Genomic DNA, 64,529 nt, shown 5'->3' with positions numbered 1-64,529 from the left:
ATTAGGTTCCTTCCCTTCAAGTAGATCAACCAAGTTTCAAATTTGGTTAGTACATAAAGTCCATAGCTTCAAGTCATTTCTTGGAACAAATACAATATATTACTTTCAAGTAATTAAGTTGGAACATATTGACCTAACTGATTGACTTGGAACATATTCACCAAGTTTAATCATTTCTTGGAACATATTGAACTAACCGTTAAAACCCATGTTTTATCCAAACATGACATTAATTTGATGAAAACAATTTAATTTATTATCAATTCAATATGCGAGTCAGTTCTTATACGGGTCAGTTCTCATTAACTTAACTAAATCGTTAGATTTGCAATTCAATGGTTTTTTTTTTTAGATTCTATATATTTTTTATATTTCTTGACCCTTCTTCTTACTATTATTACTATTATTATTATTATTCTACAAAAATAAAAGTTGAGCATAACACTATGTTCGACCCACATTGGTCTCTCCTTTGAGGAGACTCGTAGACTTATTATTTGACCTCGTTTTTAGGTAAAAGCATTGTGTTAGGCCTACATCAATTCTTAAAATTAAGAGAAACATCAACCTAACTATTAAAATCCAAGCTTAATCAAAACATAATGCTAACTTAATGAAAACTTGTCACCTTATTTTTTAAAAATCCTTTTGAGGTTGAAAATGTCGTGCTAGGCCTACATCGATCACTAAAAATCAGAAGACATGTTGACCTAATTGTTAAAACTCATATTGTTTCCTTGATTGCATTAAAATGATACTCTTATGTGGCCACTTCTTTCCATTCATTCATCAAATTTCTAATTTTTAATTATTTAGCATATTTCAACTATTTCCTCAATATTTTTTCTTAGTTATATCCTTGATTATATTAAAATGATCATTGCATGTGACCGCCTTTTCCATTCTGTCCTTAGCTTTTCAATTTTTATTTGTTTAGCTAATTCAACTCTTTTCTCAATATTTATTATCATTTTCATCATTAATTGCATTTTTTTCTTCTTCTTTTTATTTTTCCTTCTTCTCATTGTTTCTCCTTGATTTTTCTTATTAAATATTTTTTAAGATATTTGAGAGGGGTAAAATATTAGGTTATGACATAAGTGTTGGAAAATTCAAGACTATAGCAGGCTCACTCTTTAATGAGCTATTATCGATCTCAAATACAAGCATAATTATCTTTTTTTTTTTTAAATCATTTACATGAAAAATTTGTCTTTGTTTAGATAAAGATGAGATGCATGCCTACGCGCTACCGCGGGCTTATAAAAAAAAATATTTGATTGTGTTATAATTGTGAAGTAGCGCTATATAAGTAATAGAAACTAAATGTATGATAGAGCCAATATTTCATGACGGAAAAAAAAAAAGTTGTGTTGGTGATAAAAAAAAATAAAATTAGAGACTGGACAAAATGATTTGTAGTAATCCATGTGTTTTAGGAGAAAAAATACAGTGCTTTCACCACATGATTTAGCTTTTCTGTTAATAAAAAGGTAAAAAATGACAAAGCTAAATTCTCTACCAACTTAATATTAAAAAAAAAACCAACAAAGATAATTTTGGAAAGAAAAAAACCTATAAGAAAAAATATTGCAGCAATTGACAATGTTTTGTGAGAAAAACTACAGTGTTGTGTGAGAAAAACTATAATGCTTTTCCCATATGATTTAAGTTTATTGTAATTATAATTTTCAACCAACTTGATATTAAAAAAAAATCGACAAAGATAATTTAAAAAAAAAAATCATATGGAAAAACACTACAACAATTCATAGTGTTTTTTTAAAAAAAATACAAAACTAAATTCTTAATAAGCTCAATATTAAAAAAAAAAAAATAGATAGAGACAATTTAAAAAATAACAAAAAAAAAAAAAAAAACAAATCATGTTTAGAAACACTGTAGCAATTCACAGTATTTGTGATGAAAGCTATAGTGCTTCCCCACATGATTTAGCCTTATTTGTAATGACTTGTAATTGTAATTCTCAATAATATTTTGTAAGAAAAACTACAGTGCTTTTCCCACATGATTAAGCTTTATTACAAAGTTAAATTCTAACCAACTCTATTAAAAAAAATAATCAACGAAGATAATTTTTTTAAAAAATATTATAAAAAAAGAAAACACAAAAGAAAGCAGAAAAAACCATGTGAAGAAAAATTGTATCAATCCATAGTGTTTTGTGAAGAAAAACTTGTATTCACTTGTAATTGCAACTCTTAACCAGCTTAATATTTAAAAAAGATAATTTTAGAGAAAAATATAACATAACAGGAAAAAAAACCATGTAGAAAAAAAACTATAGCAAGCCACAATAATTTGCGAGGAAAGTTACAAATGCTTTGCTCACATATTGTAACTGTAATTTTTAATCAACTTAATATTAAAAAATAAAATCAAAAAATATAATTTCAAAGAAAATCATAAAAAAAACAAAAACAAAAAAAACCATGTGGAGAAACACCGTAGCAATCAACAATGTTTTAAAGAAAAAAAAATAACAAAACTAAATTCTCAATCAGCTCAATATAAAAAATAAAAAAATTTGAAAAATATAATTTTAAAAAATTAAAAATAATAAAATAGAGAAATTACATGGAAAAACATCGTAGCAATCCACAGTATTTTAAATGAAAAAATTATAAAGCAAAAATTTTAACTAGCTCAATATTTAAAAAGTAAAATCAACAGAGATAATTTTTGGGGGGGAATAAAATAAATGAAAAAAAAGGGAAAAAAGGGAAAGTTGGAAAAAAAAATGAAAAAATAAAAAACAATAGAGAGAGAGAGAAATGCACTGTGGATTATTGTTGTAATCTACAATGCATTTGGGTGTGGGAAAATAGTGATTTCAAAAAATAAAATCGACAAATATAATTTTGAAACATAAAAAAATAAAAAATAAAAAACTTTATGGAAAAACATCGTAGCAATCCATAATATTTTAAAGGAAAAAAAGTACAAATGAAAATTTTTAATCAGCTCAATATTTAAAAAGTAAAATTAATAAAAATATTTTTGGAAAAAAAAAAATGAAAGTAATTTTGGAAAAAAAAAACAAAAAAAAAAGAGAGAAAGTTGGAAAAAATAAATGGAAAAGTGAAAAAAAAATGAAAAAATGGAAAAAAAAGAAAGAAAAAGGAATGGATTTTGGATTACTGTTGTAATCCACGGTGATTTTAGTGTGAGGGAATAGTGATTCCCCCACATCATTTAGAGTATTGTCGACAAATATAATTCTGAAACATAAAAAATAAAATAGAAAAACTTTATGAAAAAACATCGTAGCAATCCTTAATATTTTAAAGGAAAAAAATTACAAATAAAAATTTATAATCAGCTCAATATTTAAAAAGTAAAATTAACAAAGATAGTTTTTGGATTAAAAAAAAAAAGAACAAAAAAGAGAGGAAAGTTGGAAAAAAAAAAGAGTAATTTTGGAGAAAAAAAACGAAAAAAAAAAAAAGTTGGAAGACATAAGTGCAAAAAAAAAATGAAAAAATGAAAAAAAAAAAAAAGAAAGAAAATAAGAATGCACTGTGGATTAACTGTTGTAATCCACAGTGACTTTAGTGTGGGGGAACAGTGATTCCCCACACCATATTTTTAATAAGGCAATAAGTTTTGTAGTATTAACTAAGACAATAACTAGTTATGATCCCATCCTCCTGTTTTGAGACTTTTTCCAATCTTGGGTGCAAAATAATAATAGTTGCAAATTGTGTTATTAAAATCTTATCCATACCTCTTTTAAACAATATTATTTCCTCACACATTAATGATACACTAGCTAAAAAATTTATTTCATTTATTTTTTATTCTCAATACTAATCAATTTTTTAATCAATTGTAAAATTAACTTCATTGTGCCGTTAGCTCATCATCTCCGGAGAAGTCTCTAAAAAGCTAACAAAAAACATGCACACCTACTTGCCACTAATGCTTTACCAATCCTCTACTCAAACTTCTATTTCTGCTTTTGACTAAAAGCTTGCTTGTGAAGGCAAACACATAGTACCCTCCCCCTACCACTGAGAAAAGCAAGAAAATGACTCCCACCACCATTTTTATTTGCCTCTACGACTATAGTTTAAGCTCCCCCACTACTATTTGTATTGTACCAGAAGATACATTAATTTAACACCCAGAAAAATGTCCCTTCAAAAATCTTGAGATTACAGTGGATGTTATAGTGTTATTCATGCATAAACGAATAATAATAATTAAAAAATATATAAATCACACTAGGTCATGACCTCTGATGAAGCTGTTTTCTGATGAGGAACTTGAAATGGCGATCAGGTCGTTACAGTCAGACACACTGTCTTGCAAACTCAACAGGAGGTGTGAGGTGCTAAAACTCAATGTAGGCTTTGCTCTTGGAACAAGAGGGACCTCGGTTTCCCCCACAAGCATCTGGACCACACCCCTCATAGCGGGTCTAGCCATTGGGTCAGGGTGCGAACAAGCTAACCCAACCAACAGAACCCTCCTCATCTCACTCTCCTCAAACTGACCCTCGAGTCTAGCATCAGCTGCCATTAGCAATCTCCCTTCTCTGTGTAAACTCCAAACCCACTCCACCAAATTCCCATTAACCGCAACTTTTCCAACGCCACTAGTCTCTCTCTCAATGGGTCTTCTCCCACTAGCCACTTCAAGAACCACAGCTCCATAGCTAAACACATCAGTTTTCTCGGTAGCTCTTCCTGTTAAAAGATACTCGGGAGCTAAATACCCCATTGTACCAGCAGCTACTGTTGCATCTGGCGATTTATCATGTTCAATTTGCCTTGCCAAACCAAAATCTCCTAATCTTGCGTTAAAGCCCTCATCCAACATAATGTTGCTGGTCTTGATATCTCTATGAATCACCTGGTTTTCACATTCTTGATGCAAATAAGCTAGAGCAGAAGCAACACCAAGTAAAACTTTACGCCTGTGTGACCATGGCAAAGGCGTTCTTGCCTCAAACAACGCTTTATCAAGACTCCCATTGGGCATCAAATCATAAACTAACAATATTTCTCCTTTCTCATGACACCAACCTTGAAGCCGAACAAGATTTCGATGCCTTAGAGTCCCAATTATTGACAATTCAGATAAAAACTCATTCTTTCCTTGACTGCTATGACTACACCTCTTCACTGCCACAATTTCACCAGTCTCTAGCAATATACCCTTATAAACAGTCCCAAATGCTCCGTGACCAATAATTCTATTCGCATTGAAGCATTTGGTAGCTGATTTAAGCTCTCTGTAACTAAACTCCTTAGGCATTTTAATAACCTCTGATGCAAAAGACACTGGCTTTTTCACATGCTTGAATCTTTTAGAGAAAACCCAGATAAGAACACCAGCAAAAATAACAAAAAAAGCACTAGCTGTCACCACCCCTGCAACAGCCCCTGCACCCTGCTTGCAAAGTTGATTATGACACGAATTAGACTTGTCACTCTTACCACTAACTGACTCTAAACCGCTAGGAGCCAATGTTGGTGGCGGGGACTTAACAGAACTAGCCGATGGATTCATCAAACTAGCCGTCGGAGGTGGAGGTACTGAAGAAGGTGACTCGGAACCTAAACTTGACTGAAAAGAAGAACTAAAACTCCACCATTCAATACTATGAATCTCTGTACTTCCTTGTGTAGACCCAGAAAACCCAACATACATAAAATCAGTAACATACTGGTCTAAATCAAGACTAAAAGACAAAATTGGTTCTTTGGGCTTAAGATTTGAGTAGGAAACAGAAATGTTGAAGCTTTGATTACTACCATCATAATCGATCCAAGCATTAACAAGATCACCACTTTTTAGATCAATATTAATAGCTCCTAAATCACCTATTTGTGTAGAAACCATACTATTAAGATCCAAACCCACATGGTTCCCATTAATATCTTTAAACTCCACGTCCATTAAAGTATCAAACTCGACCGCCACAAAACTGGAAGCAGCCTCAGGCCCATCGTCGACGTTGAGGAGTCCAAGGAAGCCGCCGGCAGAGCCGAGGGCGTCGGAGTCCGGAGAGAGGACAAAAGCTAGGCCACCGCCGATGGAGGAAGGGTTTAGATTAGTAACAGAAAAGGAGAAGAAAGTGGAGAAGCTAGCGATGGACTGAGTGGATGGCTGTCGGAATCTGATGGGTTTAGAGTAGAGAGCTTTGCCGGCGCCAGAATTCGGGACGGCCAGGTCACGAGTGAGACGGACGCTGCCATTGTTTAAGTGAGCGTCGCCGAGGAATTTAAGACTGCTAAGAGTTAAAGTACCGAAGTCAAAATCAGTTGATGATGCTTTGGTTCTTAGTAGGACTAAACAGAGGAGGAGAAACAGGACAATTGGTGAAGGAACAATGTGCGAAGTTTTGTGAGAGAGAGACATTAAGACTTTAACATTATAGAACTGAGTGTTTCAGGTTTATTGGAGAAGTGAGGAAGGAGGAGGGGATTGAGAATTCTTCACGGGTTTTGAGTGAGAGAGAGGAAGAGATTGGAATCTAAGCAAGGAAACAAAGGAATAGTACTGTTGTGAGGGAATCCGAAGGAGAGGTGAAGAAGACAGGTAGTAGTGTTGGAGTGACACATAGCCATTTGTAACGGTTATTTTTTCGGTGACTAAAGAGACTTTTTATTATTATTATTATTATTATTATTATTATTATTATTTGGTTCAGACAGTTAATTAAACTATATGGTTGCAACCAGTAGCAGAGATGGACAGCACATTAAAAAATAAAATAAATGAGAGGTTTTCATTGCACCCTACTTTAACATATTACTGTTTAATGAAATAGTGGGGTTTTTTTTTTCTATCAATATTTTGTTAATATTATTCTTTAATATTATATTTATTTTTTATTAGAATATTTAACTTTCATTGCATGAATAACAGGTTTGATGGGTTAACCCAATTGACTTATTTTTTTTAATTATGTTTTTTTTTTATTTCATATTTTAATATTCGATTAATTGAGAATTAAACTTCATGATTTTTTTAGGTTGTTTTAGTCTTATGACACGAAAATAATGTTTAACTGATTAACCTGAGTTTACTTGGGTCGTTTGTTGTGTTCTTTTTCTTAATTGATTTTTTTTTAATTTCATTATTTAACAATGGATCGGTTCAAAATTGAGCTTTATAATTTTTTTTAATTTACTTTTTATAAGGATATTTTGGTTTCATAATTAGGGTCGCATGTTTTTGTATTTTAATCCCGATTAAATTAGGTTGTTTTTTTTTTTTCTATTTTCTCTCTAAGATATTATTTTAGTCTCATGGCCCAGATCATGGATCCTTCAACATTAGATTTGTTTTTTATTGGGTTTTTCTCATCTCATAATTTGAGTCATGGGTTAACACAATTGACCCAATTTGTTTTCTATTTTTTTAATTGATTTTTTTTTCAATTTCATCATTTAATATTGAGTTTGATTGGGAATTAGATTTCATGATTTATTTTGGTTTGCTTTTTATTAGGTTATCATCGTCTCATTGATGTAGATTAGCCTACTAACACTATTTACCCATTACACGTTTCAAATGAGCTTATCACAAGGTCTAAAGAGAAGGCATTGAAGGAAGCATTGAAATGACTGGTTGTTCAAGTTTCTATTGGATCTCATGAAAGACTTGGGGATGTTTTGGAGCATTAAAAGAAGGCATTAGTATATTTAATCCATGTCCAAAAGGGACCTAATTCACCTTTATTTAGACCATGAAGTTTCGAAAACAAGTCTATTATTTTTATATCAATTTCCATCAGCCTTGTTCTATGGTATTTCCATGTGTTTTGTGGATTCCTAACTAGTTTTGAATTTCCTATAATGTATGAGAATAATAATTATTTCCTTTAAATATTAGAATTTATTATTTTTATTTTATTTTCCTTGTTAGGTGAGGAGATAACATAGTAAAGAAAACAAAAAAATCCAAGTTGACTTAAAAAACACATGTGATGGCAAGAATAAGCATTAAAAGCATCATCTTTTTCCTTCTAAAAGAAGGATAAATACAAGGCTGAGATCGGAATTCTATTCTAACTTAGAGACCAAAAGGGCAATAACTTCTTTTTTAGTTGTTGACAACATTATAAGCTATAAATAAGTCTTGTTTCAGACCTACAATATTTTCTTTTCTTCTTTTCTTCTCATGGCAGAACAAGACTTAGACTTATAAGCTTTATTTTTATTTTGTCAGCTACAACCAAAACTTGTTTGGACTTAATTAATACTTTATTTTCAACTAGGATCCAAGACTTGTTTGGATTAGGGTTTGAGCTTACTAGTAAAGGTTTTAGGTCAATTTTTGTAAAGAAATCAATTCAACCCATAAGAGTAGATCCATTAGTGTTAATTTCTCCAAACTTTTTAAACACATGTAAAGCCTAAATTTCAACACCTTTAATGAATAATACTTCTAAACTTTTCAATTTAATAAGTAAGAGAAATTCTTACATTCTTTGGTTCTTGAACGAACTAAAATTGACTTATCAAATATTAATTGGTTTTATGACATTATTCGACTTCATTACAATAGTGTTGATGTCTTAGAACATGTTTATATTGTATCACACTCCTATCAAACCTCTTTTGGCTTTTAAGGATCAGATTTTAATCTTGATTGTAGATTACGTGACTACATGATCACGAGATTCATACCAGTTGGAGTCAGAGCAAGGCTCTGAGAACATGTCATATCCTTTTAGTATTTTTGTTTTCCTAATTTTCATTAAGTTTTTTTAATGTTTGTGTCAATCTTCTTCTTCTTCTTCTTCTTCTTCTTCTTCTTCTTCTTCTTCTTCTTCTTCTTCTTCTTTGTTTATGTGACATACTAGTAGAAAAAAATTAATATTATATTTTGTTATTATCTCTAAATATATCAATAGCATAAAAATAAAAAAATAAAAGAAGAAAAGAAATTATTCAAAGCTTGTTGTTATTTTTTCACAGAAAACATAACTAAAAAAAGAACCATAAGCAAACCACCTTAGAATTAATTGAAATTTTATATACCTTTTATTAGAGTGAAATTGCACTATATATATATATATATTTGGGATGATTTAGATATTATTTTCTTGAGGTTTCAATTCGGAGTTTAAATATTCTACCATAAACTAATCATACATGAGTTTCAATACCTAAGCATAAGAGAACGACCTATAAACTGATATTTGTAGTTTATTTGGTATCTGGATGCTACTTATTGAATCTAATGTCATTATAATATCATTAGATATGAGTTTCAATTATAGTGTTTTAAAATTAAGTAACAATTAGATTTGCGTCAAGTTTCAAAACATGTTTTTAACTTCTGTTTGTTTCAACCAAATCAGTTTATTTCTATTGTATTTGGGTTATTTAGGAATTAAATAAATGTCTTCATTAATTTTCACTTCTGTTTTATTTCACATCTTTGTTTTGTCCATAATTCACACAAATTTGCTTTACTAATCGTGAAATTGTAATCATAGTTTTTTTTTTCTTGTTTTCAGTATATTTATTTATTTTTGAGATTTTTAAGTTTATATTCATAATTGGATTGCTTTGCAAAAGCCTCCGACTTTGATTGGTTGGATTTTTGGTTTTGAAAGAACTGAAAGAAAGTTATGAGGTAAAAGACATAATGAGTTTATTAGAGTAAAAAGCCTTGATTTATGTGAAACACAAGGGGTGTGAGAATATATTTTTTGCTACTCACCAATGTTTTATAGAATTTAAAGGATGTCTGAAAACAACGAATTGACGACACTAAACACTGAATTCTTTTTCCAAATACAAGCTATGGGCCAGCAAGCTAAACTATTAACTAAGGTGACCAAGGAGCTGAAGGATGAAATGGACTCAATGAAGCAATATAATAATGGGGTTGATCATCGAAGAAGTAATTTTAAAAGGGTTGTACAAAATGATAGAACTGATTTTGATGAGTTTGTTGATGATAACACAAATGTGGGTGATGATGACTATAAGTTTTCATCCATGGGCCAAGAAAACATTTTGGGCCGAATAAAGCAAGAATTAATATAAGCTTAGGATATAATATAGTTTTTTGTCTAAGAGAATTCTTGATATTTTGGGTATCATAATGATTCATGTAGAGATTTAAGTACCATTAAGTTGAAAATATTTGCTTTCCAAGGAAAGAATGATCTAAAAGCATATCTGGAGTGAGAAAATAAGATTGATTGGATCTTTAACTGTCATTGCTACACAAAATATAAAATCGTAAAACTCGTTGTTATTGAGTTTACAAATCATGCACTAATATAGTAGGATCAACTTGTTTTGAGAAGGAGGAGGAATGATAAAAAGCCTATTGAGTCATGGGATGACATAAAGGCCATACTGAGAAAATAATTTGTTCCTGACTTTTAGTACATAGAACTCTTTCAAAAATTATAGAGTTTATATCAGGGTTCGAAAAGTGTGGAAGATTACCATAAAGAGATGAAGATTGCAATGATTAGGGCTAATATGGTTGAAGTTAGGGATTATAACTAGGTTTTTTAATGGGATGAATAAAGAGATATCTAATGTTATTGAGTTATAATACTATATGGAGGTAGAAGATATAATTTATATAGCTATGAAAGTGAAGAGACAACACAAAAAGAAATGCCATGTTTGGCCAGATTCAATTAGGGTTTTTCATCATCTTGGAAGCTGAATTTGAGGAGAAAAGGGGCTACCTAGCTAAAATCTTTTGTCCCTGCCAAAGTCGAACCACCTAAAGCTAAGGTTGAAGCCTCTATGAGGTTCAAAGGTAAATCTAACACCCAACCTAATATACACGTGATATTAAATGTTTTAGATGTCAAGAGCTTGGACATTACACTTCCTAGTCAACCAGGTCACATTAGATCAACTATCACATGGTTTTAATTTTTATTCTCCACTAGAAAGAAAAAATTAGTAGCATTTATTTTTTTATTTTTTTATGTTCTAGGAAAATCTGACCCGACCCACAATGTAGTGTGAGTCAATAATTGAGTTTTATCTAAAAAAAAAGTATTAAATTAGTGTTTTATTAAATAATTTTGATGTATTGATGTCAAAAATAAAAATAAAAATAAAAATAAAAATTATTTTTAATACATTTTCAAGTGAAAAATATTTTTGAAAAGTACCATATATTACAATACCAAACACACTTCTATGTTAAATCGCATATGCTAATTAGAATAAAGAAAAATAAGAAAAGAATAAATAATTTTTAAGAGATTGGACCAAAGTATGCTTTGCATCAATGATACAAGTAAAGAAGACTTTAACAAAGGAAAAGAAAAGGAAAGGAAAAAAAAAAAAAAAAGGGAGAGAGGGAGAGGGAGAATAGTAAAACTGAAAAGAGATTAAAAAGAGAACAATGGCATAGAGGAATTGAAATAGAGTTGTGCTCAAGGCCTTTAGTTAAAACTGAGTTGCTTTAGCAGAACATGGCTATATTTTGGTCTTGAACGGGAGCTGAATTTCTTCTGAAAATCAACACGAATCGTATCTTTTTTCTTTTTCTTTTTTAATTAAGAGCAAATCAACTTGGTATCTACATGTACTATTCGAGCATTTGTATATAGCATCAACTTGTTTTTTGTGTGCGTCTTGACTATTTGTTTTAAGAGAAGTTGTTCAGCAGAATAAAAAAAAGAAGAACCCATGTCTGATTCCATGCATCTATAATTTTGATGCACACGGCTCACCCTATGCACTATTTTTTATATATAATATTAAAAGTGTTAACGTTTTTAAAAAAATTAAAATTTGTTAATTTTTTTATTTTAAATTAATAATTTTTTTGATGTTTTTATATCATTTTGATATGTTGATATTGTTATTCTTGCATTATTTTAATATAATTTTAAATAAAAAGTATTTAAAAAAATAATTACAATGACTTGTTATTGTATTTATGTTACTTTATAGCCAGAGATGTAAGGTTAATTTTTAATGCAAAAAAACTAGATTGTGTCACTGTGAATGTATTTTTTAGTATTGAGATTTTTTTTTATAATGTCTATGCTTAATTAAAATTAATTAAAGACAAATAAACTAATGAATGATAAAATATTATAATCGCTAGTTAGAGATTAAAGTGTGAGGTTGACTTTTCTAGTAAGAAACAAAAGATAAATACATGTGTAAATATTTTATGTTAGTTGTTTTTTTTCATTTTACATATTTTCTTTTATTTATCTTATATGTTAAATATGGTTGGTAAAATGCACATGACTTTTGTTGTTATAAATACGTCATGCCAATACAAATGATTAATCTAAAAGGAAGAGAAATTAAAGATAAATTATAATAATTATTTTGAAGTATTATGAAATTATAAAAACAATTGAGAAGATTAATTAATGAAAAAATAGAGAGCTGGGATATAAATGAAGAAAAGAAGAAGAAAGTTCAGTATAATCTAGGTGCACCTAGTTTTGTTAAAATTGTTTTTCAAAAGAAAATGAGTAAGACAACATTTCATTCACTCAAGCTGTTTTTAAATGAAATGAATGACGAGTCATCTACTTTGATAGAAGATATGTCATTAATTATTACATTTTTCAATTATCTTTAATTATTGAAAAATCAAGATCAAAGTATTTTGAATTTCAAAATCCAAATTTTAACATATTTTCATCTAAAAATACTTTAAAAAACATTTTAAAACTCTAATAAATACATTTTTAGCCCCAAAAAAGCTCTAATTAGTGTAATAAAAATAAAAAAATCAAACTGATAAAAAACGAATTTAATTTATCTTTTCTAGCATGTTTAAAGAAAAAATAAATATCTCCATTAAATTTTTTTTTTAAGACAAACTTATTAACACTAAAATTTACTTTTGTGATGGGAATGTGGCTACCCAAAACTTTATCTCTTCTCCCTCAACATTTAAGACCAAAACATGGCAAAAATGAAGTTTAGTATTAAAATATAAAATCCTTAAACATCAAGAATTAAATATGCATAAATTTCCTCTCCTTTTTAACCTTGAAAATGAATTAAAGGGTTATGTGTTTTATATGTGTATTAATTTTGGTCAATGTGTATTCAAATTTTTTAACTGTAACCTAAAATTTTATTTCATAATAATGATATTTAATTTATTTTTGGAATATTCTTAGACACTTCACAAGGTAACAATGTATAAGAGCATGCAAAATGAAACAAATCATAACACATAAAACAATATCAATATAACATGTAACGATGAAATTCAAAGAAATTTATTTTGATTACCGTATTGGAAAACAATTTAGAGGCCTTAAAGGGAAAAGAGCATAAAAAATGCATAGTCTCTACAATGCAATCTACAATGTTTTGTGTATTAATGAACCATACAAAACACATTCCAAATCTTTTATTTTTGTTTTTAATAATTAGCACTACGTACAGAAGTATTGTAAAATATATGGTGACGCTATAGTTTTAGGTATCGATCCATTGATGATCTTTAGGAAAATGCATATTTTGTAAAAAAAAAAATTAATATGATTATTAAATACGAGAACGGATTAAAAAAAAAATTACTACATCATCATGTTACTGGGTTAATTTATAGATTATTAAATCATTTTGGTTAATCGTTTTTATTAATAAAATAATATTTTTTTCCTTAATAATTAACTCGAATTGATGTTATTTGAATTAAATTTAATTATATTAATTAAGTCATTAAAAACCTATTTTTCAAATTAATATTTTGTTCAAATAAACTAAAAATTTAACTTGAATCAAACCATGGGTATAAGTCAGATTTAATGTATGTTTGGTGATATGGCACAATTTATTTTAGCAAAAATATATATTAATTAAAAATATATTAAAATATTTTTTATTTTTATTTTTGATATATATAAAAATATAAAAAAAACACAAAAACAAATGTTTTTTTAAGTAAAAAGTATTTTAATTTTTTAAAAAAAATAATAACAAACATAGCCTTAACGTAATGTTTTTTTTTTAATAACATGTTTTTCAAATAAAAAATATTTTAAATTTTAAAAAATACTATATAAAAAACAGTACTTAATAACTATGGCTAGAACACCCAAATTTGGGAGCGCGTTCATACCCACAGCTAGAGTACGCGTGCGTTGCGAGAATATGCATTTCTTTCACGTCAACTAAAAATATAACTAGTAAAAAAAAAAAAAAATTAAGGATTGCTGTGCCTGTACGTGACTTTGTGGAATAAAAAGGTTAATTTACGGTCCCAAGCAAGGGAGGGCCTTCAGACAGGGGGTGCCTACATTTAGATACACACACACACACGATCCAAACCACGTCACGTGAAATCATGAGACTGCGTGGATTCGAGAGTTTTTCAACTTACGAGTTTGACCTCTTGTGTATGATTGCGCTGAACATGGCACCATTCTGTACCGACCGCCCCAATGTCCGGTTAGAAGGGTGTTCCCTGTTCCGTATTGTTTTTATTAAGTGATTTTTATCAATTTTTTTATTTTTTAATATTAATATTAATATTTTAAGAAAATTTAAAAATATTAAATAATAATTCAAAATTAAAATTCTGTGCAGTTGGATTATAATGTCAAACATCACTAAGGGAGTATGAGTGTGTTTGAGATACTCCTTGAGTGATATTTGATATTGTAGTAGCAATTGCAGTTTAAAGTATTTTTTTTACTTAGAAATATATTAAAAATATATATTTTTTTTTTAAAAAATTATATTTTATATCAACATATCAAAAAAATTTAAAAATATATATAAAAAATAATTTTTAACAAAAAAAATTTAAAATTTAAGAAAACATGGTTTGTACTGCGTTCCTAAATAGACTTTATATCTTAGGTTGATGTTTAGCATTGTGATCCAACCATACTTTTAAAAAATTGAAATTCTTTTAAGTTTTAAATTAGTTTTTTTTTTTAGATAGTTTTTGATGTGAAAATATCAAAAATAATTTTTTTTTAAAAAAATATTATTTTAATGTAGTTTCTAAACGAAAATATACTTTAAAAAACAATATATACAACACTTCTAAACATTAACTTAAAATAGTATTATATTAGTTATGTGACTCGGGCTTTGCTGCGAGTCAGGTATTTTTATCTTCTCCTATAAAAAAAATTATATGTGCTAGTTTTTTTTTAGGTATTTTTGTAGCTAATTTTTTTTTTTTAAAGTTCAAATAAAAAAGTTTATGTATACATGTAATCAAATAAATTGAAAATTATGTGTGTTAATAAATTTTAAAAAAATCATTAACGCTGACTAAAAATAAAACCAGAAAAATCAAAAGATAAATATAAATCAAGATATTTAATCTCGCAAGATGAGATATTTACCTAGTTGTGTTTGCTATATTTTGTTAATCAAAATAATATTTCTATCCAATCAAATGATAATAAAAATAGACATGTATATTGAATTGTTTGAATAAAATAAAAGGAAAAAAAATATTATACAAGGTTGCATATTATTAAAACAATTATTTGATTTTTTTTTTTTTTTTAAATAAAGCTCATCCATAGAAAAGATTTAAAAAAAAAAAATTATATGTGAATCATAAAAATCACTTCAAAAATTAAACACACTCAAAATAATTTTTTTTTAAATCTCTACCCAAAAAAGGTTAAATAAAATAATTTAAAAAAAAATCACAAAGATGAATGATATTAATTGAAATATAAATTTAAAAACTTATTTTAAAAAAAAATGAAAAGAAAGGTATCAATAAAAAAGTGAAATTAAAAAAAAATAATAGCCTTAGTGTTGTGGTATAACTTATTAAACCATGATTCAAGACATTGACTCAAATAAGTTAAATAATGTTTCTTCTCTTTTTTATATATAATTGTCAAAAGATATAATGATGATTAATCTAAATATAAATAAAAATAATAATTTTGGAAAAAATATAAAAAAAGCATTGATGTTAAAAAAAAAGAAAAAAAAAAAAAAAAAACTAGATATTATTGGGTTTGACAAGTTATGCTAGTCAGCCTAGCCCATTCATTAGGATAATGAATTGTTGGGTCCTTCAACGTGCACGGTCTCCTTTTCTTACGTTGCATTTGTTGTTCGCTCTATTTTTTTTATAATAAATTCAAAAAAGAATTAAATAATGTGTCACCTGCTTTTTATATATTTCGACTATTATGGTGGTTGAAAAATCAAGCCATAAGGTTTTTTTGATTTAAAAACTTGTTTTTTTATTTTTTATTTTTACCAAAAACACCTAGAAAACACTCTATAAGTCATGATAAACCTATCAATGACCTCTAAAAACCCAAAAACTAGTCTCAAAACTCGAAATCAACCAAAAAAAAAAAATCTTCCTAGGCTTATATATGTTTTTTTTAGACAATTTCAAGGTAAAACAATCATCTAATATGAACTTTCCATATTAAATGACACCATTTGACACAAAGTTTGAGGTTTTTGGTCGCCTAAATCAATGTAAGCAATATTTTTTCTATCTACATTGGACTAATAACCTCTCTTTTCACTCTTAAACTAAAAACTAAAAAATAACAAAAATAAATTTTTATACCAAAATAAAATTGATAAAATATTGAGATATCAAGCCTTTATAGTTTCTAAAATATGAAAATCAAATTAAATCTTTTGTGTTGAACTTTGAAATCATCATTTATTTATTGTGTCTTTTTTATTTTGATTTTTAATATTTTAATTTCATTGTTAGTCAACAAAATTTATTTATTTTTTCTCGAATTTAGTTAAAAAAAATGCAATCGTATAATTTTTTTTAAAAAAATCAGATTAAAAAAACAAAATTTTATATAGTACATCTTCAATGACAGGAGGATAAACAATGCAATATAAGAGTGGAAAAACCAACTACTTTTATTAGTTTTCTACTTAATTGCATGTTGGAATGAAATGGTGGATCTAAGATGGGATCCCGGCCATTGTTAGGTGGACATGCATGGGACATCTAATCATTACTTTTTCCACCTATCATATCATCCGACGGTTCAGGAAGAGGGACGGGAGTGGTAGTCTGAGTGCACTTCACTGTCGTGAGAATTGCTTCCATTACAAGCAAGAGATTTTATTGGATAGGATATTACATCAATGCTGGATAGAACATGGAAGAAGTCCATGTTTTTATTTTATATTATTTTTTAAAATTATATTAATATCAATATATTAAAATAATTTAAAAACATTAAAAAAAATTAATTTAAAATAATTTTTTTTAAATATTTTTAAAATACAAAAACAAATTAATCTAAAATAATCTACTTTTTACTACTTTCATGTCGTTTGTTTAGGGTTCAAAGAACTTGTTAGGGTCCATAAGAGACGAAGGAAATGCCTTGAAAATTTGTGAGGTGGGCGAAAATCTAAACCTTCACAATTCATTCACAATCTTTTTTTCTATATATAATGAAACAATAGCAATTTATAAGGAGTCGTAGTATGAGATTGATTTCCTACACATGTCCATTGCTATGAAAGTAAGAGATCCAAGTAAAATACCCTCTGAACTTTGAAAAAAAAAAAAAAAAATTCTCCCGAACTTAAAATCCCCTAATCTTTCAATAGTGTAAATTATACGATATAGCCTTTTTGTTAGTGTTTTGTTGAAAAATTGATGAATCAGCTAATTATTATTGCTGCTGCAGAGAAAGAGTAGGGAGCATGAAAGGATTTTAAGGGATTTGTTGTTAATTTTCTAATAAAACCCTACAATAAGAGCCATATATAGTCAACAAATCGTATTGTTTAAGGTGAAAGATCAGAAGTTTTTTTAGTTTAGAGGGTTTTTTTTTTCTTGCCAAAGTTCAAGAAGGTATTTTATAATTTAGCCTATATTATGCAAGTGTGAAAGTTATATAATAGGGATAGGTCAATTATGACATATGCTCACATAAAAAAATAAAAAATAAATGAAATTTTGAGGGGAGAGAGAAAAATAAACTCTTTAAATAAAAAACTTTAGATTATTTTTTTATATATAATATATTTGTTTTTTATTATTTTGTCAAATCAATCAAAAGTTCGTATTGTATTGTAAACTTTAACAAAACATAGAGATATATAACTCTGTGTATTTACAATGATTTTTAATTTGATGATAAATAGAAATGATTATGAAATTAATAACACACACAAGGGATTTATTATGAATAAGTTAAGTAAAAATTAAAGTTATGATCACAAATCCAAAATGTCAAGAGTTCAATTATACTTTCCTGAATCACATTGTTTGAAGTCTGGCTTGGTAGCGCAAGCTTAACCTAACCAGGAGCTTGAGTGATATTCTTCCACGTTCGTTTGAAGTGTAAAAAATTCTCATGGTTTGATGTTGTGACAAAATTAATACCATACACACCAATATTTTGGTGATGGAACAAAGATTTGTTAGTGTTTTCTTAAAAAATATTTTTAATTTCTCAAATGAATTTTGAAAATATATTTTGAACCTAAACCATGATCACATATCCAATCTTAGGATCCATTTCCAGCACCTCTTGAGCTCGGGCGGGCACCGAGCACCAATGAACAAGAACAGCATGCTCAAGTCCAGGCGTGGATCCCACGCCCTGCACCCCTTTAGCTCGGGTGTGGAGCCTGGTTCCAAGCGCGGGGCATGCTCCCAGCATTTTGATAGCTGGATGAGGAACCCCAAAACGTACTCTGCTAGAGAAAGATCAGAATAAAATCGAAAGGAGCAAGACCACATGCAAAAATAACAAATCCAAACGGTACAAAATCATTACTCAAATAGAAGAATAAAAGAAACGAAATTAATAATTTTGAGTGGTATAATTTAACTATTTAGATCATGAATTTGTTCTTTATAAATTATTAGTTCAAGTTTTACAAACCTCATAGTCTTTGAAGACTTATATAGTTGTTAATTTCAATGCTCGTGGGCATAGACGAAGGCATGGTAAAGGCTGGGGTGGGCTTTAGCTTAGGTCAAGATTTTATCAATATTTTTTAACTAGTTTTATATAATTTTTTTTTTATAATTCTCAATTAAGTTATCAAAAAATTTTGAAAATTTGCGTGGAGCCTTCTAATATGATGTTTTAGCTTGGGTTAAAATTTCATAATTTTTAGAGAAATTTAGAAATTTGATGAAAAATCACAATTTAATTCATTTTACGTTATTGGACGTAATTTTCAATCCGACCATCAGATCAAGTTGAAATTTTACGAGGGATCTTAAAATATATTGAATAAAATATAGTTAAGATTTTAGGATGAACAGAGCTTGATAGTGCTAACAAAAAAAAGAACCTTCAAATAAAAGCAAAATGACTCATTAAGAGTAAAATGATTATTTGCCATTAAAAAATAAAACAAATCAGCTGCTCATTCCTTTTATATGTTGTTGACTTGAGCATAAACAGAATAGAAGAAGAAAGAAAAGAAAATGCGAGAGAGAAATAAAAAAAAGTAAGGGAAAAACATAAAAAAATTCCAATAAAAAAAGAAGAAGTGAGAGAATGAATCTTGTAAACTTACAAAGTCCAACTTATAAAACAATAATCTAGGGAAGAATCAAGTGAAGGAAGAAGGAATTAAAAGAGAAAAAAAATTTAATTACTTTATTTTCCAGTTGACATGAGATTGTTATTTTATTCCGGTTGAAAGGTTGTTACAATATCGATTCAGATTCATTATAGATGAATTATATTACACAAAACATCGAAGAATGTAATTTTAATAGTGAGTTTATTTTTATTTTCGCTTTAATTTTATGTACTTTTAAATTTATTTTTTAATATTTTGGATAGTGTATTTGAATTAAAACTTTACTATTAATTTTAAAAATTCATATACATGAGTTAATAATCAATCTTAAAAAATATTTATATATTTATTTAATAATCCAGGACAAAAAAAATTCCTAACTCCGCTCTTGTTCGTGAGATTAATTGAGATACGTACAAGCTTGTTCAGACATCTATAATAATCTAACCACAAAAAAAGAGTAACGAAACTATTGTTTATTAGGTAGAATTAGATAAGGCAATGGGGTGTATTGCACATTTGTCTTTGTTTGTTTACAAGGATTGCTTCTTTGCCAAGGATACTGCATCTTCAACTACAACCCATAATTGTCCAAAACGGACAAGGTTTTCTCATATCACGAATTATATTCTTTTAGAAAGGTCGGTTCCTTGCCCTTTACTACTGGGGGAATAGGCTAATAGCTTAGCATATACTACTTGGTTATTATTTTTGTACTCAACAAGAACACTCAAGAAATAATTCCAAATTCAAGGCTCGTCAAACTTCTTTTCATCGCAGAAAAAGTGTTTTAACAAGGAAAAACATGCAAATCAACTTAATTAAAGTGTCTAAGTTATGTTTTTGTACAGAATTGGATCGTAAAATGTCTAATCCAGTATTTCTTAAGCTTACTGCCCTTCACCCAGACATTCCCTGCAAACTTCATTTCCCTCGCCTCACGTATAGTAAGCAAGATTGATAAAGCTTGAGTAAGGTCTTCAATTACAAAGTAATCTAGTAAATCATAAATAAACAAATGAAAGTTGGCATGAGCAAATTGGAACATATGATAGCAAAAGCACCGGAGATTTTTTGGGAGTTTAAACAGTAGAATTAGTGGCATTCACAATTATAGATTTCATACTTGGACGATAAGCTAAGAGCTAGTGTACCTAGTTTAGGGATCTCTTTTCGGTGAAACTTTTAAAATCATACCCTAATCTTTGCAAAGATAGAAAGAATATTTTCTTAATTTTTTAATATTAAATAATCATCTCAACTCAAAAATTTAGACGAGATTTTAAAATATAACTTATATTATTTACTAACACACTACTGTCTTAAGTACAAAATATTTTTTCTAATTCATCTAGAGTATGAATCATCTTTTAATTATTCATATACCTTAATATAATTCTTATTATATCCAATATTTTCTCTCTCTTTTTTTTTAACTATTGATTAGGATGTGTAGTAAAATCAAAGCATAACATTTTTTATATAAAAACAATTTACTGATTTAAAGTCTAAGGATCACTTATACAGCCATCACTTTAGTATTTTTATAACACATGTGATTTCTTTATATAAAATTCTCATGCAATTTAGTGTAAAAATCATCTGACAAGTACCTAAATATTAGTTTTATATATCTTTCGTACATCAATTTATAAGAACAATTGTTTCATTTCATAAGGGAAAGAACATAATATATATTTTTTTAAAAACTTTAATTAATATCTAGTCTTAATAGAGTATTGACCATTAATATTTAGGAATAATACTTTAATGTAATATAATCTCATAACTATATTAATTTTATAATTTTCTTTGCATAACATTTCTCTCAAAAAAAAAATTTATATTTATTTTAAATTTATTAATTAAATATTAAAAATAAATAAATATTTATTTATTAATAATTAAATATATTTATATAATCAATCGATTCACCTAGAAGCATAAATACCAAGACAAGGTACATGGCACAAGGATGCATTCCTTGCAATTTAGCAAACTGAAGCAAAGCCTGGGCCGTGAATGTTACTTGTCCATTGTCATTTTGGATTATTAGGCCTCGATATTTGAAATTTGATATTCATTACAAAACGTAGATTTTATTTATGTGTTTCAACAATAATTTAAAAAAAAATTTTTATTTTTATTTTTTTATTAATTTTAAATTAATATGTTTTTAGTGTTTTTAAATTATTTTTATGTGCTGATATCAAAAATAATTTTTAAAAAAAAAAAAAAATATTAACAAGTATTTTGAACAAAAAAAATTACTTGAAAAGCAGCCATAACCATACTGCTAAACAACCACTAATAATATTTTAAAAGCATTTCATTTCCATAAAGGGCCTAGGGTACGCCCATAAACATACACAAGCTCTTCAAGCTTCGTGACTTTTTCTTATTATCCCATCACAATTCACAAGCATACACATCACTTGTATGAAGAAATTGCAAGTTGCTATTTAATTAACTAGGGACATTTGTTTCTAGCAATTTGCTAATTGCTATTAACATAGCGGCAATCCTTCCTTATCTCTCCTTGGTCACCAGTAAGTGGATTGTTCTCCGACAACAACACCACAGCCCTTGAAAATTGATCATGGAAGTAGCCATTATCAGCAGCCATCTTCTCAACGTATGGAGACGTAAGTGGATCAGAAGTCAACTGTTGATCCACCATGAGAAGTCCCTTGTGGCCCAATAAGTTTTTGTAGTAGTAATTATCAAGGATCATTGGTGTTTCGCGATCATTTCTTGCATATAGAACTTCCTGTGGATCGGGATCCGGGGTCGGACACCGGCCTTTAAGGTACTCTGCATAATCAGGGTCCATAGTTGGATCAACTGTAGGGTAGATCCTGTGTACTAGATTCACGCAGTGAACTCGTCCTACAGAGTGACTTCCTGGAACAAGAAAAGAACAAATGAGGCTACCAAAAAAACAAAAACAAAAAAAAAAAAAACCACAGAATTAGGTTTGTAATATTTGTCATAAACGAGAATCATCTGGTAATTCCGTACCTAAAAGAGCAACTGTTCCTTCAACGTCAACGCCAATGGATTCAAAGCGGGAAAGTACCAACGAAATGCTATCATTGTGATTAGGGATGAAGTCCTCGACCACTGCTCCATAGCTTTCCGTGCTGTCTCTCCGCCCTGTTTTCATCTCGACCCTCGGTCCTCCTAACTGCAATCACATTTCAAAACTAAACCTCTTAGATTCCCAGTTCTGCTCTTCATAGTACTTTGATTTCTACTGGTATAAATGCAGACACGTACCATGACAATGCCGTCTCTAGCTGAAAGAGCAACAACATCAGCACAAGAGACTGTCACAGGGCATTCACTCTCTAGGGCCGCTTTTATGGTGTTTACGTACTTAAAATTCCTCATTCCAAAGCTCCTTTGCGATGCTTTCTCCGATTCAATTCCATTCACGGTCTCCAGCAAGAGTGACGCATCGCATGACTACGTACAAGGGCAAACAAGCAGTTAATTACCTGATAATTAGCCTATTAATTATGGTTAATTAAGCCCAACTCGGTGATGATATATGGTTAGAGTACCTTGAGCATGCAATCATGGAAGAGATTCCTGACCCATGAAACAGCTGTGTTTCCATGTTTATTGTACAGCTTAATGACCTGTTCTTTGATGATCTCTTCAGCTCTTGGGCAGCTTTGCGCGTAGTAATTGAATTGGAGCTCACTTTTACCTGAGATAATTAGAATCAATTATAAAACACTTGTTTTAATTCAAAACTTCCGAATCTATACGTGAGATGTGTCGGAAGTACACTGCCTTAACAAAAATGCTTCTAGTAAGATTGTTTGTGTCGCTTAAAATACGTTAATCTTGGTTACGTAGGTTCAAAGCCTAACGTCTAACGAAAAGAAAGTTGGTGGCTGTAATAGCTTAAAAACATGACCCACACGGCAGTTAATGGCTCACAAATCCACTGAAGTCTTCCATGGGACACCATAGAAACAAGATTAAAATGTAGAAATGAGAGAAGATAAAATCAATTACCAGAATAAAATTGCAAGAGTAAGGGCAATAAAAGAAAGATCAAGGTGGAGCTGCAAAAGTGCCTGATGTTACTACTTGCCATCTCTTTTCGGTTTAATGGGAGCTCCTAAATTGATTTTGGGTGCTCAACTGAGGAAGTGCCCTTCTCTTATATAGAATAGCTTCACAAGTGGGCAAGATAGGACTCCAAGCCTCTACCAGGCCTGAGCATCTCCACCAAGCCACCTTCTTTGACCTTTCCGCCATTTCCTCCCCACGCCTGTGAACCCACTTGAACCACTGTTCTTCGATTATTTTATATAAACAAGACAATTAGGAGTACATTATTATTATTATTATTATCACCATTAAAGTTTCTATTTCTAGAAGAGAAAGGGGTATCGTATACATCTTGTATTGGATCGGATAACCGTTGAATTCTGGCAAAATATATAATTTGCTGCCTGGCTAGCTATAATTAATTAGAGACAAGCACCGGGGGCCACGTGCATTGGCTTGATCGATTGAGATTTAAAATTGCAAGACAATTAATGTGGCTTGGACTTGATTGAACTTCAAATATTTATACCTGCAAATTGGTAGATATTGAAGTTGTGTATTCTACGTTGCGAATAGGTATTCAAAGACTTGGGTTTCCTAAATAGAGTAATATGTGGAAGAAAACAGATCAAGCCGGGACAAGAGAAATTATACATGTATTATACATGTCTTTCCATGATATCTACGAGAGGATCTTTGAATCTCTCCACCAAAATAGCTCTCAAGTGATTAATTTATGGGATATCACAACGTTGAAGTTTTTTTTCCTTCAAATTAATTTATTTTTTTATATTATTTTCATATATTTATATTAAAAATAAATTTTAAAATTAAACAATATAATTTTAATATATTTCCAAACCATAATAACAAATATAACTAATTTTATCGCCGCCCATCCCGACGGCAACCCCCAGCATAAAAGTTTGGGAACCTGGAGGGTAGAGCACTACAATGCATTGGTGCTCTTCTTGGAATTATCTTTGCTTTTAAGCAATGAAATGTCTTGATCAGATCCCAAATTAATCTTAAAAGGAATATTAACCTCTCAATATGGAGTGCCACGTCACCCCTCTTTATCCCATCTAGGGGGAGCTAATTGGAGTGACAAAGATTCGTGGCTGATGGATGGTCGGTCATGTATTAACCACAACTTCTCAATCTTTGCGAGAGATGAAAATTAATGTGAAAAAGAAAATCGGTGGTTCATGGATGTGGTAATCATTCGTTGTGGTTGGTGGTGTTTTATTAATTTAATTAATCTATTTCTATGATACCGGTGTGTATATATATATTACCAATTTAAATCATATCTTCACAAAAATATATATTTTTATTAGCATTTGGAAATGTCATTCAGTCGCTCCACGAATATGGAATTATCGTCATTTCCAACTAAACATGGATCTTAAAAAATTAATTTTTTTTAATTAATCATTTTTATATTGATGATTTATTTGACATTAGATTGAGAAAATTTTTTTTTTATTAAAATTTAAAAGTAAGCAATCAATTATCTAATTAATTCAAAGATATTTGTTACCATTAAAATTTAAAAGTAAGTCAATATCTAATTATATATATAGCACGACAAAAATCTTTTTAAACTAAAGTTTTATTTGTTAGATAAAATTTATGAAGGATAACACTTTAATTTTAAAAGTAAGAGATATTAGAAAATTATAAAAATTATATTTTAGAGCATCACTTAATAATTTAAGTTTTTGAATGGAATGATTTTTAACATGGTATTAGAGCCTTGTTAATTAAACAATCACCGTTATTTTATTCTATAAAATTCTTCACTCCATGTCAAATATAACTATAATCTTTCTTTATCTACTAGGCCCATTGTACTCGTGTGCTAAACAGATGGATCAACCTATTTGTAATTGATCTATCAAGTAAAAATGATTGTTTTTACTTTTTAGGCTCAATTAACCCAATACACCAATCACCCCTCAATACGGTATTGCCATTAGTATTATAGCTATAAAGGTGATCCTACCCCTTTCCATGAAGGTTCACCTTTATTTATATAAAAAAGGGTATGACGAGACTTATATTTTAAGAAAATGAATACAAACATGAATAAAAAATACCTGATTTATTTAGGTATAAAGATGGATATAGCCTTCTTTACCCTAATGAATCTCTATGCCTGAATTTATATATGAAAATAATATGCTATACTTATAATTATTTTCAATATATATTTAAAATAAATTATGTAGTTTTTTTCCTAATATTTATTTAATTAATTTGGTTCCATAAATTTAAAATATTATGTTTTTTTTTCATAGCTTGTATACTCTATTTTATAGAAATAAATCATGAAACAAATATGCGCATCTCTAATTAATAAGGGCTTTCTCTGATGGAATTTGGCATAGAAAATTGAAAATTACCTTTTCTATATAAATTAAGATGAATATAAAGATTATAGGTAATGCATGAGGTTTTTAAGAATTTCTTTTTATTTTTTTTTCGATATAGTTTAGGAAATTAAATTATATGCTTAATACTTTTATTTTTCTTAGTTTGTTCAGTAACCTTTGTTACTCTTTTATATATATATATATATATATATATATATATATATATATATATATTAAGTTTTCTAATTTGTTTAGGTTGGTTTTTGGGTTCATTTAAGGAGTTATAAATCTTTTAAAGAGGGAGACAACTTAAAAAGAAATATTCATTAATAAAAGTTCAAATTAGGGTTTGTGGTATGACCATATTCAATATAATTTTATATTGTTTGTTCTTACTATCTTTTTTTTGTGTTGTTTTCATCTATGTTAATTGATATCAAGTCTAGTGATTCTTGGTGTGTTAGTTACTGTGTGTTATTGAATAATCATTATTGGAAAAAGATGGTCATATAATATGACATGCTCATATCGGAGAGGATGAAAAGGTTCTCTTTGGAGATATAAGCTATAAAAAAAAAAATTATAAAATTAAACCATCAACTAGCAATGATATAGTTGCAAAGGTAAGTTGAAGAATTAAACCATGAGTTACTAGAAATGAAGAAGATAAACTGAAGTATCGTGAAGAGAGTGATCTTCATAACCAGTTTTGAGAACTCATTTTAGAGGCATAAGCAAAGGAGACAACCTCTTTATTAAGATGAACATGGTCTTGAAAATGAAATATTTGATGATTTTATTTATTTTATGGGTTGGAATCAACCATTAATTTATGATATTTATTTTGATGATGATTATGTTGATAATAATAGAATGACACGATGATAACAATGACAATGATGTTATCATCAATGTAGTCAATATTGATAAATTAGTAGTTGAGTGCAAAGCAATTTAACAATTCTTTTTGTTAATTTAAATTATGTCAATCCTTTTGATTATAAGTTTACTATCAATGCAAATGTAGTTTATTTAAGGGTTATATGGATAAACATATCGCACTTGACATCACGACGACCACTACCTTTTCTAAGTATTTTTGTAGAGAGGGGGGGGGGGAAGTTCTAAAACATATATGAAATATAAAGGAATCACCACCTAGTATTATAGTCACCATGAACCTTAATTGTTTTTTCAGAGTTCTCAGTAAGTGACTTATTATGCTAAAAAAAAGATATTATCACTTTAAATGATCTTATTTTAAGTAAACTACATTACTACTTGTCTTCTACTTCTAATGTGTTTCATATGCTTATATGTTGAAGTTATATTTATACTAGTACATGAATACTTATGGTCAAAAGTTAATCTTAAGATAAGAAGGGTGGCTAAAGTTTAACCCATGTGAAGTTCAAATTGTGTCACCACTCTTGATTAATATCAGAACAATGATCTACAATGGTTCATTTGTTCTAGAAACAATCAATGATTAAGCACTAACCTATGATGTTCATTCAAACATCATTAGTGAATAATATAGTAGGCCCATACGAGATTATGTTAACCTAATCTTAAATTTTATTCAAAATTTTAGGACAATGACTTGTGATGCTTCATTTATCCAGGTGATATCACATCTTTTTATACCTTTGTCCACTTATACCCAGACAACGACCATTATTGGTTTATTAATCTAAAGGAAAGATATATGAGTACCTAAAGTAAATGTCCCTTGTGGACTAAAACATCATGTAGTTTCAAGGTAACAATTAATGATGATTTATTTACCCTCAAAGCATATTATGATATTAACAACCAAACTTGTTTACCTTTTCTTATGATGTTGCCCTAATCAAAGCCAATGCATACCTATTTTATGAAGACTCATTTATGCACAAATAATGCTAGTAGACAACCATTTAGAATGTTTGTTGATATCATTTTTATTTTGCAAGGAGATAAAATTACAAGTAACTAGATAGGCTAAGTGGTTACCTCTAATTGGTATAAAACAAAATGAACTATGATGGCTCATTTATATGTGGATACCACTAATGAATAACTAAATACACTTATGCATTTTAGATATCATTTTTTAATTATTGTTGAATTTTAATGGTTTGTAAAAAATATGATTTAGGATGTGTAAGTAAAATAGTGAAAAAAAAAGATGTTGGGGTGTGTCTTTACATGTTTATTTTTTCTTTTAGCTTATTCATATGTTAAATAAATGGTAAAAAGAAAGGAATTTTTTTTTAATTAATCAAATGTTTTTAGTTGCATATGCCAAGTTTCTTCAAAAAATTATATTTTACTTTTTTTATTAAAAAAATATAATAAAAAATATGAAAGAGAAAAGGAAAGAGATAAAAAAAAATATTTGCATGATTTAACATTTCTTGAAAATACCAAAAAAAATAGTTTTTATATTTTTCATGCATCATGAATTTAATTAACAAGATTATTAATGTCACGGGGACTTGAACTAAATTTCAAAAACACTAGAAAATCAATGTGTTTATTTTTAATATAAAGGTTTATAAGTTTACACGTAAGATGTATTTCAATATTATAGAAGACATATTAAGTCCATTAATATCCCATTTTCTCTCATCTTTTCACTTTTAATATTTAAAAATTATGAATTTACATGTAAGATATATTCTTAATATTAAAATAAACAAAAAAGTATTTAGGCTTTTGAATGCTTTTGAATAATAAGGTTTGATCTTAAATCCATGGTCCGCTCTACTAAGGTAGACCTGCTTGACTAATAGACAGACCAATGATTAAAAAAACACAACAAAACCTTAGTAATCAATAAAAATAAGCAATGCAACTTATTCTAGGTAAAGTGTACTAAAGTGATATTGTTTTTCTATACATAATTAGTTCCCATTTAAACTTTGAAGACTAGTTAGAGTTTTTTACTTACCAAAATACTAGGCAGAAACTCTAAACTTTTTAAAACCATAAAAAAAAAAAACAAGAATTCGTTGTTCTTTCAACACCACACCAAAATCCTGATCTACAAGGATGATTATTGTGATGGTGCATACATCGATGATAACTTTGATTTATTTGTTTGAACAAATTTATTATTTTTTTCTTAAAGATCTTAATTGATAATATTTTTTGATTATTTTTGAAAATTATCAAGAGAAGCATTGGGCTTTCGCTGATAGCTCCAACATTTAATTGAATATATTAGAGACTTATCTCAATATGGATTCACATTCTCTCCTCGGGAATCGGGGTAATGTGTTATGACACAGCACAAGTTGATGAATGAAGTTGAAGGTTTGCCATTTATTATTTTAGAAGTCAATCAATTAATTAATGTGTCTTATATAAAATTTAACATTACGGAGCTTAAATATCTAAAATTGTTATAAATCTAAAAAAAAAAAAATAAATTAAAGAGCCTCGATAGAAATCCACAAGATGGAGGCAAAATTAATTTAAATTCGCTGGCAAGTTTTTTATTTTCGATCTCTACAAACCGTTATTACCATCCTAATTGTAGAGCATGAAGAATTGTCCTTCATATAAAAACTCCATTGTCTCAACAACAAAGTGAGAATTACTTGTTAGGACCAGCAAAGACAACTTTTTTCTACAGATTTTCTCAAGCCCGATGTGTTTGGTTGTTTGCGATGATGTGTTGCCCACTCGGAGCCATCTTCCACGAAACCCTTCAATGTATGGAGCAACACCTGTCGTGGCAACTGTTATGGATCATGTTTAGTGACTGTACAAAAATCGCGAATCGGCAAAACAATTGGAAGACGACGATTTTTGTGTATCCTGGAAAATTTGAAATCTCTCCCGTTGCCATAAATTCACCAGAAATCTTTCTATCACAAAAAAATAAAATTGTAATCTATGCTAACTACTTGGAATTCTTATATATATATCGACTTGGCTAGTCATTTAAGTTATATTTAGACTAGTCAAGTCAACTAGATTACATCAAAACTATTCTTACGTGATTAATTTTAAACTCGAGCTAAATAAAGAGTTAGGTCGAGAGATTTCAATGTTCGTTTAATAGGTTGATCCATCTTCTTCTTCTTCTTGTTTTTTTTTTTTAAAAAAATTCCATCATATATTTTTTTTTATTAAATCATTTTTGATCTTTTTTTTCTTTTAATTTTATTTTTTAATATTTGATTGATTTTAATTGGTCTTTATAATTTATTTTGATTTGTTTTCTATTAGGTTATCATAGTGTTAAACAAATATCATATTATTTGGTTGAAACTCAATTTTATGAGCGTCTATTTTTGTTATTATATCATTACGTAAAAAGATAGTTTAAGAAAAAACAAAGTTGCTAAGTCTAGTGAAGTCCATGATCTGGTTCATGTGTTAAATCATTAAGTTTGAGTCGATCTAATATGTTGTTATCTTAATATTAAAAAAACAAACTATCATCTTAAATTTTTTTAAAGTCAAATTACTTTTTTTATTAGTCATTCGGGTTATTTTTAGACCCGTAATGTTAAGGCAACTATCACATGAGTTTATTTTGAACCTGAGTTGGGCAAAGAATTAGGTCAAAATATTTCAAGATTGATCTAATAAATTCATTATTAAAGTCAAGCAATATATTTTTTTTTATTTTAACATTTTCTTATTTGATTTGTAGCGTAATATGAGTCAGCAAACGAAGTAACAGCACTACAAACAAGTAATCTGCTGCGTTTTAACTGTGTTTGCCCAAATTGGGAATTTTAAAGCCACAAAAAAATCAGAAAAGAATTTCCTTGGTGGCATCTCCCAGGTAAGACCACATGACACTTGCATTGTCTTTAAATGGAGAGAATACGAGGTAAGAAAGTAAAGACAAAAGCAAAATAACCGCTCCACAGGATTTGTTCATTTTGAGTAATATTACTCCCTTGCCATCACATAGCCAGCCCTCCTGTGACTGTGAGTGCTCACAATATTAAGATAACCATGAATCCAATCAAGAAAAAGACGACAAGATCCCTTTCACAAGAAGCAAAACAACACATGCTTAGAGTCCACTCTCTCGACCCCACAATAAGAGACGAACTTTTTGTAGCATAGAAGGGGCTATTGGCTGATGCCAAAAGCCATCTTCTCATTATTCCTCCATCACGATCACGGTAGGACCTCTTTTCACTCCCTCGTGAACACATAATATATACCCCTATCTTTTAAGGATTTGTTTTTTTTTTTTTTTATATTCTATCCATAAATATAATGATTATTGAAAATTTATATAATTATTAAATTTAAAATTTATAAAATTAATTAAAATATATATAAACTGACCCTAACATTTATTTTAATAAAAAAATATACATACCCTTTTTTATGAATTGCCAGAATTGGTATCATCACTTTTTAACATTGTATTTTATTTTATTTTTTGAAAAAACATTAATATTTTTCTGTTGTTTTTTTTAGATTTTTTCGATGGTTTGATAAAACACTTCCAATCTCATCACCAAAATTCTTCATCTATCTTGACATACTACAGGTTAAAACAGAGACCAAAAAGTACATTTTCACCACCTCTTTTTATTTATTTATCAATCAACACATACAAGTCAAGCTTGTTTTTTTTACAGTTGCAGCTGTCGGTGGACTAGAAAGAATCTATTCTCAAGATAAATGAGTTGTTGATCTTTCGAGTATCAGAATTTGCTTGTTAGTAGCTCCTACGATTTCAGCTGGAAAGAACCTGCACATTTTGTCAAGATTCTGGCTAAATTTCAGATGCAACAGTTCTGGCCCAGAACTTCAGGTGTTTTTTCATGTCAGCAGCTACAGATACTCTTGGCACCCTTAGATTTAATAACGGTGAATCGGGTCTCTTTATTAGCCAAGATTCTGATAAATATGGTCTAATAACACCTTTCTCTTCGTCCTCCTCTTGTTTTCTAATTAGTTCATCATGATCTTCAGCTTCTTTACTGTCTCTGAGACTTATGTTCTGTCTATTTTGGTACAGTCCAAGTCTTTGCAATCCAGGGACAACACTCATCATTCTCGGACTCAAGTATTCTTTTTTGAATATGAAACCAAGATCCATGAACCCTTTAACTTCTTCAAGTTCCAACTCTCCCAAGCTCCTGCAGCTCATGGATTTCGGCAGGATAGTCAACGAACCTGAACGTCTAAAATATTTGGGACGTTTTTGAGTTGATGGTGATGAAGAATGTGAACGAGTACTTCTTTGTGCAACACTCAATCTCATTCTCCTTTCTTTCTGGTTAATATCCTTATCTTCCTCCTCCTCCTCCTCCTCGTTGCTGGAGTCAATATCCTTTTCATAGTAACAAACAAGAAAGAATGCACAAGTTAAAATAAAAAGGAAGTGTGTGTGTGTGTGTGTGTGTGTGTCAAGCCTTATATTGTTAAAACGAATACTGGGTTTCAATATATACTACCAGCGGAGAGGTTGTAGGTGACTCTGCAGGAGAGATTTGCAGGTCTTCAAGAAGAGGGACTGAAGGAGATGATAAAGATTCTTCATTAGGAGGAGTTGCTAATGTGATGCTCGAGGTTGATGGGCATGTAATAGATTCTGTTGTCATGAGCTGAGGTTGCTGAAGGGTTTTAGGAACAGTGGTGGGTTCCGAGAACAAAATGATTTTGTGAAACCAAAGACGATCCATGACTCCTAGTAGACACAGTGGATAGCTATGATCAGCTGCCATGTTAGAGAGATTGAGAGAGCTGTAATTAGTAGGTATTCGCATTAATGGGATGTGGTGGTGGTGAAAAGAAGAAGGAATAAGTGTAAGCAATTGTGGAAAGAAAGTGGTGGGAGTGGAACCTTGGACAGTGGAGGATGTGGTCATGAAACACGGAGTCTCTTATTTCCACATCCTTTGCGGACTGAAATGACTGTTTTGTCCCAAAGCCACTTGGATCATGCTACGTGGCTATTGGACACAAATAAAAACAATATAAAAGGATAATGAGGATAGAAACACAAAAAATTTCTTTAGAAAAATTACATAAAAATTTTAATTTAAAAATTTTTTTTTATTGAATTTTTTTAAGTAATTTATAATTATTTAGATAAGTCTAAAAATCAATCTAAGCAAAATATAAAACTTGAAAATAAAGAAAAAGTAATAAAATTCCTAAAAAAAACTAGGAAAAATAAAATTATTAAACATATTATTTAATTTCCTAAGCTAAATAGGAAAAAAATAATTAAAAAAAATAATTTTCCTTAAAAACCTCCTACATCAATCTCCTTAGTTGAGAAAACTCGACATCAAGTTTAAATTATTATTGTCTTGATTTTGTGAATGTCCAAATGAAAGCTCTCTAAACTCTGTTTTTTTTTTCCCTTTTGGTTGTATAACAATTTTATATATAAAGTCGAGTCCTTTTATGTTAAAGTTTACATAAAAAACATCAAGTGACAAATAACTTATCTTCCTCTTACACTACTTTACACTACTTTATAGAGTAATGACTTACAAACTTCATCAACACGTGCTGTATCCATATAACTTATTGCTGGAGACATCTCGACGAGCTGATTTAGGATTGATAGGGTAAAATAAAAAAATAAGTTGCTATTTAGTTTTATGGTTATCATAACTTATTTTATACCTTAATTTTTCCCATGAATTTTTAAAACAATCCCTAAAAAATATATTTTTTCAATGAAGTTTGATCAAATTTCATTGTTTTATAATTTTCACTATTTTTGTGTGTGTGACAAGATAGAAAAGAAAAAAAAAATAAAAATTTAAGGGGTGAAATGAGAGGAAAGGAAGAAGGAGACTAAGGACTAAAAATATATAATGGGTGATTAGATTAAATGTGGAAAAATAAATAGAGAATCAAGATAAGATTGGAAAAATAAATAAGAAATAAAACATAATTTTAAAAACTAGAGAGATTCTAAGAAAAAAAATTATTTAATGAGAAATCCACAATTAAGAAGGAAACAATGTAAAATTTTATTAATAATATTTTTTTCCAGCTTGTTTTTTTCTATTTTGCATAGGTCCAAACAATATAAATATGAGGGAAAAAAAACAGAGAAAAAAAAAAAAAATAGATTCTCCTTTTATTTTCAAGAAAATAGTCTTGTATAATTCAAAGAAAAGAACAAAATCTATCAGACCTAGGTAATCAATTTCTTCTCCTGTAACTACACCCTCACCTCCTTTCCTTCTCCATCTCGGGCAACAAAATTTCCCTCGTCACAACCAAATTTAACTAACGTTAGACACTGCACCAACAACACCTAGCTAGCCATAACATCACCACGGATCATTAAACAACCCTTTTCCTCCCTCTTTAATCGTCCATTTTCTGGTAAAGTCATCCCTAAAAATCAAAGTAGAATATCCAAAACATACTACCCTCTCTTTTTTTTAGCCATGCCAAGACCCGCAAATGGATCATGTCTAGCCATAAAAAAAAAAGATTTATCTTAGAATTTAGGGACACCAAAGTGATTGTCAAACTTCTTTACAATGTTAAAAGATTCAACAATTCTTATCACATTCCACAACAAGCTACTCCATATCCAACCCAACCAATCTTTTTATTATTATTTTTTTGTTAATGTTCATGCTTATACATTCCAATTTGGCGTTTCTTTATAGAGTTGAGGAACAAACACAAAGCATAATTTGAAAGCTTAATTTTCCTTGAAAGGCTACAATGGACCAAGTCATGGAAAATGAAGGAAGAAACATTTTGGAGAAAAACTACTAGAAGGATATGAAATTTATGATAAGTTAAATAACTAGGCTTACTAGTTTGCTTGAACAAAATCTTTAGATTAGGCCATCTAATGAAGGGTCCTTCAATAAAGAGAATACTTTGAAAGTACACACCCCATCACAACACATTCTCTTAGCTCTTGATGCTTAGTTCCTAAGGCTCCTTATCTTTTTTGGTGCTTCTGACCTACCAATAAGTGAGGTTTGACTCTATTTTAGAAGCTACAGTAAAAGAATTCTTGAACAAGAAGTTTATCGAAGAATCAGATGTTCAGAAACTTATAGCAATTAAAGAGCATTTAAAGGCAGTTGAGGGTATGAATATGTATGATTCTATAAAGGCATTTGAGATGTGTTTGTTATTAGATACAACCATCCTATAAAAGTTTAAGGTGATTAAATTCACAAAGTATACAAGTGTTGAATATCCTAAGACCCACTTGAGGAAATATTATATCAAGATGGTATAAGTAAGTTATAGTGGTGCTACATTGACCTTATATTTGAGTCTAGATGGAATCCAGATCAAGAAGTATATAGATCTAGTTGATGAATATATACACTAGTATAAATTTAACATGGAAGTGGCCCTAAACATGTTTGCCCTTTAAAGTATGAAACAATAAGTGATTAAAAAAAGAATCATCGGGTGGTGAGAAGTAGGGGTGCGAATTCAATCTCCTTTGTTAGAGAAAGAGCTTATGTTTATTTTCATTAACACCTTCAAGTCTCTATACTTTGAATAATTAATCGGTAATTCCTCAACCCATTGAATGAATGTTTTGATTGCAATAAAAAGGAACGAGCATGATGTAAAAGTAGGAAGAATAAAAAAATTCAACAGTAAATATTGACACCAAGTTGAATGACGTATAAGAAAATGGCCCTCAAATTATGAATCTTGCAAAACATAATTTATCAATCATGAATTTGTTGGTTCCAGTTGCCAGCATGGATTGCGAACTTTGGTAAATCCGCTCAGACGTCACACGCTCAATATATTGTAGCCAAAGATCTTCCAGGGATGTGTAGCGATTTGAAATCCCTCCAAACTGCCATGTCCATTCCAGCCTTAGAGACCTCTATCTCTCACGTTTTTTTTTTGTTTTTTTTTTGTGCTTCATACCAAAAATCACACAACCTAGTTGCCGCATGATTTTCCCACACTCCTCATAATATTGTCATGCGTGTTGTCCTAGTCAAATTTGTGTTATGTATAAGTAATTTATTTAAAATAAAAATAATAATTTATTTACAATTATATTAATAATTTATTAAAAATAAGCTAGAAATTAGAAATTAACACTAACCTCAAATTTGTCAAACCATGCATCAATATTCGATATCCATTCAAGATGTCTGGATACCCGACTCCATTAAAATAATAGAATCTCCATCGATGATTTAAATGCCGATGATATTACTTGGGCAACCTCAATGTTTGTGAACCTGAAATAAATTAAATTAATGAAATATTGATTAGTTTTTCATAAATTATGTTATAATTAAAAAAAAAAAATCGAAACAAACTTACATTGAAAGGTCGTCTTTCCAATGTGTCTCGTACTTGTGGGTGAATTGATTCTGCTGTGAAGGCAAACGGCCTTTGCATTGTGGAACCGCGTTAGAAGAAGCAGCATCGTGAGTCGCCACAAGTGCCTCTTCTTGATCAGTACCTCACTGTTAGAAGAACTAGCTGCAACCATATGTAAGTGATGAGTTATTGATTTTGTTCTACGCATCTACACAATTTTATACAAATAATTACATGATTAAATTTGATTATTAAAAAAAAATAGGAAACACCTCCTTTATATTGGAGACTACCCAAAGTTTTCAAACTTGCAAATATTGACAATAGCCACAACCTAAGCAATAGTTGGCATTGATTTAAGGGCAAACTCAATCTACCCTTCCAATCATCCAATTTTTTTAGCAGACTCAAATATTGATAACATCACAATCACAATTTAAGAGCAGACTTAATCTACCCTTCCAAGCATCCAATTTCACATTTATTTTTAATAATTGGCATTAAGTATACTACATTATATTAAAATCAACAATTATGAATACAATATAAATTACAATACATGTGAATAATTTATATACAAAGTAAGTTTAATGTCAAGTTACAAACATAATAAAGACTAAAAGTTAATTTACATGTATTTTTATTTTTAAACTTCATTTACACAACAAAAGATAGACAAAAAGTTTTACACCATAGAGAAAGTTTAAAATACACACATACATCACCATTACCTAAATTAAAAATACTAGCAATAAACTATTGCTCATGTTGTGTCTGTAAAGAACCTATAATTAAGTTTATACATCATACGATTCCAATTCAATAACCACATAATATAACACACAAATTAATCACATATCATCTTTCATTATCCTTGTCATAAAATTAATGGAAATAATTAAACAAATATCATGCAATAATAGAGTAAAACTGAGATAAAATAATTAAATTTATTTCTCTATATTCAATTACTAATTACAAGGTAAATTCAACAATAAAAATTAAAATTAAAAAAGTATTCAATTATTATGGTAATACAAACAATAAAATATATTCAACAAATTAAAAAAAAAACTATAGACTTTAGGAATGAAAAATGCTTACCTTATTAATGTGTTTATTTCAAGACTTTATCTACATTATAAAAATACACCAAAACAAAAATAACAATAACTAAAACAAAGAAAATATGAAAAAATAAAATCATTAAATATATTAGATGGAAATACATACCTTTTAATTTGTTGAAGATAGACCTAGAGATTACAAGCAATAATCAATCTTTTTGAAGCAAATAAGAGAGAAGAAAAAAAGAAAATGAGAGCTGTTAAACCAAGCAGATAAAAAATGAACTAAAGGGGCGATCGTTAGGATTTATAACATAATTTTTCCGACGAAATCCCTGACGGACATTTAAATAATATTAATTTTAGTTATTCTGTCAGTGATGTTTCAAAAATCTGTCGGTAAATTTTGAATTTCGCACCAGAATTTTTAATTACCCTCCATATTTTTCGCAGTTCATTGGTAATTCTGTCAGCAACGGCACGCGGTCAGATATGCATTTAATACCCGCTTTTTGGAATTTGCACCATCTGTTGGTGAATTTGTCAGTAATTATGAACTACCGATAAATGTTGATGGAATGTAATATTTCGGTATGGATGTCGGTGATCATGCACTGTGCAGGAAAGATTATGTTTGTATTGCCTATTTACCTTCTTGCAAAAACTTAAATTACAAACTGCTCGTCGCACAAAATAATAATAACAGTTAACACTTATAAAATAACTATTTCGTGTTACAATATATCATCCATAATATATATTACATTATACAAAAATGCTTTACACTTTTTTTTTATTCTGATAGTTAGTTAGAATTTTCTTCTTCTTAGTTGTCAATTGAATAATCATCAGATCCATCGCAATCTTTAATATGTATATCATCATCATCATCATCTTCATCTATATTTGCTTGTCAACATCAACAAGGCTATCATTGAAAACATGAAAAATTGATTTTTCTTCCAAATCAATCAAAGAAGCAACTTGATATGGTTCAACCAATTTACTAACTTGAAATGCTTCATCTCGCACATTTGTGTCTTCGTTCTCATCTCTAACAACCTCGACATGACCCTTGAATTTCATTTTTAAAACAGATAACCAATCAACTCTTGATCAATCCTTTCTAAAGGAAGGGGTGTATGTGTAATAAACTTATTGACATTGCTTTGTGAAAACAAAGACATTGTTTACATTGTGAAGTCTAGCTTTTGAGTTGATTTCGACCATATCATAGTGAGGATCAACTCTGATTCCTCTGTCAGTGGTGTCGTACCAATAGAATTTGAATAAAAACACTATATTCTGCTCGTTATGATATTGCGGTTCGATAACCTCTTCTAATCTACCATAATAATCAATTTCTAACTCAATACTAATTGATCCCTTAACACAAACACCATTGTTGTATGTCTTTCTTCCATGCCAGTATTCTTCAGTATGAAACACATATCCATTGATAAAATACTCGTTGTAGCACTTAATTTTTCTTTCAAGGCCTAGGCTTAGTGAAGATAATGACTTAGTAGCACTCATTTCCATTTGATAAACCTTGTATATAATATACAACAATAAATAGTAAACAAGAATTTTGTAATGACATATAGTAATTTTGCAAGAGATAATGAGTTTGTTATAGTGCTTACATGTGTTCTGAACCACGTTACAAATTGTTCATCCTGTGATTGAAATATTTAGGATTCGGTCAGTTGTGAGTTATTGGACAGTAAATATCATCGATGTTGTTTGCAAGGTTGTTCCAAATTATATGAGTTTATGATATTACAATATACAAATAGTATATTTTTAACAAAGTTTAATTAGTAGTACATCTACTTACTGAATAAAAGGTCTCAGCTTATCACAATTAAATAACATAATTGTGTGCTTGTCTGAGCTCTATTTCCGACAAATATCTTCCCCTTATGGTATTTTTAGGTGTGGGTCATCCAGGATTGAAGAATATTGACAAGTTCCCATTGGAAGACACTTCACCGTCATTATCATGTTGTGGAACACGATTGATTCTTGTTCTCAAATGAGATTTGAAATAGTACGAGATAAATATTGAAATCTCCTCAATAATATAGGCTTCACATATCGAAACCTCAACATGCGCCTTGTTCTTAACCTTTTTCTTGAGATTAAACAAGTACCTGTATTAAATTAATCAAATATTTTCAATTTAGAAAAATAAAAAAAAATACTTTTATGTATGAATTACATTGCAACTATAATATCTAACCATTCGAATTGGTACATCCGCAGTATTCCATCGTATATACCAACAAAAATTACAGACAGGAATAGTGTCCATCGATAATTATCACCACAATTTACAGAACAAAATTAGTTCGTTGGTAATTTCGTTGTAGAATTTCTAGTAGTGAATCTCTTTTATTATTATTATTATTATTATTATTATTATTATTATTACTAACATAATTACAAGATAATTAGTTAAATTGCATACTAAATGATAAGATAAATTACTACTATATAACATATAATAATAAAAATATTTAATAGTTGGCAATTTGAAGACAATATAACTGTAGTATCTTCAAATAAGCACAACAAGCTAACATGCCAAATAATTCCTCTAAACACTTACAGTCGAATTATTTCTGGGTTAAGACAACCCACACCAGTGTTGATGATCATACATATAAATATGAATTTTCTCCTTCAACATGCATGGTTTTTGAATATGATGATCCATACGACCTTCGTTGTTTGCATAATTTCTAGCATGATTTCCCAGGATGATGCCCAGATTAATGGATGAGCCGGGCTTCGTTTTTCATTATCTTTTGCAGCAATCTGCTGTTCGTTGGATGGCAGAGTGAGTTCATGTAATATTGGTGGTCTCGGCGATCTGATGGGACTGTACATTTTGATGCTCCGATCAGTAGACAAAGCAGAACGCGGTGACCGTAAAGAATATTGATCTTGCTTCTTCCCTCTTTCCCTCGCCTCAGCATGCCGTTCCTTTATAATATGAGCCACTTGCTCTTCTAGTACCTTGCTCTTGAATTGAGACCCCATCTAGCAACATATGTACATGCAAAATCCATCACCATCATCATCATCATCATCATATATATATATGATGAAATTCATTTTAGGGGAAAAGAACAAAAACAAGGGTTCTTAAATAGAGCTAGCAGGATACAAGTTGGTAGAACAAATTTGGAATCCTTAATTATATGGAATTAAGTTACCTGTGTGACAAGTGCATAGAGCGGAAGGGTAATGTAGCTGCATATGACTTGAACTGTGATCCTGAGTTGAGCAAAATGATATTTAGAACTAGTTAATTTTTTATTGTTTTAAAAATATTTTAAAAGGAATTGAATTTTTTTTAATTTTTATTAATATCAAAAATAAATTTAAAAAAAATATAAAAATATGATTTCAATATGTTTCTAAATAAAAAGACTTTAAAAATATCAATCACTGTAATACTAAACAATATTTAGAGTCCTGACAATTAAAGAGACTTGTTTAGTTGATCATCAAAACTTTGAATTATTTCCCCCCCTAAATATTTAGTTAAGAAAATGAAGAGCCCACTGATCCTGAGACTGCCAGGTACTACAAACTGCTTTGGGTTAACCCCCCACTGTCTTAAATGTTCAATTTGTAATGCATGGCACATTGATGTCGGTTGGGATGACTTATGTAAATTAATTTAGATTATTTTTTTTTTACTTTAATTAACAAAAAATCATAAATATATTTGATAAGGAATAGTTTTTTTATTTAAAATTAAAAATTAGTTACAAAGTCAAAAGTCAAAAACTACGTAACTCCTTCTATACTATCCTTAATTATATATATATGTTTGAGCCATTTTTTTTAATCGAATATTTCCAATTTAAATAATTTCTTATAAATTATAAATGAAAATGAAAAATCACTTCTTTTAAATTATGTAAAAAAGAGAATCTTACGCTAACACGACCCTTGTGACAATAAATGCAGTGTTCTCATGGTAACATGATTCGAGCCCAAATTGTATCTGGAAAAAAGATCAAACATAGGAAAATGTCATAGACTTTCTAATAAAAATGCTATGCTCTCTCCCTCAACTAAATTAATAAATTAAATCACAAGAAGGAGAGTTGAAAAAAGATACGAGTGAGAGATTAAAACACTTACTGCAACCCAAATGAAGAAGGCAAACTCAAATGCATTCTACAGGTTGATCAGTAACAAGTATTAGCACCATGCATGTCCGAAAGCATCGATACGAGCTACTTAATTAATTTCTTATTGTATTTCCCTTTTGATCTAGCTAGCTAGTTTATAGAGAGGAGGAATAATTACCACAAACAGAACAAAATGGATAAGAACAAGAACAAATCTTGGTTGACCGAACCAAAAGAGATTATCATTTGGTTGAACAAGAGGGGTTCCTCTGCTCACACAGCTTTTATCATCGATTCGGAAAGCCATTTTTGCAACAATCACCTCAAGTTTGGCTCCCACGACCAGCACAATCTACAATATCAGTGAAGTCGGCTGTTGTAAAACTTGATATATAGAAGAATTACAAGACAAGGATTTCGTTAAACTCGTGTTTTCCCTTTTAGAGCACAGATATGGCTACCGATGATTGCAACATGTACCTTATCCGCTGTGATAAAATCAATAACAATGCTTGAATAAACTTAGTTAATTACCACGAGTGGAACATAGGAAATCCAGTGATATACATTCCAACCTGAACATCCCAGAAAAAAAAAAAAATAGCATGTGAAGAAATATATAATTGCAAAGAAAATGAAGCATAAATAAGGTGAATACAGAAGATGAACGGCAAACCGTATTTACCACGTACGTCCAGCAGCAAGAAAATTGCCACCATAAACCACATTAAAGGACTGCCAAAAAGAGGCATATATAAATACATAGATCTGTATATGTTTAATGAAAAAGAAAAGGAAAACAAGTTAACCATGGGGATAGTTGTTAGCTTGTGAGAATACCTGATGCCAATGACGACCTTGAAATCGTCGTCCAAGGATCGCTGTATGTATTCCTGGAAATTGAAATGGTTGACGTTCCTGGTTGACAAGTGAGCCTTAAAAGTGCACACATCACCATACATCAGTGAGCATGGAGAAGACAGGTTTGATCATCTCATGTATACTTATGATGACACACACACACACCAGTTATATAAGGTTTAATGCAGGAAGATTAATGGAGTATTTGGAAGATCATTACCGAGATAAAACCATGTCTCAAGGTGAGATAATCAACTTTTGCTACCGAATGAAAAAACTGTCTGAAGAAACATATCTGTTCATCCAAATGCAGTCATTAGAGAACTTATAATCCAACTATCTCCAATACTTAACTTCTTCTCATGCCGCCGCCGCCATCATCATCATACGAATAATAAAAAAGTAAACTCACCATCCATAGGAGAGGTGATATGTTTGCCCAAGTCTCTATATGCCGTCTCCCGAATGTTGTTTGTCTTGTAAGTCTAAATCGATTTGGATCTAATCAATAAACAGGACCACTAAATTAATCTCTTGAAGTTTTCAAAACAAATATTTATCTGTTGTGAATTCGAATGGTTGATGCTACATTTTACTCTCTAACAGTGTGCGTATTTATTATTATTATTAGCAGCAGCAGCAGCAGCAGCAGCAATATTTAAAGTTTTAAACATGGTCATCACCATAAAATAAAAACTATTTACCTAAAAAGAAAATCTCTCAAATATTTTAGTTATTGCATAACATGGCCACCATTTATGACCATATTTCATTAACTAGCTGATGCACAATAATACAAGTGGTTTGGGTTTTGAAATTCCGGTTAACTTATTTGAGAATGTTTTACATTGTGATAATTTTTATGGTTATGATTTGAAAAAAAAAATTAAATATTTTTTTTTAGTTATGGTTGGTTCGATAAAATATATATTTAGTTAAAATTATAATTGAAATTAATATTAAATAAAAAAAATATTTTAAGAGTGTTTGGTTAAAACTATGTTTTATAATAATTTTAAAAATTAAATGAATAAAAAATACACGTATTAATTTTATAGTTTTTGAGTTAAAATATTAAGATTGGATTATTAATAGTCTTTGTTTATCTGCTGTGTTTGTGTTTGGGTAGAATTTTCCATCCGGGCTGATAGCAAATGGGGAGTACACTTGTGTTATGGAGAGAAAAAAAAAAAAAAAAAGGATTTTAAAGGGAAAATGAGATAAATTGTGGGGTTTGAAGGAGGGTTTTAGAGAGATAAATATATATTATTGCAGAAAGTGTGAAGAGGGGGCCGGAGTTATGATGGAAGAGGATAAACGGGGTTTTACTAGAATTTCAAAATCAAATTTTTTTAACAAAGATGTGATTTCCAAACAAAAAAGAGAGATGAATAAGTTTTTGGATCTGATGAAAAGAATTTTAAGAGATATGTGTAGCAATGTAAATAGATCTATGAAAAAACAAAATTTAAGAGAGAAAAAAGTTAGGTAAGAGCACTTCTCTTGAAAGTTGAAACTGAGTTTCTGTCTTATTTATTAATGGGTCCTATATTTTAAAAACGCTGATCGACACTTCACCAAACATAATTTTTTCTGTGGTTTTTTCGAAACTCAACCGCTGCGTATAGCGAAACACACTTGCAAACTTGTTGGTGATAATAAATGAAACCAACATCATCATACGGGTGCAGGCTGTGCAGCCATCTTTTCTCTTTTATGTTGACACATCGTATCAATAAATATCATCCAAGTGGCAATTATGCATGCATGGTAGGTCTTTTCGTTTCTTTTCCTCGACGGCTTAAAAAATCCGCGAAGTTTGCACCACAACTTGAAGTCAAGCATGGCCTCAAAAGACTTTCTCAAGTCTACTGATGTACGTGGACTGCAGCTCGTGAAACGAAAGAACTGCCATTGATATGTTCCCAAATCAAGAATCAATAACGTAAGCTAATAGCCTTTCTTTGATCTATTATGATGATCTTGTCCATTTTTCATCTTCCTCAGTCGTTTAAATCTCATGGTGGTGGTGATTCTGATGTATTTAGAGAAGTACATCAGAATCATCATCACCACCATGAGAAAAATTGGTAAGGAAAGAGGGTTTTAGAATGCAGAAGGAGAATAAATTAACTTCTCCCATTTCTAATTTCACTCCACTTCTCATTAGGTATGCATGATATTATCCAAAAAGAAAAAAAAAAAGAAAAAGAAAAGGAGTTCTTATGCATGATGACCACATACCATTTGCAACTTGGTATTCAGTTGTCCGACTTTCTTTCTCCCAAGCTTCCCACCGCCTCATCTATGATAATAATGTCACAAAAACATTAATTTTGTATCGTAACCAAGAAGAACATTAGATTCATTCTAAAAAAACACATTAAACCTGATGTTAAGAGAGCGTTTTAAGTACCTTGGTCCAGCCAAGAGCCATGGTTAGAACACTATAAAAAATTTGCATAACTGCTAGCACAAAAATGAATATGTGAAGCTGATGGATCCCTTTTTCTGATATTAAAGAAACCTTTCCCTGAAATTGTTGATCATAATTAGACTGTATGAATAGAACTAACAAAATACATGAGAAGAAAGAAGAAATTGAAGAGCCATACTTTTGAACAAGGATCATCAGAAATATTTCCACCGTCATCGTCTGCTAACAAGCTCCTATGTCCCCATAAAATATTCTTACCACGCAGACCATTCTCTAAAGACAAACTCCCAACAAAATTACCGGCAACGTTTCCATAATTTTGTACTGCAGCGAGTTTGGATAATTTACGACAAGGAAGCATGGAGTTCGCAAGATGGGCTGGTATGCAGATTTTAGAAATAGGTTTTTGGGTCGCCGCCAGCATCAATGACATGAATTCCTAACAACATCAACTCTGTAAAAAACACCTCCAAATGGTTAGTTAATTAAGTGGATGCACAACATATACAATTAATAAGGAGCTATATATGTTTTACACCTGATTTGAGCTTGTCCGCTGCCTCGCCCAGAGCAGTTCTTCGACTTCTGTTAAGCCACTGTATCACCCTTTTATGTTAGCTAGCTTGATGCATATTTACCTGGGAAAAATAATTAAACTATTGGGAATATGTACTTACGTTTGTGAGGAGATGAAAAATGTGCTCCAGGACAATTGAAACGGATATGAAAACAAAACAAACTGTGGCGAGTGCCCATGTTGGTGTGTGTTCAAGCGAGTGAATTGAAGTATCTTCTGCAGCCATGATCGGTTCTTCAAGATTCTACTTTGTTTTTTTCTACCTTGTTAATATTCTAAGGTTGATGGAGAACACTATAAATTATCAGGAGATTGCCAAGACTTTTGCAGACGCGTATGCCTGATGTCGATACCTCTACAGTAATTTAGTTTTTAATCCCTGCGTTTTTAACGAAGTAATAAGATAGTCCCTCTAATTTGGGAAACAATAAATTTAGTCCCTTTACCGTCATTGACTGTTAAATCTTCAAAATATCAGCTAATTTTTAATAAAAATATCATAACGAGCCTTTGTATACAAAAATCCAATTTTCCACAAATCTAAATTCTCCTACCTTTAAAGTGGAAAAAAGAAGAAGAAATACGTACTATTAACCTCAGTAAAATTGCAGCAAGGGAAAAACAGAAAAACAAATAACAGCTGACCATCTTTCCACGATCATCTTCAATCCTCCAGCTCCAAGGAAATTGGAATCCTTGCTAAAAACAGCCAGCTGAAACTTTCTAAGAAACTTCTTCTTCTACAGTGAGTTCAAGAACAATAATTAACCGAAAACTAAAAAAAAATATAAAACCAACCATAAAGCAAAGCATTATGCTCTTCAGACAAGTTACACTCTCACACTATTCATTATGCTCTTCAGACTTTAAAACTTTTTATTTTATTTTATGTTTTAGAAAAAACAACATAAACAACTTTTTCAATTCAATTGTTTTTGTCCTCCCCAAACACAAAAGATTAAAATTAAAAATAAAAATATAAATATAAATGGCAAGCAGAATTAAAGGTTGAAGGAGAGTCATAAAAATTAATTTATCTTTTATCAAAACAAGGTATATATTGGTGACTCAAACTTAAAATTTATTATTGTTTTGTTTTGGGATGTTTGTTAAAAAATTAATGAGGTTTTACCAATTGTTTTTTGAATTCTTGTTATAGGTGAATTTTTTTTCCTAATCAATTAGATATATTTTATAGGTTTGTTTCTATTATGCTTAATTTTTTTTTTTTATGTTTTGTTTTTAGCAAATCCAACTAAATTACTAATTTTTTCTTACATGTACCTTACTATTTCTAGGTCCAAAAGACAATTAGACACATTTTTCTAGCCAAATTGAGTTCTTTGAAGAGCACATACCCAACTTTAATTTAGTGTAAGTTTTTCTTTTTTAGAAACTAATAATTCTATTTTTATATCAAATTTGCTTTTATATATGAGTTTCTTTTTTTTAATATGTTAATTTTGCTTGTATATGTTAGCGTGGTTTACATGTAAAAATTTAATTTTGGTTCTGATTATTACTTCTGCACATCGTCATTTGTATTCATTTTTAAAACATAAAATAATAAAATTTATGATGTTTTGATTTTAGGTTGAACCATGAACAAAATAAGAAAAATTGATTTTTTTTTTATTTTAGAAAAAAAAATATTGATAACTAACAATTTAGGAAACCAACTTCAATGTGTAATGTTGAAGTTATGGTTGAGCAACTTTAATGTGCTTCAGTTTATGAAGAACTTGCATTGATTAGTGAGTAGCCTCCTCCTAGAATTAACATTGCTAATTTAAGTAGAGATCCAAGCAATCATCCTCAAATTTGAGAATACTAGATTAATCAACAAGATGAAATTCGAAGGGCATCTATGAATTTAGGGCTATATCAACCTTTGATGTCTAAATATCTGCTAACTAATGTAAAACATTCTCGTTGATTTCAGTCTCATTGATTCAACAGTTATCCATGACTTGAATATTCAGTGAAAAATATTGTATTTTGTTTCCCTTGCTATTTATTTCCAAGTAAGCCATTTGAAAAGCTAGGATCAAACACATTTATTATTAAAGGATTCAATTGTTGGAAGAAAGTTATTAATAGGGAATAATATGCTTTTTTTGCTCATATGAAAAAATATATCCAAATTCAGCTTATAGATTTGCTACCAAGTGCTTGAGAATTTTGAAAAAATCAGTTGTCATATTGAGAAGATAGTTAATAGGCAAACTACTCAAGAAATTTTAAATGATCAATTGTGTATTAAAGCTTCAATAGATATTGTTTGTGGACTCGTATTTCAAACATATGCTTTTAAAGGGCGTGATGAACGTTTTTTTTTTTTTAAAAAAAGAGGTAATTTTCTTGAAATGGTGGAACTTTTAACATAATGTTAATTAAGTAGGTGGTTTGCAATGAACTGGAGATAGCAAATGGAGTTCACACTTCAAATCAATTTGTAATTTGATAAAAATATATGGGGTAACTTGCTTGGTTCTTGAAAACATTACTTCAGATGGATTTACTTATTCTCAACATGGTGATGCGGCCTTTTCATTTAAGTTGCTAATGTTATTTGATTTTGCTTTCATCTTAAATATGACAAAGAATGTTATGAGAATTACTAATGTACTTTGCCAAGCCTTACAACAAAAATCTCAAGATATTTTAAATGTTACGCATTAGGTGACTACTTAAGAGATGATGGTTAGAAAACTCTTTTAGAAGAAGTGACATCATTCTGTAAACATTAAGACATTGAAGTTCTTAATATGGATGTTTGTTTTTCTAGTATGAGACAATCTCGCTGTAAAAAAATCAGTAATAATTGAGCATCACTACTAAGTTAATATATTTATATTTATCATTGATCAACAATTGCAAAAGCTAAATAATAGATTTAATGAGCAAGTGATCAAGCTTCTTGAGTTGAGCATAACTTTAGATCATAAAAATAATTATATATTATTTAGTGTTGAAGATATGTACCTACTTATTGACAAGTTCTATCCTGAAGATTTTTTTGATCAAGAAAAAAATCATTTGAGATTTCAATTGCAGTATTATGAGCTTGATGTACTCAGTCATCCAAAGTTAAATAATATATCATCAATTGCTAATTTATGGCAAGGATTGGTTAAAATAGAAAAATCAACAATTTATCCACTCTTTGACAGGGTTGATTCGACTTATTTTAACTCTTCTTGTTTTGACAGCAACTACTGAATGATTTTTTTTTTTAATGATGATGATTATTAACATAAGACTTTGCAATTAAATGGAGGATGATTTTCTTGTCATTTTTTTACATTCATGTATAATAGATTAAAAAAATATTATATCCTGTTATATTAGCTTTGGCTCCCTAACAAGTAATCCTAGCTCTGTTCTTGTATGTATGTTTGTGTCTATATATATATATATATATGCATAATTGTATTATTATTTAAAAATATGTAGATTCGTCGTAAGTCCTCTTTTATATGCAAAATTAATATCTTTAATTAGTATTTTTAAGAACTAATTAAATTAAAAAAAATCAAAAAAATAATTTTTAAATAAATAAATAAATTTACCAAAATTAAATAGTGAGTTTATTATTGTTTATCTACCAAACTAATAATCATGTCTACAAATATGGAGGGTTTTGTTATATCTACAAAACTTTTGATCAGTCTCTCTAACTTTATGATATTTCAAAAGTGTTTTATATTATAATTTATGTATAGCTTATCTATATAATAGATGGAGTCTAACGGTTATTTTTAAAAAATATTTTTTAATTTAATAAGAATGTTAATATTTTTTAATTATTTTAGTATTCTCGTTACAATTTTATTGGATATTTAGCATTAACAATATCTCTTACATATTTTTTTAATCAGAACAACTTTAATTATTAATAAATAATGTTGTGTTTGTTTTTTTGGTCAAAGCTCAATTATATTTTCTCCCTTCTTAAACTAACTTTCTCTCTCTATCACAGCACGCAATGGAAATGGACAGGAAAAAAACCGCGTGCCTCAATAATCTTTCTTTCGACGTAAAATAATTGACTTGAGAAATAAACAGGATTTTCTCTTCCTTTTTTTTTTTTTTTTTGGATCAGACAATGGAGATTTTCCGTGAAGTTTCACCTCTTAATTTCTCCTATACCCGCGTGGTGCGTGGAAATTAATGATTTTATAGACGGTCAATGCAGCACAAAGAAACGTCGCCGTCCCTTGACAAGCTTGTAAAGAATGTATGGCTTTGCGAGAACCATCAATTTCCATTCATAATCATATGATGGGTGTATTGGTTGCTTTCATCATTTATTATAATTTCCGGTCAGTAATGGAAAGAAAGCAAAGTATCTATATATCTGACCTTAAATCGTAGCATCCAAAGAAAATTTATACGAGTCGGACTTGAATCATCGTTCATAGATAAAAATGGGTATTTACAAATCAGGTTTTTCTATATTTATTTTTTAAGAAATATGACATTGTTAGATTAAATTATAACCCAATATAAAAAACTTGGAAATTTTTTAATAAAATTTTAATTCAATCCAATATTCAAATAAAAAATTATACTTGTTAGTATAAAATTATGTATTAGTAAAATAAGTCCAAAGAAATATTTGATAGAATTTCAGCTCTATCTCATATTCAAATAAAAATTTATGCTTGTTATTATAAAATTATGTATTAATAAAGTAAGTTCAAATTGTCTCTTAATTTTCTTGAATGATAAGGAAACCTTATAAAAAAAATCACAAAAAAAAAAAAGAAATACAAGTTGCTAACATGGAAATCTTTCCTAAAATAATCCTAATTTCTACCAGTTATTTTTTCCTTGTTGAATAAAAAATCTACAAATCATAATAAAATAAATAGCAAACCTCATGCAATAACTTTTAACCAAATTTTAAAGATGTTATGAATTACTAATTCTATTATATATTGATAAAAATCTTGAGATGTTTAATTTTTATCCTAACTAGAGTAGTAACAAAAATCTATTTATAGCTTTAAATATGGTCTAAACAGTACATAAAAATTTAATCTACCAACTTTATAACTTATTAACTTAAATATCCATAATCAACCAAATTAATTTATTTTAGATCTTTCTAGTTTCAAATTTTATAATAGGTTTAAATAGTATCTCTAATAAATTATTTGGTGATTCTCTCTCATTCACATCACATGTGTTTTTGTTCTTTGTTAACTTTAGTCATTATTATCTTTGTTTTTTCATATGATCTTGCTATAGTTTCAGTATTACAAAATTATATAGCAATTATGTCCATATTATGAAATCAGATGGGTTCAACCATGAGGTCAACAATCTTCAAGGAGTGACTTGCCAAGGCACTAAGAAACTGGCACACCACCGCAAGAAAACACATAAAACAGAACCGACACCCGAGCACTATAACACCAGCGACGAGTGCGCACCAGGCATCCCAACGCATGCCATGTCCCCCGTTCATTTACTGCCTAACTACAGAGGCGAGCCCGATGGCTTACAAGCATCACCAAGAAAGCCCTGTGTTGAAAATGGCGGCCGGGAGACAGACAGCCCCAGTATTCCAAGTTCTCACGAGAACAGAAAACATGTTGTAGAAAAAGAGGACAGGGATGCTCTTGAACCGACCACCACTCCCCCTCCTTCAATTCATCAGGCCAACATTTTTTGAGCGTGACATTGACATGGAAGATTTCTCCTCTGATAAACAACAGAGAATGAAAGATTTTGAGTTTGGGCATTATTGTGTTGATTTGGTTATGCAATTCCTAATTTTTGTATTTTTCCTTGTAGTTGTGAGCAGTGAACCTTCGTTAGGTAAAAATGCAAGATCGATTCCAAGTCACCTTCCCCGGTACAGGTGTAGGCAAAGAAGATCAAACTCGGAATATTATGAATCCTGAAACAGAGCATGCCGCTAACAAAAGCAGAGCAGAGAAACACTGGACTCCACATCATGTCCACTTGGATCTTAAAGCATTCAGCCAGATTCAAGAAGCAATGGGTTGCTAGTTAATTGTTGAACGGCAATTTAAGATGCAGGACCCTTTCACATGTTATTCTGATCCTATGCTAAATAGAATTAATCGGTGCTTCGAATTTATATAATTAAAAGGTATTGAGATATATATAATTTAACAGGACGAATTTCAGAGTATAATTTCGAACAAAATATTAATAATTTTTATTGATAAAAAAGAAAAGAAGAGATATAACCACCAAATTTAAGTTCCGCTTAGAAACCACCACCTCGAAGACGGAGCACGAGATGGAGAGTAGACTCCTTCTGAATATTGTAATCCGCAAGAGTCCTCCCATCCTCTAATTGCTTCCCAGCAAAGATAAGCCTCTGCTGGTCCGGTGGAATACCTTCCTTATCCTGAATCTTGGCTTTCACGTTGTCTATCGTATCAGAGCTCTCAACTTCAAGAGTGATGGTCTTCCCGGTGAGAGTCTTGACAAAGATCTGCATCCCGCCTCTCAAACGCAGTACCAGATGCAGAGTAGACTCCTTTTGAATGTTATAATCTGCAAGAGTCCTCCCATCTTCCAACTGCTTCCCTGCAAAGATGAGCCTCTGCTGATCCGGGGGAATCCCTTCCTTGTCCTGAATCTTGGCTTTAACGTTATCAATTGTATCAGAGCTTTCAACCTCAAGCGTGATTGTCTTTCCAGTTAAAGTCTTAACGAAGATTTGCATCCCACCGCGAAGCCTGAGGACAAGGTGAAGGGTGGACTCCTTTTGGATATTATAATCCGCAAGGGTCCTACCATCCTCTAATTGTTTCCCAGCAAAAATTAGCCTCTGTTGATCCGGAGGGATACCTTCTTTGTCTTGAATCTTGGCCTTTACGTTGTCAATAGTATCGGAACCCTCGACTTCAAGAGTTATGGTTTTGCCGGTTAGGGTTTTGACGAAGATTTGCATACCGCCGCGAAGCCTCAGAACAAGGTGGAGTGTGGATTCCTTTTGGATGTTGTAATCGGCAAGGGTACGGCCGTCCTCGAGTTGTTTGCCAGCGAAAATCAGGCGTTGCTGATCAGGAGGGATACCTTCTTTGTCTTGGATTTTGGCTTTGACGTTGTCGATTGTATCAGAACTCTCGACTTCAAGAGTTATGGTTTTGCCTGTCAGGGTTTTCACGAAGATCTGCATGCTTGCAGGGATTTAAGAAAATATCTGAGATTTTGATAGAACAAAAGAAAAGCAGGCTTCAGATCGAATGAATGTGTGCTAGGATCGCTGATGATGGGAAAGATCAAGGGTGCGGTGCTCTGTCTTTATAAGAGGAGGTAGCCGCCTTAATGCCTTCATGGAATGGAGTCGAATGCTTCGGAAGTAAGGCAAGATGGGTCGGTCGAATGCTCCGAGGTCTTTCTACACCACGCAAGAACATTCTAGCGAATAAAACGAAGGAAAACGAAAAGGAAGAAAGAGAAGACAATTTCTCAAAGTTACCGCGTTTTTTTTTTTTTTTTGCTAAAGAAAAGAAACTGTTAACAGCCTTTTATATATATATATATATATATATATTTTAAAGGATATAATTGAACTGGTTATAGTATTTTACTTGATTTTCCACTCATGTAATGTCGCGGGCAATGTTTAAAACTAATTTTTATTTAATTTTGCTATAATTAAAATAAATATCCACAAAAGTTTATAGGATTGAAATTATGAAGGAAAAAATATATTTCTTCAATCGAAGTTTATATTTTTTTCTGAAATTTTTATTTTTTATTTAAAATGTTGTTTTTAATAAAAACTTAAAGTAATTAAACCTAGATGGTCGAGCGGTTAAAAGTTAAAACCACAAAGGACTTACCGCCACGTTCCCCTCCTTTTTACCTTTTCTTTGGTTTAAAAAATAAGAAGAAGAAAACCGCAAGCATGTTAGTCCCCGATTTTGAAGCTTCTGTTTAAATTAGTCCCCAATTTACAAAATATCTTATTATTACCACCAGTGAGAAGGAAATTGATGATGATGTTCCTTCGGGTGGAGATTTCAAAGAAAGCTGAAACTGGGAAACCGCTTCGTGCTAAATTATTATCCAAAGCCTCAAATTCAAACGATTCAACTCAAAATTCTTCTCTTCTCTCTTCCATTCGTTCAAACCTCCCCCAACATTCAGTAATTTGAAACAGCAGCTAATAATTAATAATAATAATAAATGAGCGTGATTGACATTTTAACTCGCGTAGACGCGATCTGCAACAAATACGACAAATACGACGTCGAGAAGCAAAAAGATCTCAATGTCTCCGGCGACGACGCTTTCGCTCGCCTCTACGCCGCCGTCGATGCTGACATTGAAGCCGCTCTTCAGGTCTCTTAGATCTCTTTGAAATTAAATGGATTTGTTTCATGTTTCAAAATTTGTGTCTGCTTGTTGATTTAGACTCCTGTTAAGTCCGTTTATAGACTTGGAGTGTTAGTTTTTGTTGATTGGAAGGTCAGTTAGCTGTATTTCTGCTTGCATTATTGAATTTGGTGTGATTTGATCTATAAAGAAAGCAGAGCTTGCGTCCAAGGAGAAAAGTAAGGCCTCTGCTGTTGCTATAAACGCAGAGCTTCGTCGAACTAAAGCTAGATTGCTTGAGGAAGTCCCTAAGTTGCAGAGATTAGCAATAAAGAAGGTTAGTTTTCTTTGACTCTTTAAGTAATTTTTGACTGATTTGGTAGAGAAATTAGCTACAGAAAGTGAAATCACTCCGTAATATACTTGGATTTCTCTTTGATCTTCACGATTTTCTATCATGAATTGGTATTAGGGTCCAGAGTATAGAATTGACAGCATCAGGGTCGCTGTATTGACAGGTTAAAGGGCTCTCTACAGAAGAACTTGCTGCACGAAATGATTTGGTCCTTGCATTGCCAGATAGGATTCAAGCTATACCAGATGGAAGTTCAGCTGCACTCAAACAAACTGGAGGTTGGGGGACTTCGGCTCCCCGAACCGAAATCAAATTTGATTCAGGTGATTTGTCCACTGGTGTTGAAATCGTGTTGAACTGTTGATATTGCTTCTTTTTTCTCTCTCATGATTCTTAAGATTGCTATGAGTGGGGAAGTTTTGAATCGTTTGTAGCTTATTTCTATATTTAGGAAGTGATGTTTGATTTTTCTCCTTGTTAGCTCATGGTTCATGGATAATTAGTGTATTCTAATTATGTATTTCCTTTGGGTAATAGATGGGCAGTTTGATAATGAATACTTTCAAGAAAGTGAGACATCTAGTCAATTCAGGCAGGAGTATGAAATGCGTAAAATGAAGCAGGCAAGACTGATAAAGTGGCACTCTGTTTGTCTTTCATCCTGTAATTGAAGCAAGCTATTGGGTCCATGGTTTCCCTTGTTATTAACTTTCACATTCCTCCAGGATCAAGGTTTGAGTATGATTTCAGAAGGTTTGGACACTCTGAAGAATATGGCTCATGACATGAATGAGGTACTTATCATGTGCTGGAAAATATGTTTGAAATGTGGGATGTGTAAGAAAAGCTGTTTGTATGTTACTATTGGCAGATATGTAATTGACCATGGCATTTAAATTCAGTGTGTTATGTGATATGTGCAGGAGTTGGACAGGCAAGTTCCTTTGATGGATGAAATTGACACTAAGGTGAGAAGCATTGCTGTATCCTTCTAACTTTCAGTGCCACTCATATGGAATTTAGAGTTGATATGAAGTGCTCTCTATGCTTCCTTACAGGTTGACAAGGCAGCTGCTGACCTTAAGAATACCAATGTTAGACTTAAAGACACTGTTAACCAGGTGATTGAACTTTCAACTTTACAAAGTTTAAACTTTTATTCTTTTCAGATGCATCCAGATTTAGGCTTCTTTCTGAATCTGACACAAGTTTCCATTCTATTCCAGTTGAGATCTAGTCGGAATTTCTGTATTGATATTGTTTTGTTGATCATAATCCTCGGAATAGCTGCCTACTTGTACAAGTAAGTTCCTACTTCTTTCATAAGTAGCTACATGTCTATCATCATTTATATGCAATCAAGTGTTATGCTGCCATTTTCGGCAAGTCCCCATTATGTTTGGGTGAGCTTTCTTTGTTTTCTAATTCCACCATGAGTGTTGAGCATAATGGGGTTTTCCTCCATTCCTTGTAGAGAGTTAGATCAAGCTCTTTTGTAGGATTCCTTTGACAATATAACTCATCGAAGCAATAATTAAATCAGGATTAGTTATTATAAGTGAGCAATCTTGTCTCATTGAGTACTTTATTCCATTGTGAATTGATACCGTGAGAATCCTTTTGCTGGTAGTTCACATAGTATAGCTAGGATGAACTAACTTTAAAAGCAACATTATACCGGGAAATTTCTCAAAATGGGGGCCAAGGAAGAAGAGTGAAATTTTTTAATTTCACAAGCAAACTTAATTTGACTCCGCTTTACCACACACTTGGGGAGCTACATGAAGTTGCTTCATTTAATTCTGTTGTGGGTGCTCTTTTTGGAATCTGTTGTCACTAGATCAATTTTTATTACTTCAGCTCATGTCATTTTAAGTTGATGTCTTCCTTACCACTGTATTCATAGGTTTATGTTTCATATGGCTACACCATCGCAGACCTCATCCTTAATAGCTGCCATCTTCATCTTCACCCGATGGACTCATTTTTTGACTAATCCTTTCTTGTGTGTACAAACATCTGGTTTAACATCTTCATCTTAGCTGTGTTTATGAGCATGTTATTTCTTCACCTTCAACCCTCACTATTTTGTAGAAGTGAAATAAACAAGAGGAATCCACTGACTAAATAAGAGCACGTAAGAAATCCACCTCAAACGTACATGGAAATCTACCTTTGGTATCAACTCAAGTTCTCATTTTCCATAAAAAGTAGCTGTCCAAATAAAAAATGCATTTTAATGGGCACACCAAAACTCTAGTTTTATACAAAATATACATGCAATAGGAAAGAAACAAAACAAAATCTTTAGTGAAACTTGAAATATAGATATAATAATGAATTGAACTTCCTAATGTCAATTCAGTTGGTCCTCCACCAGAAGCTTTCTAATTTAATACTACTTTCTTTATGTGAGTTCTGTTGATCCTACTTCTTTTCCTTTTCTTTTTTGAGGTGTGCATTCTGTTTATCTTGTCTGTATTCTACCTATATTATTGTTTATAGTTGTGGAGGCTCTAGTATCTTCAGTTGTTTAGTTATACACCTTTGAGTTTTAAGGTTCAACTCCTTGGAGGTTTGCACTGGAGACAATTTGATGTACAGGTTGTTAAAATTATGATTACCCATTGAATTCTATTGGTTTTCGTGCTTGTATTTCCAAATCTTTTGAGTGCGTTTTGTTCATCTTACCTATCTTCAAGGTTGATAGTTGTGGAGGCTCTAATACCATTAGTTCTTGAGTTATAAGTCTATTAAATGAAAGTATTGGATTTGCGATAAAGAACTGACAAAAAAGGGTATGTTCAAGAATCAGATCAACATATTCTTGAGAATTTGTGAGATAACTGCCTTCTTGAGGGGGCTTTGCCACTTGGCACAGACGATTCCATGTATATTTTTGTCAAAAATACAATTACCTTGCCATTGAACTCTAAACTTTTAAAGAACACATTGTATTTCAAATGCTTAATTTGGTTTTCGTTGTTCTACTGCATGCAAAATCTACAAAGTTGTGACTGGGTCATCTAGCATCTTGTTCTACTGTCCATGCAAAATCTATACAGTTGTTGACTAGGGTCATCCGGCATCTTGAATGCTAAGTAACAAATTTGAAGTGTGAACTGTAGAAAGGAGATGGACCAACATTTACTTATTTTAATATCCAAACGTTTTGTATGCCTTTATATGATGAAAACTGGAATTTGGTGTCGAATGAAAAATAAGCCTGAAGAGTGGAATTTGTTTGTCTGGACTTCAGCGTTGGTTTATGACTACTCGGTTGAAATTGCATTCTCTCAAATTTTAATATTTGTTTTTGTTATTTTATTTTTTTTTTTTTTTATGTTTTCAGATTGTTATGAAGTACTGATTTTAAAAATAATTTTAAAAAATATATATATATTATCTTGCTACATTTCTAAACAAAAAATATTTTGAACCACCACAACCGTTACTACAATTTCAAACAAATCCAATGTTGGGCCGTCAAGCTATTGATTTACCTAGAAAACCTAGGATAGAATTTGTGGTTGGTTCTTCTAACCCAAGGCAATTTTTTTTGGGAAGGACTTGCTAAATTACCGGTGGTCTCCTCCCCCTTAATTTTCCCGCAAAAGTGAGATGACCGATCATATTCTTGTATCTCCCTGAAACTTACAGTGATGAATCAGCCGATGCTCTTATTTTTGTTGTTTTTTCAATTGGGAAGATTCTCTGACAAAGCTTCTTCCTTTGCAGTGTGCTGAAGAAGTGAAGAACATGAAAAATCTACCCTAATCTATTTCCATGGTGTGTTAGTGTTGGCTTTTTCTGGTATAATTTTGTATTTTGAGGACTTCATATGGTGCTGGCTTTTGCATTTGATTTGTTTCTCATGCTGGGAGTAACTTCTCACTCATGGAAATGGATGTTTGTCGTTCATGTATCTTGCAATGGGCAGTCAATTGTTTGGGTCCATAGAAAAATGGCATACTAAGATAGAACCCAAGTACATATAAATCGAATATTACAAGTTTTTTTTTATATTTTTAATTAAGATATGCAACATCTTGTTTACCTTTAGTAAATCAAGTTAAAAAATAAATGAACAATAAACTGAAAAAGAATTATTAATGCTAAATAAATATTAAAATGGAAAGTTTATTTTTCAAAAGACATTTTATTTATTTTATCTTTGAAATTATTTTTTCCAAGAATAAATGAATTTTATTTTTATAAATACATCATATAAATACAATTTATTTATATAAAACATAAAAGGAAAAAATTTAAAGATAAATTACAAAAACTTCTTAGAAAGATTATGAATTTAAAACACAAATAAAAAAACTATTGAAAAAAAAAACAAAAGATTTTTTAAAAAACAATATGAGAGATGGTGCTATTAAAATTTCCAAAACAAAAGGCCCAAGCGATGAGGCCCTGCTAGGCTAGAGCGCCAGCAACTCAAAAGCTTAAATGCGCCTAGGCTGCACTTTCTTTAATGGAGCATCATCTGCTCATGCTTTTTTTACTCGAATAATAGGTCGTCTGCTTTAACACATGACTTGTCATCCTCTGCAATATTTCTCAATCACTTATATAGATGACAAATCATGTCTCAAGTTTTGAAATTCCAAAATCCTATCATTTCAACTTGTTTTAACTATACAACACAAATACAAATATAATTTCTTTGAAGCATTGTAGAGTTAAAGAATTTAAAAAATAAAAACTATTTAAAAAAGATAAACTAAACAATTAAAAAAAAAAATAAGAGAGGGAGTATGAAGTAAAATTTAAATAAAGAAATTTATGCAAAGTAGAAAAACATAAATAAAAAGGAGGGAGGGTATTAAATTAAAAAAAAAAACAAAAAAAAAAGAGGTGGTGTTGTTGGCATAGGCTAATTTTATTCAAAAAAATTTCGGTTTATCGGTTCATGTATATTTTTTCTCTTGTTCTATTAAATGTAATCAATATATTTGAGGTCTTAATTAAAAAAATATATGATATTTAAAAATGCATTTACAATATTAAAATATTCTTTTATTATATTCAAAATTAACCTAAAATTATACTTGTGGCGTAGGAGTGCGTAGCTAAGATATTTGCGAGGTTTGGGATGGCTAAAATATTGATTGATGTGTGTTTTCATTGTTTGATTTATATGTATAGGATAAAATAAGTTGGAAACAAACTAAGTTTGTAGAGAACAAAAGAGTGGTGATAAAATTAGGGTGGGATTTTGAGGATGCAAAAGTTTATTTTTTATTATATTTTTATCTAATAAACATTTTTATAAACCAATTTTTCAACTTAAATCATTTTAAAATTAAAACAAAAATCTTTCTCAATCTTGATCTCTTTTTTCTAGCATGTCAAAAATAAAAAATACCTTAATGAAACTTCTCTTATTAAATAAAAATAATTAAAACTAAGATGTTTCTTTTTTGTTACTAGAATATGACCAACAAATAACTTTATCTCTTTTTCCCTATTATTTTAGCAAATTCCACTCTCTTTTCTCTCAAACTCATGATTGAGAAATGAACAAAATAAACTTTTTGATCAAATAATTTTTTGCATGAATTTCATATTGGTCATGCAGGTTTCTCATGTTTTATGTTTTAGTCCTTTTTTATTGAATTTTATTGTTCTTTTATATATTTTAAACCATAACTCATTAAATTAGCTATAAATAAATGCAATCGGAGAAAGAAAAGCTTAAGAATGAAAATGAAAAAAAAAAGAAAAAAAAAAAACATTGTTACTGTTCACATAACCATATCACCTCTAGTCTTTTAGTGTATTTAGTAGTAATTTATACAAGCTATCCACTAGGAATGACTCACCATATTTGCTAAGATCCTTATACTATACAAATCACCGTACCTAGCTATCTGAATGTATAAATAGCCACCGTGATATTTACAAATATAAACTCTTGATACTTGTATCTGTCCCTGTTGCCTTCCAATAACCTGAAGCTGCTGCCCTGTTAGGGCGGGCTCCATTGGGGTACTTCCTATCCCTTGGTGTAAAGAAATACCATTCATCCACGCCAAACAAAGCTTTCTCTATTTTGAAAGAAAAGGTGTCTGTCAGTGGGCAATTGCTATACAAAAGATGCATGTAAGAAAAATAGAAACAATAGAAAGGCAATATATACAGACTTGGTAGCTCCCATGGGTTATACTTGTAGAGATCTATCTCAGCAATAATAGATGCAGGAAGTGGACTTGAACTGACTCTGTTCTTCAAATAGTGCACTATGAGCTCCTCATCAGATGGATGGAATCTAAATCCTGGAGGAAGTTGAATGCCTGAGCTGGCTTTGGCCTCCATGTTAAAGATGCTTTGTTTCTTGGTGATAGAACAACCTAGGGCGAAAGAATCAATATTGAGGCCAGCGATATAAACGATAAAAAATGGTTTGAAGGTTGGGGAGCAACACTGTGCTAAGTTTATATAGGGCGATGCTCATGCATGAAGGCGTATAGACATGAATTGTGTTTATAAAACAATAATTAAGCTTTGATTATTGCTTGGTTCTGCTGATTCAGAGAAAGGAGAGTAGAAGGCAACGCTTTTGTCTTATCTTTTGATTTTGAGGTTTTCTTAATTTTGAGGACAATATTGTTGTATTTTAAATGTCCTTTTCTTTTGATTTTCATATACAAGGCGAGTCCTTTTCAGGAGGAGCAACATCAATGGAAATTGAGCATCACAGAGGATTTGATTCGATAATAACTACAGAAAAAGATGATAAAATATCCGCTATGGATGCTGTTCTTGGTTCTTTGGATCCTTCCATGCGTTTTCCCATCCCCTATCTGAGAAAAGCTCCGAGATTTGTACAGAATATACAAGTGTTGAGGAACATAACAAGGCCAACCTGATAGCTTAGGGATTCGGCTGCTTCTTGTTTTCTTCTCGGGGGATCTCTTCATAACCAGTTTGTCAGAAATTCCTGACTCATCGTGGATGTCAATTCCTAACACCGAATTCTTGGAAGTTCACTCTTTAGACTTCAACGCTTAGGATAGCATTATCTTCGAACAGAGACCACCCCACCCACCGCCCATTGACAAGCAAGAGGAGGAGGGATCCTGGATTCTCTGTCAAAAGAAGAGAGACAACAAAACCTCATGCGAGCATGACCTTTATCTTTCTTTTCTTGTTTTGAGCTGCATTCTCTCTATCTTTCCTTTCATGTTTTTTTCTCCTACATTTCTTCTAAAACTACATTGTTTTGTTAAGAAAGATCTTAACAAATTGGTATTGGAGCCTAAAATCGTTGACCAATAATAGAATCTTGCATATTAAACAATTCTAGAGGTAAACCATGAGGAGAAATAACAAGATTAAGGCATTGGAAGAGCAGAACAGAAGGCTTGATGAACAAATGCAAAGCTTGCATCAAGAACTCCAAGATTCCATAGCTGAAAATCAGAAGCAATGATCACAAGAACCAGCCAAAAAGGCTGAGCACAGTATCAATATGCAAATGGAAGCTATGATGGCCACTTTAGAGTCATTCATGGCCATCCAGAGAGAAAGAAGAAAGGGACAACTCAGTTTTTGATGGAATAATTTATAACCATCGGGGTTACAATCATGGAAAACCATTGGAAACCTTTACATTCACAAAATGAGGTGTAGCTTGATATTCAATTGTTTTTTTAAAGTATTTTTTATTTAAAAATAATATTTTTTTTTTTTTTAAAATCAGTACATTAAAATTATTTAAAAATACCTAAAAATATTAATTTAAAATAAAAAAATTAAATTTTTTTAAAAAGTATTTTTAAATACAAAAATAAACAAGGCAAGAAGACATATTAAGAAGTGAAAGAAGTTTTTCAAGATATACTAGCATATTAATAGGTGGAAAAAAAAAATTATGGTATGAAGGTTTTTTATTGGGAGGGGATGATTTGGCTAACTAGAAAATATTTACAAGTATCATTTACATGAGATTTAATAGTGGAGGAGATTAACAAATTAGTGCGCAAGATAAGGGTGTAAAACAACATGCGAAAAGATTTGAGTTCATGTAGTGAAGTAATTTAACAAATTAGTGTAAGATAAAAATGTAAAAAAGTATGCTGAAAGATTAGAAGAACTTAAATCTATAATAAATGCTTAAATCCATTATTATAATTTGATTTTGATATTATTTTATTAATAGTTTAAAAAAGCAATTTAAAAACAGCCAAAATTTAAAACAAGAAAAAAAATTAAAAAATATATTTTTAATGTAGTTGCGTTATTTTCAATATTTTTAATATCTTTTTTAAAAGAATTAAAAATTAAAATAATACACACACACATACTCACACACAAGAAGACCAAAAATACAAAGAAAAAGAAATAAGGGATTAAAAACCAGAGTGATTTTTTAGTTAGGAACTGAGAAATTGAGAGGAAAATGACGTTTTTTTTTTTTTTTTTTTATAAAAAGGGGGGTGGGGGGGGGGGGGGGGCTTGCATTAGTAAAAAATAATTAACTCTCCCAGCCTCCATTGATAGCTCTTCTCTGCACAGCACCGTGAGCACCACCATTTCTCACAGCACTAATTAACCTCCACACCAGGAATCTCCTCTCAACTCTACCATGAGCTTCAGTCCTGACAGCAGTCCTTGGATACAACCCGTGAGCAGACTTCACCAGAGGCAACTGTGAGGCCAGTGATGTTCCTCAGTCAAGCAGACCAACTGTCAGCCAAGCACCATACACACCTCAGCCATGGCAGCCAACGACAACAACATCATCTCATCTTCAATCGACTATAACAGTGAAAGATTTTCCAACAGCAACTTCAACAGTCACCAACAGTGGAAGCTCCTCTATCCAGCTGCGTCAGTTTCTTTGCACCGTGATCTTAGTCGTGAGCAACAGCTCCTCCTGTAGCAACTGTTTGAAGGAGCAACAGCAGTGTAGTGTTACATCTGTCCCTCTCAGCAGTGTGGCAATTGACATCTTCCTCAGCTGTTCGTGGTTTCCATTGAAGCATCACAGAAGAGCAGCTCTGCACCAGCAATAGCTTTTCTTCTGCGCAGCTAGCCGAGAGCTCCAGTATTCTAGCAGCTGTGTTTCAATTCCAGTAGCCTTCCCCTCCTGTGTTTTTGGCCATTTGAAACAGCTGGAGTCTTCATCAGCAGCAGTTGAAGTCTTTAACAGAGAAGCTACTTGTTCTTCATCGAACAGCGCAGCTTCACTCCACCAGCAGCAGTGTGCATCGTCATCCTTCAGCACCGCACTAGCTTCAACTTCTTCCTTCTCCAACCATTTATGTATGGTGATAATTGCATGGGTCCGTTCACGTTGCTGCCATTTTTGCCAGAAAATGGAAGCCATAATTGGGTCGGGCCTGTGGCACAGTAATGGGCCCTACCCAAGCCCATCCTGTGTGGCTGGGCTGGATTTCATTTAAAACAACAAAATAAAGAAAGAAGAAGATGTTGGGCCGTTTGCTGGCCCAACAAATTCAGGTTGGGCTGGGCCAAGCCAAACCCAAACCCAAGGGTGTATTTGGCATGTCTTATTTTTATTTAAGGAAAAGTGCCTATTTTGATCCTTAAATATGTTTGCTAAACATTGTCTTAAAGTATTTTACAAGTCTCTAATTTGAAGCTAAGAGTGTGTTTGACAAACACACCCTATTATCTCTCTATTTAGCTTTAATTTGTTCTTATTTCAGTGCTTAGCCAAATATACTCTAAATAATTAGAAAAAATTCAAGGATTATTTTTAAATTATTTATGGATCCCAAGTATGCTTTTCCAACAAGTTTACCTAATATCGAGCTATATACTGACACTGTAAGATACATAACCGATATTAAAAATATCGTATTTCTCTTTGAAATTATTTAAAAAACCAAAAATATTTTTTTTTTGTGTGCATACGGTGAAATTCTAAATGTTTTTTCAGACATATTTTCTAAAAAAAAACCAAAAAAAAAATTTATCATGTTTTAAAAATACCAAAATGGATATCATAATTGGTTTATGATTATCCATTAGGATTGATCAAATTTTCAAGAATACCATAGATTAATTTGTTCAATTAATATTCGGGGTATGAATTTTAAAACGTAATGCATACTTTTGGAATTAAATTAAATGAATTAATAGCAATAAACATTAGGAATTAGTTGTAGACTTTATTATTTAAGGATATAAAATTACACTATAAAGTATATTCTCAGGTACTAAAGATACAAAGTAGAAAATAAGTGCAATACTAAAATTTAGGTCTAAGAACGATAAAGATTTAACCCGATAAAATAAAGACTTTCTCACAAAGGAAGATTTGCCTTGAACGTTAGATGAGACCAACAAATAGAAATTCGACTTGGAATAACAATCAATCAATAATGAAACCTACCATAGATAGGGTGCATTTGGGGTGATGTGTCTTCCCCTTGCGTAACTAGTCTCCTTACACAGTCTCTCGCTGACCATTAGGTTTTCTATTAATCATAATACTAGGTGTCGACTCTTGAACCCTATTAATTATAATTTTTATGATTATTTATCAACACTTCCAAAATCCCCTATGATCCAAGAGCCATACCT

The 64,529-nt window shown here is 30.6% G+C and overlaps 5 protein-coding genes and 1 long non-coding RNA gene across 6 annotated transcripts; 1 reads left to right on the top strand and 5 right to left on the bottom strand.

The window, feature by feature from the left end:
- Positions 1-4,156: 4,156 nt before the first annotated feature.
- Positions 4,157-6,581, bottom strand: LOC118048566 (L-type lectin-domain containing receptor kinase VIII.1). Its single transcript, XM_035058335.2, has one exon. The coding sequence runs from the start codon at positions 6,388-6,390 to the stop codon at positions 4,243-4,245; it is 2,148 nt and encodes a 715-aa protein (XP_034914226.1). The 5' UTR covers positions 6,391-6,581; the 3' UTR covers positions 4,157-4,242.
- A 15,214-nt stretch (positions 6,582-21,795) lies between these two features.
- On the bottom strand, positions 21,796-23,657 carry LOC118048567 (peroxidase 21). Its single transcript, XM_035058336.2, has 5 exons — positions 23,514-23,657; positions 23,051-23,199; positions 22,764-22,952; positions 22,506-22,671; positions 21,796-22,388 (listed from the first exon to the last, which is right to left on the bottom strand). The coding sequence occupies exons 1-5, from the start codon at positions 23,593-23,595 to the stop codon at positions 21,982-21,984; spliced, it is 993 nt and encodes a 330-aa protein (XP_034914227.1). The 5' UTR covers positions 23,596-23,657; the 3' UTR covers positions 21,796-21,981.
- Positions 23,658-31,463: 7,806 nt separating this feature from the next.
- Positions 31,464-32,837, bottom strand: LOC118048568 (uncharacterized). The gene is made up of 2 exons (XR_012170113.1): positions 32,356-32,837; positions 31,464-32,231 (listed from the first exon to the last, which is right to left on the bottom strand). It is a non-coding gene; the product is annotated as an uncharacterized lncRNA (long non-coding RNA).
- A 6,906-nt stretch (positions 32,838-39,743) lies between these two features.
- Positions 39,744-45,594, bottom strand: LOC118048569 (MLO-like protein 3). Its single transcript, XM_035058338.2, has 15 exons — positions 45,396-45,594; positions 45,257-45,314; positions 44,897-45,172; positions 44,698-44,814; positions 44,526-44,586; positions 42,694-42,782; positions 42,502-42,576; positions 42,261-42,355; positions 42,106-42,155; positions 41,955-41,995; positions 41,599-41,772; positions 41,431-41,466; positions 41,223-41,290; positions 40,491-40,551; positions 39,744-40,314 (listed from the first exon to the last, which is right to left on the bottom strand). The coding sequence occupies exons 3-15, from the start codon at positions 45,149-45,151 to the stop codon at positions 39,955-39,957; spliced, it is 1,482 nt and encodes a 493-aa protein (XP_034914229.1). The 5' UTR covers positions 45,152-45,172; positions 45,257-45,314; positions 45,396-45,594; the 3' UTR covers positions 39,744-39,954.
- A 5,873-nt stretch (positions 45,595-51,467) lies between these two features.
- On the bottom strand, positions 51,468-52,716 carry LOC118048570 (polyubiquitin 3). The gene has a single exon (XM_035058339.2). The coding sequence runs from the start codon at positions 52,461-52,463 to the stop codon at positions 51,543-51,545; it is 921 nt and encodes a 306-aa protein (XP_034914230.1). The 5' UTR covers positions 52,464-52,716; the 3' UTR covers positions 51,468-51,542.
- Positions 52,717-53,276: 560 nt separating this feature from the next.
- LOC118048571 (syntaxin-71) lies at positions 53,277-57,995 on the top strand. Its single transcript, XM_035058340.2, has 9 exons — positions 53,277-53,635; positions 53,820-53,945; positions 54,127-54,286; positions 54,501-54,586; positions 54,689-54,757; positions 54,887-54,931; positions 55,022-55,084; positions 55,190-55,266; positions 57,702-57,995. Exons 1-9 carry the CDS (start codon positions 53,480-53,482, stop codon positions 57,715-57,717), a joined length of 798 nt encoding a protein of 265 aa, XP_034914231.1. The 5' UTR covers positions 53,277-53,479; the 3' UTR covers positions 57,718-57,995.
- Positions 57,996-64,529: the final 6,534 nt, after the last annotated feature.

Source organism: Populus alba, chromosome 6 (genome assembly GCF_005239225.2).
Source record: "Populus alba chromosome 6, ASM523922v2, whole genome shotgun sequence".
NCBI lineage: Eukaryota > Viridiplantae > Streptophyta > Magnoliopsida > Malpighiales > Salicaceae > Populus > Populus alba.
The sequence above is the reverse complement of the archived record's forward strand: the minus strand, read 5'-3'. Positions and strand labels throughout refer to the sequence as shown.

Coding starts and splice junctions, on each gene's coding strand:
- LOC118048566 (XM_035058335.2), bottom strand. CDS start 6,390: ATGTCTCTCTCTCACAAAACTTCGCACATTGTTCCTTCACCAATTGTC.
- LOC118048567 (XM_035058336.2), bottom strand. CDS start 23,595: ATGGCAAGTAGTAACATCAGGCACTTTTGCAGCTCCACCTTGATCTTT. Junction 22,672..22,763: donor CTAGAGACGGCATTGTCATG/GTACGTGTCTGC, acceptor ATGTGATTGCAG/TTAGGAGGACCGAGGGTCGA. Junction 22,389..22,505: donor AGGAACAGTTGCTCTTTTAG/GTACGGAATTAC, acceptor TTCTTGTTCCAG/GAAGTCACTCTGTAGGACGA.
- LOC118048569 (XM_035058338.2), bottom strand. CDS start 45,151: ATGTCATTGATGCTGGCGGCGACCCAAAAACCTATTTCTAAAATCTGC. Junction 42,783..44,525: donor TGAATACCAAGTTGCAAATG/GTATGTGGTCAT, acceptor TTTATTGATTAG/ATCCAAATCGATTTAGACTT. Junction 41,773..41,954: donor TTTCCTATGTTCCACTCGTG/GTAATTAACTAA, acceptor CTGATATTGTAG/ATTGTGCTGGTCGTGGGAGC.
- LOC118048570 (XM_035058339.2), bottom strand. CDS start 52,463: ATGCAGATCTTCGTGAAAACCCTGACAGGCAAAACCATAACTCTTGAA.
- LOC118048571 (XM_035058340.2), top strand. CDS start 53,480: ATGAGCGTGATTGACATTTTAACTCGCGTAGACGCGATCTGCAACAAA. Junction 53,636..53,819: donor ACATTGAAGCCGCTCTTCAG/GTCTCTTAGATC, acceptor TGATCTATAAAG/AAAGCAGAGCTTGCGTCCAA. Junction 54,287..54,500: donor CGAAATCAAATTTGATTCAG/GTGATTTGTCCA, acceptor TTTGGGTAATAG/ATGGGCAGTTTGATAATGAA.